Consider the following 72089-nt stretch of genomic DNA (forward strand, 5'->3'; position numbering starts at 1 on the left):
ATAGGAGAAACATGAAGTGAGCGTGCGGGTGAGCTGGAGAAAAGAGAATGATAGCTACATGAAGGAGCATGCATGCGAGAGAGATGGGCATGAAAGGAGTGAACATAAAAGGGATTCAAATATTTGAATTCGAGATGATGATACATGTAACCCATACTCGAACCACAATTGATCTATCAAACATGCATACTCATATGAATTCACGCGCATCTATGTTATTTAATATGTAGATATTACTGATCCATACATTTTAGTAGAACATAATTTGGTTTAATTTTTTGAATTCAACCTTATGATTTTGAGATCATTGTATTTGTAAATCATATTATACATATAAAGGAGCAGAATTCTTTGTTGTGCTTTGGAAAGTATATATTAAAAAAATGATGTATATAGAATTTTATTCCAATCGAAAATGGATCCCGCCCGAAAAAAAATAGAATACAAACGGGATTCGAATTGAGTTGGCACGGTAAACGTGCACTCTGCAAAATTTGAACGAAGCGGGGAAAGTCGTAGTAACCGCCCAAAACCAAAATCTGCGAGATGGAAATTACTACTGCCTATCTCTGCCACGCAAAGCCTATCTGCTCGATTTCTATAGGTTTCGATAGGGGTAGGTTTGTAATTTCACTCGAACGTGACATAACCGCCACTCACCCGGATTCATACACGGTGGGCGCCAAAACACAGTGTGTCCTCGGCCGCAATCGACTCCCTCCCCGATTCATACACGGTGGGCGCCAAAAACAAACTCTCGTCGGCAAATATTCGGTGTATGCGAGATTACCGTCCTATCCCCAACTGACTAATATTGCTGTTGAAAGTGCAACTATCCCTGGGTGGTTTTGGTAATTCCTAACAACATATAGCTCATTGAGCTAATGCTATTCCAAGATAAATATTTCAGGAAAGCTCAATGTTTGGCATGGCATGGATTAGAAAGTGGACCCTTCAAAATGCTAAGGACAAAAGATTGGCTCAAGCTCAAAGCACAAGAATCTACATTTTCTATTTTAGTGATCCAAGATCACATTGAGTCTATAGGAAAAGCCAATACTATTAAGAAGGGATGAGGTGTTGCTTAATGAGATTCTTGCTCAAAATGCTTAGTGATATGCTCCAAAATCCTCCACTACTTTCTCATATCCACATATGTCCTAAACCAAAAAGTCCAACTCGGCCCCACCGAAGTTTCACATCCGGAGCCACCAAGTTCAGTTGACATAGCCACTCCTAGAAACCCTAATCAATTCGGTCTCACCGATAGGGATCTCGGTCTCACCGAGATGGGGTTGCAAACTCTCTGTTTCCCTTCGTAACGTTTCGGTCAAACCGAGATGAGCGATCGGTCCCACCGAGATTGCAATGCAAACTCTCTATTTCCTTTTCGTAATGTTTTGGTCCAACCGAGATGAGCGAATCGGTCCCACCGAGTTTGCCTGACCAACTCTCTGTTTGGCTATTACCAAAATCGGTCTCACCGAGTTTGTGTAATCGGTCTCACCGAGATTACGTTATGCCCTAACCCTAATGACATCGGTCCCATCGAGTTGACATGTCGGTCCCACCGAGAATCCTAACGTTCACATTTTGAACTAAATCGGTCCGACCAAGTTTAATGATTCGGTCCCACCGAGTTTGGTGATTTGTGTGTAACGGTTAGATTTTGTGTGGAGGCTATATATACCCTCCACCCACTCTTCATTCGTGGAGAGAGCCATCAGAACATGCCTACACTTCCAATACATATTTTTTGAGAGAGAACCACCTACACTTGTGTTGAGGTCAAGATATTCCATTCCAACCACATAAATCTTGATATCTAGCCTTCCCCAAGTTGCTTTCCACTCAAATCTTCTTTCTACCAAATCCAATCCTATGAGAGAGAGTTGAGTGTTGGGGAGACTATCATTTGAAGCACAAGAGCAAGGAGTTCATCATCAACACACCATTTGTTACTTCTTGGAGAGTGGTGTCTCCTAGATTGGCTAGGTGTCACTTGGGAGCCTCCGACAAGATTGTGGAGTTGAACCAAGGAGTTTGTAAGGGCAAGGAGATCGCCTACTTCGTGAAGATCTACCCTAGTGAGGCAAGTCCTTCGTGGGCGACGCCATGGTGGGATAGACAAGGTTGCTTCTTCGTGGACCCTTCGTGGGTGGAGCCCTCTGTGGACTCGCGCAACCGTTACCCTTCGTGGGTTGAAGTCTCCATCAACGTGGATGTACGGTAGCACCACCTATCGGAACCACGGATAAAAAAATCTCCGTGTCAACATTGCGTTTGCTCCCTCAAACTCATCCCTTTACCTTCATATGCAATTGTTTTACATTCCACTGCTATTCTCTTAGAATTGCATGTGTAGGTTGATTGCTTGATTTGTGCTAAGTTCCTAAAATCTGCCAAGAACTAAAATTGGGAAAAGGCTAGATTTTTATTTGATCAGGTAGTCTAATCACCCCCCTCTAGACATACTTCCGATCCTACAAGTGGTATCAGAGCTTTGGTCTCCATTTGCTTTGATTTCCATAGCTTTTGGTGGTCATAGCCTTGGTTTCACAATCTAGGAGAGTATGGCATCTAGCGAGGGAAATTACCACCGTAGAGGTCCTTACTTTGATGTTACTAATTTTGCTAGTTGGAAGCATAAGATGAAAATGCATATTCTTGGACATAACCCCGCCGTTTGGGCTATTGTGTGTATTGGCTTGCAAGGTGAATTCTTTGATGGGAGAGAACCGAACCGTGAAGCTACCGCGGAAGAGTTGAAGATGCTACAATACAATGCTCAAGCTTGTGATATTCTCTTCAACGGATTGTGCCCCGAAGAATTCAACAAAATCAGCCGTCTTGAGAATGCAAAGGAAATTTTGGATACTTTGATTGATATGCACGAAGGTACCGACTCCGTCAAGGAATCCAAATTGGATGTGCTTCAAAGTCAACTTGACAAGTTCAAAATGAAGGATGGTGAAGGTGTCGCTGAAATGTACTCTAGGCTTGCTCTCATCACAAATGAGATTGTCGGCTTAGGAAGTGAAGAGATGACCGACAAATTCATCATAAAAAAGATCCTAAGAGCCTTGGATGGAAAGTATGATACCGTGTGCACATTGATCCAAATGATGCCCAATTACAAAGATCTCAAGCCAACGGAAGTCATTGGAAGAATTGTTGCTCATGAGATGTCACTCAATGATAAGGAAGAGCTTCACAACAAGTCAAGTGGTGCTTACAAAGCCTCATGTGATACTCCCACATCTTCAAGTGAGAAACAAACCTTCAATGAAGAATTGAGCCTAATGGTAAAGAACTTCAACAAGTTCTACAAGAGTAGAAGCAAAGAAAGAAGTTCCAAGTCAAGGTCCTACAATAACAAAAGATCTTCTAGTCGTGAGCGTAATTGCTACAATTGTGGAAGACCTGGACACTACTCCAATGAGTGTACGACCCCCTACAAAAGAAGAGAAGATTCTCCCAAAAGAAGGATTAGAAGAGAAGAATCACCACCAAGAGAAAGGAGGAGTAGAGATGATCGTTATGAACGAAGACCCTCTCGGAGAAGCAAGGATTCAGAAAGAAAGGAAAAGTCATCAAGGAGCTACACAAAAATAAGACATCAAGCTCATGTTGGTGAATGGGTATCCAGCTCCGACTCCGACAATCACTCCGAAAGAAGTTATCACTCCGACTCCGAATATACTCAAGATGAAGGTGTTGCCGGTCTAGCACTTGTGTCAACCAACTCCTATGACATATTTGACTCACCAAATGAAGGAATTGGAAGATGCTTCATGGCCAAAGGTCCAAAAGTAACACATCCCAAGTATGTTGATTTCAATAGTGATGAAGATAATTTGCTAGGTGATGATGATTTACTTGTTGACAACTCTAGTGATGAAAACTATGATGAAACGTCAATTAATCATGCTAATCAAGATAAAACAAATGATGATGATAAGAAGGAGATTGAGCGTCTAACTCAAGAACTAAACACTCTTAAGTTAGCTCATGAAACTACCTTGGAAAATCATCGAGAACTTTTAAAGACTCATGATAAGCTACGCTTTGAAAAGCTCAACCTTGAGCAAGAGCATGAGTTTTTAAAGGCAATCAATGATGATCTTCGTAATAAAAGTTCTTCTTACATTGCCAAGCGTTTACTCCTGTCTACTTACATGCCACAAGTTAAATCTAGCAACAAGAACAAGAAAGATTCTTCATCTAGTAGTAACAACAATCATGCTAAATCCAATGTTGATGCTTCTAGTAGTTCTCTTGATTCCACTAATGATTCTCTTAGCCAAGTTACACTTGAGCAAGAAAATAGCTTATTGAAGGGAATCATAGAGAAAGGTGTTTACAAATTTGAGGAAATTGTGCGCAAGCAAGGAAGACACCGGAAGAATCAAGGTGTTGGTTTTGAACGGAAGTTCGATGCCAATGGAGTTGAGTGGGAAGAAGATCAATACCCCAAGACAAAGTTTGTTCCTCAACAAGAGAAGTATGATCCTACTTCTTTCAAAGGAACACAAGCTCAAGATGATCTTCCACCACAAGACCACAAGCAAAAAGGCAAGGATAAGCTTCAAGAGGAAATTGATGCATTTGAAGAAGCACCTAAGGCCTTGGTCAAGTGGGTTCCCAAGACTACATCAAGTTCCACTTCATCAAGTACAACTACGACTCCAAGGGTTCCCATCAAGATGGTGTGGATCTAGAAGAAGAACTAGAGAGTTCTTGAGGGTGACTCCGCCAACATACTTCACTCCTATCATTTTGGCAAGGACAAGTGCAAACAACTTCCATATCTTGCACTAGTTCAAGGAGTCACAAACCCTCTTGTTGGTAAGACAAGGGACAAGGTAACCTAATTACTTCATGGACATCATCTTGTGTATGCGTCACTCTATGTCTATGGATATCCTTGTTTGTTCCTTGTGGGACTAACCCGTGTAGGTATTGAAAGTGCAACTCACTCCAAAGGATTGCTCCAAATGATCTACATCAACATTGAGCATCTACATCTTCAACACCTACATGAAGTCATCATCGACAAAACCCAAGGTTAGTTCATCCCTCTTGGGGGGGGGGGATATCACATCTAGGGGGAGCTCTACTCTAATCAAATGAGCTAAAGCAACTCTAATGGTGTGAGCACAAAAATGCTTTATGTAAAAGTGGTAACCCCACTCGTGCTTAAACGATGAGTATGACTTATGATCAAATGTTCTCATTTGACTCCTAAGTCAATATACTCATATATAGATGACCTAGTCATCGCCAAATAGCTTGATAGATGCTAGAGTGTTTGTGCATGCTTTGTCACATATTTCATTTGCCATTTTAATTGTGTGAGCATGTTGGATGCATATTTTACTCATTCGAGGACATCCATTTGTTGCTATGATTGTTTGGCTCTTTCTCTTTTGCTAAATGGATGGACAAGAGTGCCTAAGAACACCCTCTAGCTATCTATGCTTTTCTCGTCTCAAACTCTATTCATGCTACATCACAAAGTTTGATCAAGTCAGATTCGAACCACTCTGTTTGAGGAGCACTCGGAGATCCCGATTTGTCATAGACTTAAACCTCCAAAACCTCTTTGTGCATCTCGGTCTGACCGATTCATCCTTTCGGTCCTACCGAGTCACCAAGTTGATCTAGGGTTTTCAATCTCGGTGCAACCGGTTAGAACCTTTTGGTCACACCGAGTTGCAGTAACTGCTTGCAGTTTTGCATCTCAGTGCCACCGAGTTGTTCCACTCGGTCACACCGACAGGGTCAGGTTATATATACCGCTGGGTCAAAATTTGGAAATTTCTCCGAACCCCTTCGCCCGCGCGTAACCTACTCTGCCTCCTCTGGTCTCCGGATCGTCCTCTCGTCACCAGCGACCTCCCGCCGCTGGTCTCCGCCGCCGTCAACGGAAATCTTCTCCGCCATTGCCGCCATAGCAAGTTCGTCGCCGCACTAGGGTACGGACTTGATCATTGTGCTAATCTTTAACTCCGATTCTTAGCACATTGCTTTGCCATGTTTCTTGCCATAATTGAAATCATCCTGTCCAGCGAAAACGTCCAGTAGATTAGTTTTGATTTGAAAATTTAGGGTTAGGTCTCCGCCGAATTCATCTCGGACCGACCGAGTTGTAGAAATCGGTCTCACCGATTTTGGCTTAGGCCAGAGCACACGCATTTTCGGTCCGACCGAAAATTGCAAATCGGTGTCACCGAGTTCGATTCTCTGTGAAACCCTAGCAGTCTTCGTACCACCGAACTGTGACTCGGTCTGACCGAGTTCACTAGTTCAGGTTCCAAAAGCTGCTTCGGTATCACCGAGTTTACAAATCGGTAGATCCGAAATGCTTTCTGTGAAGAACTAAAACTAAGTTTTTAAGTCATCTGTTTTGCAAAAACTCTTGTACTTTGTGATGCTCATCTACTCTACCTCAGCTATAACCTATTCACAGGGTCTACTGACACTGTACTTGCAAGATGTCTGACCAAAGTGACAGCCAGAACAAGTCAGAGGAACAGGTTCAGTTAAGTGAGGGCACTAGTCCCTCTAGCAGCTATGGTGAAGGCAGCAGGAGCACTCCAAGCAATCTGCCAAAGGCTGCTACCAGAACAAGGAAGAAGAGGACTTCTGACTCTGAAGATGAAGATTATGTGGCTGTTGAAGATGAAGCCACTTCAAAGAAGAAAGTGCTGAAGAAAGAGTATGGTTCAGCTGCTGCAACTAAGCCAGGTCTGAAAACTAAGATGCCAGCAAGAAGACAACCCATGTCTAAGCCAAGGAAAGTTGCCACAGGAGAAACAATGGAGTTCACTCTTGAACCCAAGGAAACTGGAGATGGTAAGAAGAGGAAAGAAAGGGTCAAGAAGACCATTGCCAGAGTTATTGGTAAACCTTCAATGATGAGAGATTCTGAAGAAGAGGAAGAGGAAGAGGATGCAGCACCAGCACCCAAAGCTCAAAAGCTTATGGGAGATGCAATTAAGGCAGGGGCTGCTCCATCTAAGCCCAAAACTGCTCCTAAGACTGCTGCTCCAGCTCCAAAGCCAAAACCCAAGAGGAGCACGAGGAACATCCCTGCTGAGGAGAAGAACAAGGCCCAGTGCCTCAAGCTGCTGAAGAAGAAGAGGAAGATGATTCTGTTGTTTTGAGGAAGCTGAAGCCCAAGATCCCTGATCACAATGATGCACACCCAGTTGCAGAGAATATGAAAATCAGGAAGGATTCAGGATTGAGGCTATGGAGAGAGTCTGATCCATATGCCACCAGGAGAAGGACTGCTGTGGACTACAGATTCCACACTAAGGAACAACAGGACTTCTATGAGACTGTTTTACTTGACAAGAAGCCCATAGTGTGTGACATGAGATGGGTTGATTGGAAATTCATTAAGGAAAATGAGGATCACTTCCCTGGTGTATATGACAGCTCCAAGGCATGTGGAGTTGATGAGTTTGTGGCTCAGAAGTTCACCAAGTGGAATGATGAGCTCATTATGCAATTTTACTCCACTGCACACTTCTATCCAGATGGAAGGATTGTGTGGATGTCTGAGGGTACTAGGAACCAGTCTACAGTTGAAGAATGGGCCAAACTCATAAATGCTCCTGAGGAACATGAGGATGACTTGGATGTCTATGCCAAGAAGAAGAAAGACCACAACTCTATGGCCAATATGTACAAAGAGATCCCTGATGCTGCTTTGGACACACATAAGTTTGGATGTGTACACTATTTGTTGTCTGGTCTGCCAACAATCAATTGGATTCTAAGGCACACACTTCTACCCAAGTCAGGTGATCACAAGATGATCAGAGGACATGCTATCAACTTGCTGCACATATTTGATGTCCCACAAAAGTTCAAGGTTATGAGCCTGATTGTGGAAACAATCAAGAGGACTGCAGTTGATCAGAAGAGAAGTTGTGGATATGCCCCACACATCCAGGAGCTCATCAACCCAAACATGGGCAAAGGCAAGTACATCTTGGAAAAGGAGCATCTACCCATCTATCCTGATTTGAGGACAACACAGTTGTCATGACGGAGAATGAACCATCATCTGTGCAAGCACAAGAGAAGAAAGCCAAAGCTAAAGCTGAGAAAGCTGCAAAGATGCCAACTGTGGAAGAGGCATCTCAGGTCTTCTTGAAGAGAAAGCAAGACCAGCTTGGATATCTGATCCAATCCACTCTGAGGATTGAGCAGGGCCTGGCCACCCTGACTAAGAACCAGGAGAGCTTGGAAAGGATTGTTGAGACAAAATTTTATGACCTTGATGTCAAGATCACAGAGACCCAGACTGCAGTTGAGCAACTTCAGGGAGGAGAAGAAGGGCAAGTCTACCACAGATGCATTTGCTAGAGTGCCTAGAGGACAGAGATCTGCTGCAGTGCCAGTGACAGACACTAGAGCTACAACATCAGCACCAGCAGCTACAGCTCCAGTTCCAACTCCAGCAGCTACTCCACCAGCTCCAGCCACTTCATCAGAAGCTTTCATCCTTGGCGTTCTCTCAACACCACCTCCCGAAGATCAAGCCTGAGAGTCGTTTAGCACTATGCATTTTCAAACTTTTTGGTAACTTGTTGCCAAAGGGGGGGAATGTATAGATCCTAGGCTTCGAGAGAGAGAGTGTTGGTTTTTATCTCTCTTTGCACTCTTTTTGGTTGGTTTGAAACTTTACTGCGTGCTTGTGTGATACTACTTTGTCTCCTTGTGAGATACTTATTTGGTCAAGTGTTTGATCATATGCTACCCTTAATGCTTGTTGGATAATGCTATCTTTCATATCCTATTATGATCATTCACTTTGCTTGGTGATGAGTGCATGCTTTTAATCTCTATCATTTTGAGCGCTCCACCAAGATGTATGTGACATGGAAGAGTAACCCATGATCCTAATCGATTGTGCATTTGCATTCAAAAGCAAATCTTAAATAATGTACAAATTTAGGGGGAGCTCTTGCTTATCACATACTTCTCAAAGCGACGATGTTTTTCAATCTTATTTATCATTTGTCGAAGCTTTGATCTATATGTTGTCATCAATTACCAAAAAGGGGGAGATTGAAAGTGCAACTATCCCTGGGTGGTTTTGGTAATTCCTAACAACATATAGCTCATTGAGCTAATGCTATTCCAAGATAAATATTTCAGGAAAGCTCAATGTTTGGCATGGCATGGATTAGAAAGTGGACCCTTCAAAATGCTAAGGACAAAAGATTGGCTCAAGCTCAAAGCACAAGACTCTACATTTTCTATTTTAGTGATCCAAGATCACAATGAGTCTATAGGAAAAGCCAATACTATTAAGAAGGGATGAGGTGTCGCTTAATGAGATTCTTGCTCAAAATGCTTAGTGATATGCTCCAAAACCCTCCACTACTTTCTCATATCCACATATGTCCTAAACCAAAAAGTCCAACTTGGCCCCACCGAAGTTTCACATCAGGAGCCACCGAGTTCAGTTGACATAGCCACTGCCAGAAACCCTAATCAATTCGGTCTCACCGATAGGGATCTTGGTCTCACCGAGATGGGGTTGCAAACTCTCTGTTTCCCTTCGTAACGTTTCGGTCAAACCGAGATGAGCGATCCGTCCCACCGAGATTGCAATGCAAACTCTCTGTTTCCTTTTCGTAACGTTTCGGTCCAACCGAGATGAGCGAATCGGTCCCACCGAGTTTGCCTGACCAACTCTCTGTTTGACTATTACCAAAACCGGTCTCACCGAGTTTGTGTAATCGGTCTCACCGAGATTACGTTATGCCCTAACCCTAATGACATCGGTCCCACCAAGAATCCTAACGTTCACATTTTGAACTAAATCGGTCCGACCAAGTTTAACGATTCGGTCCCACCAAGTTTGGTGATTTGTGTGTAACGGTTAGATTTTGTGTGGAGGCTATATATACCCCTCCACCCACTCTTCATTCGTGGAGAGAGCCATCAGAACATGCCTACACTTCCAATACATATTTTCTGAGAGAGAACCACCTACACTTGTGTTGAGGTCAAGATATTCTATTCCAACCACATAAATCTTGATCTCTAGCCTTCCCCAAGTTGCTTTGCACTCAAATCTTCTTTCTACCAAATCCAATCCTATGAGAGAGAGTTGAGTGTTGGGGAGACTATCATTTGAAGCACAAGAGCAAGGAGTTCATCATCAACACACCATTTGTTACTTCTTGGAGACTGGTGTCGCCTAGATTGGCTAGGTGTCACTTGGGAGCCTCTGACAAGATTGTGGAGTTGAACCAAGGAGTTTGTAAGGGCAAGGAGATCGCCTACTTCGTGAAGATCTACCCTAGTGAGGCAAGTCCTTCGTGGGCGACGGCCATGGTGGGATAGACAAGGTTGCTTCTTCGTGGACCCTTCGTGGGTGGAGCCCTCCGTGGACTCGCGCAACCGTTACCCTTCATGGGTTGAAGTCTCCGTCAACGTGAATGTACGATAGCACCACCTATCGGAACCACGGATAAAAAAATCTCTGTGTCAAAATTGCGTTTGCTCCCTCAAACTCATCCCTTTACCTTCATATGCAATTGTTTGACATTCCGCTGCTATACTCTTAGAATTGCATGTGTAGGTTGATTGCTTGATTTGTGCTAAGTTGTTAAAATCTGCCAAGAACTAAAATTGGGAAAAGGCTAGATTTTTATTTGATCAAGTAGTCTAATCACCCCCCTCTAGACATACTTCTGATCCTACAGCTGTGATGTAGGAAATTTGAAACGGGGGCTAAGTTTGTAAATTTCCTCGCATTTGAGACAAGCGCGCCCTGAAGACATGGTTCCCCCCTTCCTCTCCACCTCCATTTCCCCATTCGTACTCCATGGGCGCCAAAACACCCTCTCCACCCCAGCCTCCTCCGTCCGCCACCCCATCCACCGCTGTCCTCCTCCACCATGCCGGAGATGATACCCCGATGCCGTCGTCCAGTACAAGAGATCGACCTCTCTCATCCATGGCTTCGGACCGGGATCCTTGCACCCCGTCCTCTCGCTTCATCCCCGCCGTCGTCCACCTTGTCGGCGCCGCTCCTACGACCGTCTCGCCCACCGCGCCCCGCCACCACCGTCTACCCTCCTAGATCTGCTTCCACGCCGCCGACAGCCATCGCTACCGCAGCACCATCAAATTCTCAGCAGATGCATACACAGCGCCGCACCAGAGGCGGTACTCTTTCGTATCTGCTCAACTTATTTATCGCAGCAAGAAAATAGATCGCCACTGCTTTACTCCGATTTCTTGTCCATCACATACTTGCTAGTTGAGAGCAAACATTGGTTGCGAAGTTGCCTTTGTCCGGTTTGCACCTTCAGATCCGCCATGGCATGCTCAACACTATACTCCAAATGCTTATGGTTTTCGCCTTTTATATTCCACACTAGTTAAATCATAGTAGACTAAATTTCAAAATTGGGTCAGTCGATTTTTCAGAGCTCGCCGGAGTTCGCCGGTGCGAACGAAGGGGCTCGGGTGGGGACTTTGGTTGTTGGGGGCGGTGGTAGGGCCTCGCCGAACGAAGAAAACTCGACGCGGGTGGGGCGGGAGGTGGGGGTGGCGGAGGAACACAGGCGGTGGGGGCCGATGGTCTGGCCGGCGGCCCGTGCGGTGTTCTGTATGGGAAGAATCAAAGACGAGGAAGAAGAAGGGTTAGGAGACGTAGGATCTTCATCCAACCGCCTGAAATGGTCGACTGACCCAAATGCAGACATGCCTTTATATTCAGTACCATCATCATACCTGCTTAGCACTGCTCCTGAATCCATCAAGCTAAACAACGTGCCAGTCATAATTCCAAACTTGTTGCTCAAGTACGAATCTGATATGATGCTGATATTACTAAAACAGATAACATTTAATTGGTCAGCTAATGTTCCTACTTTACTTTCGAAAAAGCACTCGCACCACATATAGAGAGACAGCAGGGAGTTGCTTTCTTAATGCGCTCTGGTTCATCATGTGTGGGCACTGCGCAACAAACATTTTATTATCCAAAATCTTCTTGCTTTTCATTAGCATGTTCCTCTTCCGTTATTCTTTAATAAGTACTCTCTCCATTCCTAAATACAAGTCTTTGTATAGATTCCACCATGGACTGCATATGGAGCAAAATGAGTGAATCGACACTCTAAAATGTATCTGGATACATCTGTATGTGATCCATAGTGGAAATATCTACCAAGACTTATATTTTAGAATGGAGGGAGTATGATAGTAGTACAGTATGTCCCTTGTAGTGAAAATATGAGCAGGGACATTTGCAGTGTAGAGGTCTATACGGTCGGTTGGTATGGACACTTTGAACTCGTCGGGCCTCTTTGATTCGTAGGATTTTGTAAACATGGGAATAGGATTTGTAGTGGCCTGCCCACTTGAATCCTATAAGAATAGCAAGGAAATGCGGGGAGCTGTGTCGCCTTTGAGAGTTACACTGATATTAACAGTACCGCACCTTCAGTTGAAGAGAGCTGGTATCAGAAGGCTTTCTAGCTGTACCTGCAATACTAGCACATATATTCCAGCAAGTTCCACTTTGCTGATTTTACTTTGATGCTTATGATTTTCCCATTATATCTACACTATGATCTGTGTAGCTGCTTTGTGTCGCACTAGCAGCAGTCCACTCTTGAAGCTAAACACCGCAATGACTTACAAAATTGGCACCAAGGCATTGAGTGCCATTCTGGATGTAATGAAACTCATACGCTCACCACCTGTTGATTCTTGTTCAGAATATGATCCTAATGACTATTCTAACCTCGAGGAGTCAAAGGCAGATGGCCTGTCCTGTTCACCCATCAAGGTGCATGTTCTAATTTGGCAAGGTTTTATTGATTGCGCGTATCTTGCATATGTTGTCTTGCATTTCTTCTAATTTGTTGCACCGCCATCTGCTTAGTTTACTCATCATATATGTCGAGATGCCATGCCCATCCATTATCAATACATATTCCATCTGTCATCATACCATGTTTTTCCACTCAAATGTTGTTCTTGTGCATCAGACATCAAAAAGGAAGAGGGTGATTGCCGAACCTGAAGGAGCACCAGCAAAGTCCTTGAAAAACATGGTTGTGCCGGAGAAATCAGACAACACCCCACTTATATTGGATGTACAACTAGTGACACAAAACGTAGGACCGACTCCAGCAGACTGTACCCATACTTCACTGGCCACACCACTAGCCGCACCACACAGGACCTGCACTCCAGCAAAAGGTATGCCGATTTCAGTTGCCATAGCACCAGCCGTACCACAGAAAAATCTCACTCCAGCAAAAAGTACAAGTCCACCGGCCGAAGACCTATCCCAACTGCAGAGACGGCCAATTCCTGCAGATTGGAACCCCATTCCAGTTATTCCCAGTTTAAAAGACAATGCTTTCAATGTTGTTAGGGACTATGTGCATATATTCCCATCATGGGAAGATTATAGTGAAGACAAACACCATTTTCACATCTTCCTGTCCTACTTACGTGTAAGTGCTATTATTCATGGTGATTATTTTCCTATTTTCTGCTGATTGAACACATCAATGATTTACATTACATTGTTGTAAGTAGGCGAGGGTCAATCTGGATAGTCATGACGAGCAAAGATTGCTTGCGCTTTTCAAGGAAGCATTGCAGCAGTATCGGTGTTACCTGAGGAAATCACACTTTGATGGCAAGTCTATAAACGAATTTCTGGTGAAGTCTCCTGTGCTAAATTTAGAAGACATTGAATGGAAAAACCTTGTTATGCACTGGTCTCATTCCGAGGATGAGGTACTGTCTATGATATCGCATGACAATTTGAACTTCTACTTTTCCGCATGTGCCTTACGGATCTTTTTTGCAGGAAATCTGCTCGAAAAAGAATTCCGGTTTGAAAAGAACGACAGGATATTGCAAATATGCTGCCCGCTGCTTTGCTCTTGTTAGTACCTGCTCTCCTGTATCACTGTACTTGCGTACATACCTGGTTCATTATGTGATAGCAGTATGCATGATAGCTTGCTTATCAATTGTTCGCTCCAAATTATCTGATCTATATGAATGGTTACATTAGTGTAGAATACATCCAATGCCAATGAAATTTTTTAGCTCTGCATTGTTCTTGTAAGTACCTGCTATCCTTTATCAGTGTACTTATATTGACAGGTATTTGTTCATGTACCATCACTCTGCAGCTTATTTTCCTTTGCCCTCCATTTTCTACACATAAGATATATATTTACTCTTACCATAAGGTTGGATAACACCGATGGTACTGAAGAAGTTTAGCTCTGCATTGCTCTTGGCTGTACCTTTTGCCTATATCGCTGTACTTACATTTATAGCTACTTGGTTATGTAGCATCACTCTTGATCTTATCTTAAATATTCTCCATTTTTTCTTATATTGTCACATCTATATTTACTCTTAACAAAATGTAGAATAAAGGCAATGCTTATGAAGAAGATTTTGTGGTAAACTTCTTGAATTGCCCCCCCCCCATCAGCATGGACAAGGGCTTTATAGAGCTTGCCTTCACCAATAATGTAAGTTTGTCCTTCTCAAGCCTTCAAACTTTGTTGTGTATATTTGGTTAGGCATGACTGCAACAGCTGTTTATTTTTGGTGTTTGCATCGAATTGCATGTTTAAAGTTTATTATGTACTCCAGTTCATAAACAAAAGTTTGTCCTTCTCAATTTAAGTTTTCAGTTGTACAACCAAGTTCCTTCTTCATGCCATGTAAATTAAACTATACAGAGCAAGTGATCTTATTTTGCCAATCTGAAATGGGATAAATTGACAACACACTAACCATTAATACTTATGAGTTCTTGATGTGTAATCCAGTGGTGTCGTGAAGCTGCCAACTCCTTCACAATGTCATTTCCTGCCATGTCTTGACCTGAACAATACCATATTGTGTTAATGCTATTTTAAACGGTGTCACTTTATTCGTCAGTAAGAAATGTGATGAACTGTCAGCACTGATACTTATATGTGCAAAACATGTCATTTGTCTGCTTGTTTATCTTTCAGAGTGAGGAGGATATAAGTGTCAAACAAGTGCAGTCTCACCAGCTTGCTCAGCTACTTCCGCTGCAGCTCCCGAGCAGGGCTAACCTTTCTTGAACTCTATGGAAGTGATGTCGGTTTTGTATATTATTTTGTCGGCGTGTTTAGTTGCACTGGTGGCGATCTTTGATGCCTAGTGTATGTAATCTGCTGTCTGTTTGTGCTTTATTATCATAGTGGCAAACTTTGATGCCCAGTGGATGTAATATGCCGTAATTTCTTTATTGTATAGTCTAGGTTTTTTTCTTATTCACGATGCTGCAGTTATTTTACTGTATATATATCATGTCTTCGCAGTAAACCGGCCAAACCGTAAAATTACGGTACATAATCGGGCCGTCATGCAAATCACCATGTATGATCCGCATCATGGGCCCCGTCATCTTGGTCCGTTAACAGGCCTAAATGTAAACTGGCCCACTAGTAGATTCGGGCCTTTAATAGGCCGAGTAAACCGCCGGCCCTATTTTCCCAAGAAAACTCAATGGGCCTTTAGGAGGCTGAAAAGTAGGTTGGGCCTGAAACGTGCCGAACAGCTCATGGGCCGGCAGCAGGCCGAAATAGACCCCGGCCCATGAATGTGCCAATCAAATCATGGGCTTATAACAGGCCAAAATCGTCTCGGTCCTTGTTTGGCCCAATCAGATTATCGGCTAAGAGCAGGCCGGATGCAAACCGGGCCGTAGTTAGGCCCAACTATATGACGGGCTTTTAACAGGCCGAAATTAATATAGGGCCGAAATGTTAAACGGCCCTTAACAGGCCGAAACTAATATCAGGCCGAATTACTAAATGGGCCTTTAGCAAATGGGCCCAAAAGCGTAGCGTCCAGTTGACGGGCCGAATCTGATATGAGCCATAATTTAGCCCAAAGCCTCTTAAAGGGTCGGACCTGATCTGGGCCATAATTTGGCCCAGAACATGGTAGGCTTTTAACGGGCCGGATCTCATATGGGCCATTATTAGGCCCAGAATGTGGCAGGCCATTAATGGACCGGATCAAATATGGGCCGGCATTTGGCCCAAAACATGGCAGCCAGTTAATGGGCCGGCCTACTAGGGTCCTCAAAATCTTGTGGGTCTACAGCTGGGCCGGCCCACTAATGTCGGCGAAATCTTGTGGGCCTTTAGCTGGGCCGGCCCATTATGGTCCACAAAAATCTTGTGGGCCTTCACCTGGCCGGCCCATTATGGCCCGCAAAAATCTTTTGGGCCTTTACCTGGGCTGGCCCATTATGGCCCGCAAAATCTTGTGGGCCTTTAGCTGGGCCGTCCCATTATGGTCAGCAAAATCTTGTGGGCCTTTAGTTGGGCCGGCCCATTTAAACTTTATGGGCCACTTTTGGGCCGGTCCACGTGTAACATATCATAGGCGCATCTCGCCCATTGGATGAGTGACACCTGTGCCAACACGGAGCTGACACGTGTTTCCTCCAACCAATGATGATTTTACACGTGGAAAATCCCCATTGGTCGGGGCTGTTAACGGGTTATCAGATCCAAAATCGGACCCAATAGCTTAACGGTGTTCCATTACGGTGGATGCCACGTGTCGGTCACCCTTGACGAAAGCACTTCTGTGACGCGTGATTTATCGTCATGGAAGTGTAAACTTCCGTGATGATAATTTTGGTAATGTCATGGAACACTTCTACGACAGCACATGTATGACTATCTTGATTCTATCATAAATTTGTCATGGATGTACATGCATGATAGAAAACGTGACCTACTGTGACAAACACGTATCATCACGGAAGTGTATTTTTTTTGTAGTGAGCACGAACAAAAGTAAGAGCAGTGCAGCAGCGCGACCGACAGCAAGAGCAGAGCCACAACGGGAGCGAGAGCCGGAGCAGCAGTAGCTAGTGCTGATGTGGAAGTCGCCGCCAAGGAAGCAACGACATGGGCGAGAGACACCGTGGAGGAAGTGGCCAGCGACGGCGCCGTCGATGGAGACCCACCATGGCTACTTGGTATCGAGCACCGGCAACCCTGTGAGATCGAATAAAAGATAAAATGTAGCGGTGAGTGCAAAACCTCCTTGGTGGCGTCAAGTAGGCCTCCGCTTCATCAGAGGAATTGGTGAGGGTGCTCCGGTTCCGATGGGGCAGGTCAAGACGGTGCTATGAGGATGGAGGTGGCGCGATAGTCGAGGCGAACGTCGAGGTAGCTCCTTGGAGGTGGAGGACAGGGCGGCTGATCCGGCGGGATGACGAGATCGATGATGGATCCTCATCGAGTGTGGTGGATGAGGGACGTCGAGCTATTCATGTGGACGACATCATCGGGGAAGAGGCTCCGGCTGGGCGGCGGTCGGGAGGACGGCGGAGCAGCGGGGGCTTTCGTGGGATTTGGCGGCCTCGATGTACGAATGGGGGTACAAAGGGGAAGATAGGGGAGCCGTTGGCTTAGGGACGCGCTTGTCCGAAATGTGGGGTAAGTTACAAACATACCCCCACCGGTTTTCACCACGCGATGGCGAGGAGGCATTTCTGGCTGAGGGGTAGAAGGGTGATTTCACATGTCTGGGCTGTGGGACCGGTTTTGCATGAGGAGGGAGTTTTCGCGCGCGTCGAAATTTCGGGATAACAAGGCATGGCGCGGGATGAAGAGGAGGGAGTTTCGCAGGAGAAGAGACAAAAGATACTTGATCTTGAAAATTTCGAGATAACAAGGTGCGGATTCCATGTTCGGCAGAACAAACTGAACATGTACAAAAAAAGACAATTCATACAAGACACAAGAGATTCATGTCCCCTTTTACTATATTGCTATAAATGCCATTGAAAAACTACAAGAAAAAAGTAAAAAAAATTGGGAGAACAAGATTAGCATGTACAGTACCAAATCAATTCGCACTTCCCTCAACAACAAAAAATACAAATCAATTCCCACCACACGAAAGAGACATGTCCCTTTTTATATGATTACAAATGCCAGGATCTCGAATTTCAATTTTTGAATCCATATTATGTTGAATTCGAATATATCGTTAGGTGATCTTACGGTTTATAATGGATGTAGTCCTACATTTTGATCTTCCATCTTATATGAACATTTTACTCCACCCTATGAATATATATATTATCGTCTACCATATGGACTAAATTTGAATCAATTTTCCTTATTTGAATACGATTGTTGTCAAGTTATACCATCATTTAAATATTATCTTGATAACAGAAAACATGCATATAGTAGTAATCATATTTAAATATGAACTACATGTACCATATGATCTCCAATTCAAATATTTGTATCTATTTTATGTTGAATTCAAATCACAGTACATTGGTCTAGGTAGCGAGCTGTTCGGGATAATCTAAACCCCATTTTCATATGTATAAAATTTGCCCGAATAGGGACAAGTTTTGGTATAAGCTTCTTGCAAACAAGAGCTTCTCTCAAGAAGCCTCGTGGTTCCGACAGGGAACATGTCACCTTTGTGTGCGAAATGATATATGCTGCCTCCCCCCTGGTTTTCTTTACAGAGGCAACATAGAACTATATGAGTGTCGTGTTAAATTTTGGAATTATTCCGGGTTCGTTTGGCCCTTTTTATACATTAGTTGAGTTTCTGGTCATTTAATGTGCATAATTTAAATTTAAACTGCAAGCAAATGCTCCGGTGCACCAAAGTTGGTTGAAAAATCACATGTGTGTCCTTGGGTGAATTTCTAGGTCCCATGCAAGAAATGGGAATGAAATTCAAACATCTGGGCATCGTGGCTTGGCCGAAAACATTGAGAAACTTGGGTTTTTAAATTCCTGTAAATCCAAAACTCGCCTAAAAATCATGAAACTTGGCATGGTGCCATGTCATGGCACTAACATGCTATGGTAAATTTTTTGGCCCAATTGGAACAAGTTTTGGTATAAGCTTCTTGCAAACTGGAGCTTCTCTCAAGAAGCCTCGTGATTCCGAGAGGGAACATGTCCCCTTTCTGTGTGAAACGATATACACTGCCTCGCCCCCTGATTTTCTTTACAGAGGCAACATAAAACTATATGGGTGTCGTGTTAAATTTTGGAATTATTCTGTGTTCATTTGGCCTTTTTATACATTAATTGAGTTTCTGGTCATTTAATGTGCATAATTCAAATTTGAACTGCAAGCACATGCTCTAGTGCCCCAAAGTTGGTTGAAAAACCACATGTGTGCCCTTGGGTGAATTTCTAGGTCCCTTGCAAGAAATGGGAATGAAACTCAAACATCTAGGCGTCGTGGCTCGGCCGAAAACATTGAGAAACTTGGTTTTTAAATTCCTGTAAATCCAAAACTCTTGTTCCAATTTGGCCAATTTTTTTACCACAATATGTTAGTGCCATGACATGACACCATGCCAAGTTTCATGATTTTCAGGCTGGTATAAGCTTCTTGCAAACAGGAGCTTCTCTCAAGAAGGCTCGTGGTTCTGAGAGAGAACGTGTCACCTTTGTGTGCGAAATGATATAAGCTACCCCCCTTGATTTTCTTTACAGAGGCAACATAGAACTATATGAGTGCCGTGTTAAATGTTGGAATTATTTCGGGTTCGTTTGGCCTTTTTATACATTAATTGAGTTTCTGGTCATTTAATATGCATAATTCAAATTTGAACTACAAGCACATGCTCCAGTGCACCAAAGTTGGTTGAAAAATCACATGTGTGTCCTCGGGTGAATTTCTAGGTCCCATGCAAGATATGGGATTGAAATTCAAACATTTGGGCGTCGTGGCTCGGCCGGAAACATTGAGAAACTTGGTTTTCTAATTCCTGTAAATCCAAAACACACATGAAAATCATGAAACTTGGCTTGGTGTCATAACATGGCACCAACATGTTGTGGTAATTTTGCTGTCCGATTTGCGAAGGCGCACACATTAACAATCAACAAAGTCATTTTGGAACAAGTATTGTCACGTTACAATCGGAAACACAAGTATTATTGAAACCGTGGGCGTTCTACTTACCATTTACGTGCCGCCACATGGCCCCTTTTTTATTGGCTAAGAGGTGTCGTGCAGGGTAGCTATTTGAGTATGGGAAGTGTGCGATCAGACCCCTGTGCGTGCTTATCGGGAGGAGAGCCCTTTGACCTCCATCTGCCGCCCACCTCTCTCCCAACGTCTCCATTAATGGCCCGAGCCCCTACTTAATGGCATGGCTATGTCTCACTCGACTGAGATTTAAGAGAGAAAAAAGAAAATCTGAAAAGAAAATTTTGCACGTATCTTGATGTAAGATACGACAGCCCTATATAGCATCTACTGCGACTTTATAGCACGACTGATGAATTTATAAGGATGATGACAGTGGACAATAATTGTCTAACATATTTAGGAAGATAGTTAGAAAAGCGACATGCGGCTACACCCGAAATGCACAAGTGAAAAAGAAGAAGGAAGACACATACAATGATCTAGCTCGCTAATCTCTACTTTCTTGATGCGCTGCACATCACGGAGACTAGTTCGAGCGGCGAGCGGCAATGATATCTTTCATCACTTTCATGTCCTCAAAACGCTCCTTAGTAGCATCCATGGATTCCTCCACCAGCCTTTCGCGCTTGATGCGGAGCATGGCATTCTCGTCCATAAGTTTCTTGATGATGACGCCCGTCCTCTTCAACAAGGCAGCGGCCTGACACGTCTCCATCGTATCTACTTTTCCAAACTCTTTTGCCCTTGTATTGGACTCTAACTTGCATGATTTGATGGAACTAACCCGGACTGACGCTGTTTTCAGCAGAATTGCCATGGTGTTATTTTTGTTCAGAAATACAAGTTCTCGGAATGACCTGAAACTTCACGGAGATCAGTTTTGGAATTAACAAAAAATATTGGCGAAAGAATCAACCGAAGGGGGCCCACACCCTGGCCACAAGGCGCGCCCTCTGTCCTTGTGGGCCCCCTGGACCTCCACCGACCTCAACTCCAACTCCATATATTCACGTTCAGGGAGAAAAAAATCAGAGAGAAGGATTCATCGCGTTTTATGATACGGAGCCGCCGCCAAGCCCTGTTCTTCCTCGGGAGGGCAGATCTGGAGTCTGTTTTGGGCTCCGGAGAGGGGAATCCGTCGCCATCGTCATCATCAACCATCCTCCATCACCAATTTCATGATGCTCACCGCCGTGCGTGAGTAATCCCATCGTAGGCTTGTTGGATGATGATGGGTTGGATGAGATTTACCATGTAATCGAGCTAGTTTTGTTAGGGTTTGATCCCTAGTATCCACTATGTTCTAAGATTGATGTTGCTATGACTTTGCTATGCTTAATGCTTGTCACTAGGGCCTGAGTGCCATGATTTCAGATCTTAACCCATTATGCTTTCATGAATATATTTGTGTTCTTGATCCTATCTTGCAAGTTATAGTCACCTACTACGTGTTATGATCCGGCAACCCCGGAGTGACAATAGTCGGGACACTTCTCGGTGCGACCGTAGTTTGAGGAGTTCATGTATTCACTAAGTGCTAATGCTTTGGTCCGGTACTCTATCAAAAGGAGGCCTTAATGTCCCTTAGTTTCCAATAGGACCCCGCTGCCACGTGAGGGTAGGACAAAAGATGTCATGCAAGTTCTTTTCCATAAGCACGTATGACTATATTCAGAATACATGCCTACATTATATTGATGAAATGGAGCTAGTTCTGTGTCACCCTATGTTATAGCGGTTGCATGATGAGAGCCATCCGACATAATTATCCATCATTGATCCATTGCCTACGATCTCGTTTCATATTGATCTTTGCTCCGTTACTTTTCCGTTGCCACTGTTACAATTGCTACAAAACTTCTACTATTACTTTTGCCACCGTTACCGCTACTTCCATATTACTTTGCTACAAAATACTTCTCTGCAGATATTAAGTCTTTCAGGTGTGGTTGAATTGACAACTCAGCTGCTAATACTTGAGAATGTTCTTTGGCTCCCCTTGTGTCGAATCAATAAATTTGGGTTGAATACTCTACCCTCGAAAACTGTTGCGATCCCCTATACTTGTGGGTTATCACGGTCTCCTCCGCCTGCTTCGCCCTTTCGGCGATCTTTGCCCTCAACAGGTCGTGCTCGGTGCGGACCTTCACCTTGTCCTCCCCTAGTCCCTGCATGACGCTGGTACCATTTTCAAACGACGCATTCATCTCATCCTCCAGCTTCATCCAGCCGGAGATCCGACCCATCAGGCCATCGAGCATAGCGCGCATGTGCTTGTGAGAGTCCTCTCCTGCCCGCGAGACATTTTCCCAGGCCGCCGCCGTGCGGGAGGACCTCGTTGCTGCATTTGCGGCGCGGTGACACATCTCTGCTGCTTCCGCGGCATGGCCGGACCAGTCTGCTGCATCGACGGTGCGGCGGGACCTCTGTGCCGCTTCGGTGGCACGACGGGACCTCTGTGCTGCTATGGCGGCGCGACGGGACATGTCGGCTGCTTTTGTGGCGAGGGGGGACATCTCTCGTGCTTCCGCTTCCATGCTCGCCTCTCCCTGGTAGTAATCTCTCGACCCAGAACTCATGCGGGCCATGGCAGACGCAAGGGAACGATGATGAAAGACTTGTTTGCTTTTGTGGATGAGGAGTTGAGGAGGAATGTGCAGTCATCTTGGAGTAGGTAGTATTTATAACCGAGTACTAATACGCTCCTAAGTGGGAAACTGTTTAGGTTTTGATCGGTGTGAACAGGTTTGCAATTAAATATAGCGTGGTAGTAATTTGGAATGTGATGAGACGCAAGCTCAAAATTTATTGACGGTTCTAGTTTCGAAGTGCGGCACTATTCCCGGATGGCATAACATGGGCACGTGTTCTCGGCTGTGTCTGTGGCATTTGCACCATAGGGTGCACCGCAATAGGCGATGTAAGCACACGTCTTGTTCCATCAACCGTGTGCGCTCGTTATTACCATCGCGCACGCTTCTTTTAATTAGAACGTGTGCTCGTCCTCCTCCGCGAATAGCAAGCGCCACGACTCCAACACTGGCACTTGCAGCTGGAGCACCTTGCCGTACTGAATCATGTGCATGAACATGGGATGCACGGTGTTGATGTGGTGGGGGAGCGCCGGCGGCGGGCCTTCATAGCCGCAGACGGCACGGGCATTTGCGGGGCGCGAGCGGACACACACTCTGGTGATTGGTGAGCTTGTGGTAAGTGATGTAGAGACCACAGCCTTCGTGCAGGCACCGCACCCTCACCGAGGAGAGGACAACGTCCATTGTCGTGTTCCGCATGTTGAAGCCGCCACCGCGCTCGCACTTCTGGCACTGTCGCTGGTTCCCGAGGCGCTCGCCGCAGCAGTCTGCACAGGCCATGTGCCCTCCCTTGCACTGCACAAATCAATCGAACAACACATCAACCAAGAAACCTGCACCTTGCTCGTTATTACCATTGCTCTTTCGGTACGTGCAAAGCAAGTAGGAAACAAAATACGAGCAAGTTTTTGTTTCGGGAGATGTCTCTCTTTTTCACTCAATATAGTTTTGAATAAATGATGGGGGAGCTCAATGAAGCCACGTGGCACATGTGGAGGGGTTGTTTGCCAGCTTCTTGCGTGGATTGATCACACTGGCGTGCTGATGCTTCCAGAAGAACGTAGACATATCATCTCTCTCCCTCTTTCCCACGCACACACCTAGTCTCTCGGGACTTCTCACATGCGCCATCTCTAGCTCTCTATGTCGATGCCACCCACATACACTTGTACTCTGTGTTTAGTATGTTGTGCACGAAGAGAAGAGGTGCACACATGCACTCGTCCTCTCTCACACACGCATCTGTAGCTATGAATTGTAGTGTTCTCAACCATCCGATTGGCTCTATCATAGGTTCACGTTGCTCCTTGGTCTTGAGATTGAGAAGTTTAAGACACAAAGGCTCAGCTGGAGGTGCGATGTTTTGGTTAATGTGCGGGCCGCACACGACACGAGTTTCGTCTGCCTGGTGCGCAGTCGGGTGAGTACTACTAGTAGTAGTAGTACTTCTTTGATGTGTCGCGTCAACTCGCAGAAGTATGCAACACTTCCTCAAGCATATAAGTAGCTTATACTCCTTACCCAAAGGATCTTTATATCCAACAGACACAAAATATCCCTTCGGCTGTTGGAAATAACTTTAACTGTTGATCTTATGTCGAAGTAATTGCTGCATCGCCACCTAAATCCACCATCTCATAAGCTACTCCCTATATTAGCATATTACTAAGATAACAGAAGGCACTGTAGAATCATTTAGGAGGTGAGCTTGTCAATCTGAATGTGGAGGGACACCGTCCTCAACAACCCAGCCCCGACTACCAGCTTGGTGGCACTGTGTAGAAGGTCAGCTCCTGCACGGCTACGGCGACGGGCTCCTTGCTTCTTGTCACCTCGATTTCCACCTTGACAACGTCGGTCCTGCCTTTGGGCTCCCCCGGCGGGCCATTCGCCCACACCTTGATCGTGTAGTGCGGCGGTGGGGACGCCCCCTCTCTAATGCAGACGACCGACACGGCGATAGGCGCGCCGACGTCGAGCATGCCGCCGGCCACAAAAAACGCGTGGTCGTCCTCCTCTGCAAACAGCAAGCACCGCGGCTCTGACACTGGCACTTGCAGCTGGATCACCTTACCGTACTGAATCCTGTGCATGGGCATGGTATGCACGGTGCTGATGTGGTGGGGGAGCGCCGGCGGCGGGCCTTCGTAGCTGCAGACGGGCACGGGGCATGTTTTCCTACACCTCTAACATCATTAGTGATTCTAAATAATAAGTCACTCAAGCGAGCAATCATATCAGGTTTGTATTTCAATTGTTTCCTAACATTTGCATTGAAGTGATCTTGTTTGATGATGTACCTATCAAATTCATATAGGCATTGACTAGGATGTTTATTGTAAGGAATACCACTTTCATCAAACTTTATGAAATAATTTACCTCTACTACCTGTGGTGGCGGCGTATCAAGTCCATGTATTTCTTCAATAGGTGGTAAATTCTTAACATCTTCAGCTTTAATACATTTTTCCTTCATACATTTCTTTGCCTCTTACATATCTTCAGGACTGAGAAATAAGATACCCCTCTTCTTTGGAGTGGGTTTAGGCGGTGGTTCAGGAAGAGTCCAATCATCATAATTCTTCAATACATTATTCAATAATTCTTCAGCTTCTTCGGTAGTTCGTTCCTTGAAAACACAACCAACACAACTACCCAGGAAGTCTATAGAAGCATCGATTAGTCCATTATAGAAGATATCAAGTATTTCATTTTTCTTAAGAGGATGATCAGGAAAAGCATTAAGCAATTGGATAAGCCTCCACCCAGCTTGTGAGAGACTCTCTTCTTCAATTTGCACAAAGTTAAATATTTCCTGTAAGGTAGCTTGTTTCTTATGAGCGGGTAAATATCTTTCAAAGAAGTAGTAAATCATATCATGGGGACTACACACACAACCGGGAGCAAGAGTATTATACCATATCTTAGCATCAACCTTCAACGAGAATGGAAATAACTTCAGAATATAGTAATAGTGATTTTTATCATCATGAGCAAAGAGGGTGGCTATATCATTTAGTTTAGTAAGATGTGCCACAACAGTTTCAGTTTCATGTCCATGGAAAGGATCAGATTCAACCAAAGTAATTAACTCTGGGTCGACAGAGAATTCATAATCCTTATCATTAACAAAGATAGGTGAAGTAGCAAACTTAGGATCACATTTCATTCTAGCATTCAAAGATTTCTCTTTCAGTTTGCATAGTAATTTCTTAAGATCATCTCTACCATTGCAAGCAAGAAAGTCTCTAGCTATCTCCTCATCCATAACATAACCTTCAGGCATCTTAGGCATTTCAAATCTAGGAGAGCTAGGTCTAATAGGTGTTTCATAATTCTCAGTTTCAAGGACTTCATCAGTTTTGAAAGCACAAGTGCTCCCTGGGTGATTTTGGTAATTAATGTCAACATATCTCTTGTTGGACTAATGCTTCTACCTAGTATGTTTCAGATAAGTTCAACAATGGAGTGGCTTGCACAAGAGGATGTGGAACCCCTTCAAGATGCTAAGGAAAAAGGATTGGCTCAAGCTCAAAGCTCAGGACTCTACATTTTCTATTTTAAGTGATCCAAGATCACATTGAGTCTATAGGAAAAGACAATACTATTAAGAAGGGATGAGGTGTTGCTTAATGGCTTGCTTGCTCAAAGTGCTTAGTGATATGCTCCAAAGCCCTCAACCACTTTCTCACTTCCACATATGTCCTAATCCAAAAAGTCCAACTCGGCCCCACCGAATCTTTCCATCCGGAGCCACCGAGTTCAGTTGACATAGCCACTGCCAGAAACCCTAATCAGTTCGGTCTCACCGATGGGATCTCGGTCTCGCCGAGATGGGCTTGCAAACTCTCTGTTGTCTGTTGCAATAGTTTCGGTCCCATCAAGATTTGCAACCGGCCCCACCAAGTTTACTTGGCCAACATTCTGTTTCACTTATTACCCAAATCGGTCCCACCGAGTTTGAGTAATCGGTCAAACCAAGTTTTGGATTTACCCTAACCCTAGCACATCGGTCCCACCGAGTTGATCAAGTCGGTCCCACCGAAATGCCTAACGGTCACATTATGAACCAAATCGGTCCAACCGAGTTCTCTGAATCGGTCCCACCGAGTTTGGCGATTTGTGTGTAACGGTTAGATTTTGTGTGGAGGCTATATATACCCCTCCACCCACTCTTCATTCATGGAGAGAGCCATCAGAACATGCCTACACTTCCAATACATATTTTCTGAGAGAGAACCACCTACACTTGTGTTGAGGTCAAGATATTCCATTCCAACCACATAAATCTTGATCTCTAGCCTTCCCAAGTTGCTTTCCACTCAAATCTTCTTTCTACCAAATCCAATCCTATGAGAGAGAGTTGAGTGTTGGGGAGACTATCATTTGAAGCACAAGAGCAAGGAGTTCATCATCAACACACCATTTGTTACTTCTTGGAGAGTGGTGTCTCCTAGATTGGCTAGGTGTCACTTGGGATCCTCCGACAAGATTGTGGAGTTGAACCAAGGAGTTTGTAAGGGCAAGGAGATCGCCTACTTCGTGAAGATCTACCCTAGTGAGGCAAGTCCTTCATGGGCGACGGCCATGGTGGGATAGACAAGGTTGCTTCTTCGTGGACCCTTCATGGGTGGAGCCCTCCGTGGACTCGCGCAACCGTTACCCTTCGTGGGTTGAAGTCTCCATCAACGTGGATGTACGATAGCACCACCTATCGGAACCACGGATAAAAAATCTCCGTGTCTCCAAATTGCGTTTGCACACTCCAATCCCATCTCTTTACATTCTTGCAACTTGCATGCTTTACTTTCTGCTGCTCATATACCCTTTGTATGCTTGCATGTTTGCTTGATATGTATTGTGAATGTTTAAACTTGTGTTCAAACTCCACATCAACTAAAGGAAATTAAAATCTGCAACTTTTCTTGATTAGAGTCTATTCACCCCCCTCTAGACACCTCTTCTCGATCCTTTCAATTGGTATCAGAGCTTTGGTCTCCATTGCCTTGGTTTAAACACCTTTGGAGGAAGATGGATGTGTCTACTTTGGGGAGTCTTAGACGTAGAGTGCCTATTCTTGATGGAGAATATTTTCATGAGTGGAAAAATGAAATGCTTGAGATTTTCAATGAATATCATTTGAACAAGTACATTACTAGCCCTTGTGCACCTCATATTGATCCCTTGCATCCCACACCCGAAGAGGATCTTGACATGATTCGCAATCTTAGAACTATCAATCTTATCATAAGAGTATTGCCCAAAAATTTTATTGCTAGTTTGCCTACTCTTGATTGTGCCTATACTATATGGAGATTTCTTGAGGAACGATTTCCAGATTATTCCTTGAAAAATTTAGACGAAATTCTCCATAAGTCTATTGCCTTGAGTAAGATGAATTCTAGAGATCCTAGCTTTGGTGATTGTCTATTTGAGCTTACAAATCTCATGTGTTCCATAGGAGATGTTGGGATCATTAGCAATATTATTTCCGAAGCTATTAGAATTCATAAATATAATCATAGAAATGATCATTTGTCTAATGAATTACCCTCTCTAGGAATTGATCAATCACAAGATGATGTTGAACATGGATACTATGATGAGGATGATGATAGTGACTATGATCTTGATGATACAATGAGACACTTTGGTCTTATGGCAAACCTTCGCGGCTACATGGCCGGAGGAAAGGAATGGGTCCTTGATAGTGGATGTGCTGATCATATGACCGGAGATAAAGATATGTTCCGTGAGCTTGCTGAAAACGACGGCCCTCGAAAATATGTCACTTTTGGTGATAACTCAAAGGGTAAGGTGGTTGGCCTCGGTAAGGTGGCCATCTCACATGATAGCTCCATACAAAATGTCATGCTCGTTGAATCTCTTGGGTACAACTTACTTTCAGTTTCTAGACTTGCTGATTTCGGTTTCAGTGTCCTATTCACTGAAGTAGATTTCCAAGTGTTTCGTAGGACAATCGTAAAATGGTCTTTACCGGTATACGTAGAGGTGATGTTTACATTGTTGATTTCACTAAAAAGGCTCAACCTAGAACTTGCTTTATTGCTAAATCTTCTAAGGGTTGGCTGTGGCATAGAAGGCTAGGTCATGTGGGTATGCGAAATCTTGATAAGCTTATTAAAGGTGATCATATCCTTGGAGTAAAAGATGTCATATTTGACAAGGATAGACTTTGTAGTGCTTGTCAGGCAGGGAAACAAGTTGGAGGAAGTCATCGCACGAAGAACATCATGACCACGAGAAGACCACTCGAGCTACTTCACATGGATCTTTTTGGTCCAAATGCCTACAAGAGTCTCGGTGGTAACTCGTTTGGACTATCATAGTTGATGATTTTTCAAGATTTACGTGGGTGTTCTTTCTTGATGACAAATCGCAGGTCCAAAAGATCTTCAAAAACTTCGCTAGGAAGGCCCAAAATCAATTTGACGTGAAGATCAAGAAGGTTCGAAGCAACAACGGAACGGAGTTCAAGAACGCAAATGTGGATACCTTTATGACGAAGAAGGGATTTCACATGAGTTCTCGGCTACGTACACACCTCAACAAAATGGAGTCGTTGAGAGGAAGAACCGGACTCTTATTGAGATGGCAAGAACGATGCTTGATGAGTACAAGACTCCAAAACACTTTTGGGCGGAAGCGGTTGAGACAGCTTGTCATGCAACAGATCGCTTGTATCTTCACAAGCTACTCGGCAAGACGGCATACGAGCTCCTCACCGGTAACAAAACCCCAAGTTGGATACTTTCGAGTATTTGGCTCAAAATGCTACATTCTTGATAAGCATCGTCATTCTAAATTTGCTCCTAAATATCATGAATGTTTCCTACTTGGTTATGGCTCAAACTCTCACACTTACCGTGTCTACAACAATTTCACCCGGAAGGTTGAAGAGACGATAGATGTGAAGTTTGATGAATCTAACGGCTCGCAAGTAGAGCAATTGCCAATTGATGTAGGAGACAAAGACCCTTCGGAAGCAATCCAAGACTTGTCTATTGGCAAGATTCGTCCAACGGAGGTGAAAGAGAGTACCTCGTCCGTCCAAGTGGAAGCTTCTAGCTCACGACAAGGTGAACCAAGAATTGACATGGAAGCATCCACAAGTGGGACACACCAAGACGAAGAAAACGAGGAAGCACACCAAGATGAACATCAACAACCTCCTTCTCCACCACGACAAGAGAATGACAACGTCAACAATGAAGAAGGCCAAGAAGAAGAACAAGATGAAGAAGATGTTCCACCCCGAGCCAAGCCAAAGCTCCCACGAGTTCGAGCAAGAACCGCCAAAGATCATCCCGTCGAGAAAATCTACAATGATATCCAAACCGGGAGAATCACTCGCTCTAAAACTCGTTTAGCTAACTTTTGTGAACATTACTCATTCATCTCTAGCATTGAACCTATGAAGGTTGAAGAAGCATTGGAAGATCCGGATTGGATAAACGCTATGCATGAAGAGCTACACAACTTTGAGAGAAATCAAGTATGGACATTGGTCGAGAAGCCCGACAACAACCACAACATCATTGGTACCAAATGGGTGTTTCGCAACAAGCAAGATGAAGATGGTCAAGTCGTCCGCAACAAAGCACGCCTAGTCGCCCAAGGCTACACTCAAGTCGAAGGGATGGACTATGGTGAGACATATGCTCCCGTTGCTAGACTTGAGTCTATTTTTCTGAAAGGGTCAATGGAGAGCTATTTGTGTGCCAAATTTATGTTGATGATATTATATTTGGTTCGACTAACCCTCATTTTAGTGAGAAGTTTGGAAAGCTAATGTCGGAGAAGTTTGAGATGTCTATGATGAGTGAACTCAAATTCTTTCTCGGTTTGCAAATCAAGCAAACTAAGGAAGGTACCTTTGTCTCTCAAACAAAGTACACCAAGGACTTATTCAAGAAGTTCAATATGCAAGAATGCGAAGGTATGACTACACCCATGCCTACTAGTGGACATCTTGATTTGACCAAAGATGGTGAACCGGTTGATCAAAAAGTTTACCGCTCTATGATTGGTTCATTGTTATATCTATGTGCCTCTCGTCCCGATATTATGCTAAGTGTGTGCACGATATCAAGCTGCACCTAAAGAATGTCATCTTAAGGCTGTGAAAAGGATAGTGAGATACTTAATACATACACCAAATTTTGGCATTTGGTATCCTAAGAGGTCTTCCTTTGATCTTGTTGGCTACTCCGATTCGGACTATGCCGGAGACAAGGTCGATAGAAAGTCCACTTCGGGTACTTGTCAATTTCTTGGTAGATCTCTTGTGTCTTGGTCCTCCAAGAAACAAAACTCGGTATCCTTATCCACCGCCGAAGCGGAATACATTGCCGCTGGTTCATGTTGTGCTCAATTACTTTGGATGACCCAAACTCTTAAAGATTATGGGATATATGTGAAACATGTTCCATTGTTGTGTGACAATGAAAGTGCTATTAAGATTGCTAACAATCCCGTGCAACATTCTCGAACTAAACATATTGAAGTTCGTCATCATTTCATTCGAGACCATGTTGCCAAAGGGGACATTAATCTTAAGCATGTTCGCACCGATAAGCAATTAGCGGATATATTTACCAAACCGCTTGATGAGAAAGTCTTTTGCCATTTGAGAGGTGAATTGAACATCATTGATGCTTCAAACTTGGAGTAGGAACTCCATTTGGATACATGCAAGGCATGAGCCTTTGACTAATCCTTGATATTTCTTTCATGATACCATCTATATGTCTTGGATACTTTTGCACCCTTGCATGCTATCTAACCCTTGTAGGTACTTGGATGCATCTAAATCCATGAGATTGCAACTCACTCACATCTTGAGCAATCTCTACATCACCAAGTCTCTATAAAATGGTGGTTGAAGTCAAGGAAGCACAAAGCCCCTCAGATATATCCTTTGACTCATTCTATGTCAAATTTTATGATTGTCATTTTGGATACACAAGTGCTCTTCCTTGCAAAGCTAACCCATGTAGGAAGATGAACTCAAACTCCAAGTGGTGCTCCCGACTCTTGATGAGCTACATCAACCTTGAGCAACCCACACAAGTTCGACTACATGATCAAGATCAACACCACCACCCAAGGTATGCTATTCCATCTTAGAGAAGCTTTACTCCAAGTCATGGGATAAAGCAACTCAACAAGATGTGAATACATCAAGAAGCTTAAATGAAAAATGGTAACCCCATTTTGAGCTTAAACGATGAGCATGACCAAAGATCAAGTGATCTCACTTGACTCCTAAGTCAATATACTCTAACATAGGTGACTTTGTCACCGCCCAATTCTAGATGAAGTTCTCTTGTGTTTCCTTTTGCATTTGTCTCTTGCATATTTGTACTTCATCAAGATATTTTAATTTCTTCTTGTTCTGCATTTTCTGCATCAAAATCATTGCAAATATTTTAGCTAATTCCTTGCAAATCCTTGTGAGATCTTAAAGTGCCTAGTGAGCTGAGGTGATAAGTGTTTTAATGTGATGAACTCGGTCACACCGGTCTGTTTTCTTTGGCCCAACCGAATTCTCTCGGTGCCACCGAATCACACAACTCGGTGCTACCGATTTCACTACAGGAAAGACAACTTGCCACTTATTCCTGCAGTCCTTTTGCTCCAGCTCCACTCAATGATTCTTGTCCTCTACCAGCATCACATTCAACTTGCTTTGTGACTCAAGGACCAAACCCTTCTGCAATAACACAAAAATCCAGAAGAGCCCTTCTTGGAAATTGATGTCAAAGGGGGAGAGAGAGATCACATCAAAGCTCTATGCTTAATCATTTCTATAGGGGGAGAGGATACTCAGGGGGGGTGTAAGAAAACCAGATGCTTCGTGTTCAAGAGGAGAGAAGTTACATGTCTTTAAGAGGGGAAAGACATGTTCACATTCGATCATATTTGATTGCTTGCATTAAGCTCAAGCTCTGTTGTTTTTCTTTTGCTCTGATTTTCTGTTCCCTATCTTCTCCCAATATCCCAATGCAAGATTCAGGGGGAGCAAGACATCTAAGGGAAGGAAATCTCTGATTTTATTGAATATCTTTACCTTTGGGGACATGTCTATACCCAATGGGGTACTCAGTACTCACTCTCTACATGTCATCCCAGTCTTGGTTCTCCTGTGGTTTGTTTTGTTTGCTGTGGCTAGTAGGTGTATCTGTGTTGTCTAACCTTGTTTACTCAGGTTCATTCCTTCCTAAGCAAACTCAAGACCACAAGGTAAGTATATGCATCACAGTCATGTGTATGAGGATTTCTTGTTGATGTACATACTGTTTGCAAGAAGGACTCATGGGCATGAAGGTACATTTCCTATATTCACATCATTTGCTCTGATGCATATAGCCAAGATACATGTAACACATGGATTACTCTGTCATGCTTATGCATTCACATGCTCCTATGTTTCATATTTATATGATTGCATACATGTAGGGGAGCCTATGCATGTTACATGTCTTTCCAAAGCTTTACTTGTTGCTCTCTATATTTTTATCTAAAGATTTGATGTATGTTGTCATCAATTACCAAAAAGGGGGAGATTGAAAGCACAAGTGCTCCCTGGGTGATTTTGGTAATTAATGTCAACATATCTCTTGTTGGACTAATGCTTCTACCTAGTATATTTCAGATAAGCTCAACAATGCAGTGGCTTGGACAAGACGATGTGGAACCCCTTCAAGATGCTAAGGACAAAGGATTGGCTCAAGCTCAAAGCTCAGGACTCTACATTTTCTATTTTAAGTGATCCAAGATCACATTGAGTCTATAGGAAAAGCCAATACTATTAAGAAGGGATGTGGTGTAGCTTAATGGCTTGCTTGCTCAAAGTGCTTAGTGATATGCTCCAAAGCCCTCAACCACTTTCTCACTTCCACATATGTCCTAATCCAAAAAGTCTAACTCGGCCCCACCGAATCTTTCCATCCGGAGCCACCGAGTTCAGTTGACATAGCCACTGCCAGAAACCCTAATCAGTTCGGTCTCACCGATGGGATCTCGGTCTCACCGAGATGGGCTTGCAAACTCTTTGTTGTCTGTTGCAATAGTTTCGGTCCCACCGAGATTTGCAACTGGCCCCACCGAGTTTGCTTGGCCAACATTCTGTTTCACTTATTACCCAAATCGGTCCCACCGAGTTTGAGTAATCGGTCAAACCGAGTTTTGGATTTACCCTAACCCTAGCACATCGGTCCCACCGAGTTGATCAAGTCGGTCCCACCGAAATGCCTAACGGTCATATTATGAACCAAATCGGTCCGACCGAGTTCTCTGAATCGGTCCCACCGAGTTTGGTGATTTGTGTGTAATGGTTAGATTTTCTGTGGAGGCTATATAGACCCCTCCACCCACTCTTCATTCGTGGAGAGAGCCATCAGAACATGCCTACACTTCCAATACATATTTTCTGAGAGAGAACCACCTACACTTGTGTTGAGGTCAAGATATTCCATTCCAACCACATAAATCTTGATCTCTAGCCTTCCCAAGTTGCTTTCTACTCAAATCTTCTTTCTACCAAATCCAATCCTATGAGAGAGAGTTGAGTGTTGGGGAGACTATCATTTGAAGCACAAGAGCAAGGAGTTCATCATCAACACACCATTTGTTACTTCTTGGAGAGTGGTGTCTCCTAGATTGGCTAGGTGTCACTTGGGAGCCCCCGACAAGATTGTGGAGTTGAACCAAGGAGTTTGTAAGGGGCAAGGAGATCGCCTACTTCATGAAGATCTACCCTAGTGAGGCAAGTCCTTCGTGGGCGACGGCCATGGTGGGATAGACAAGGTTGCTTTTTCGTGGACCCTTCGTGGGTGGAGCCCTCCGTGGACTCGTGCAACCGTTACCCTTCATGGGTTGAAGTCTCCATCAACGTGGATGTACGATAGCACCACCTATCAGAACCACGGATAAAAAATCTCCGTGTCCCCAAATTGCGTTTGCACACTCCAATCCCATCTCTTTACATTCTTGCAACTTGCATGCTTTACTTTCCGCTGCTCATATACCCTTTGTATGCTTGCATGTTTGCTTGATATGTATTGTGAATGTTTAAACTTGTGTTCAAACTCCGCATCAACTAAAGGAAATTAAAATCTGCAACTTTTCTTGATTAGAGTATATTCACCCCCCTCTAGACACCTCTTCTCGATCCTTTCAAGTTTCAATAATTTCATCAGTTTCAGCATTCTCAATATCTTTAGCTCTAGCAAGTTGTTCATCAAGAAATTCACCTAGTGGCACATTATCACCAGGCAAGGGAATAGCATCATCATAAGCATCGTTAATGTGAAGTTGGATCATCAATGACTTGCGACATATCAGGATTAATAGCATGTGGTGGTGTTGCAAGGTTACTCATAACAGAGGCAAATCAAGTACGGAGTTGGATGACAGTTCCTTACCTCCCCTCATCTTAGAGGGGAAAATCTTGGTTCTTGTATCTTTTAGATTCTTCATAGTGATAAATAGATAATAATCCCAAGTGACTCAACAAATATAGCTATGCTCCCCGGCAACGGCGCCAGAAAAAGGTCTTGATAACCCACAAGTATAGGGGGTCGCAACAGTTTTCGAGGGGAGATTATTCAACCCAAATTTATAGATTCGACACAAGGGGAGCCAGGAATATTTGTAAGTATTAGTAGTTGAGTTGTCAATTCAACCACACCTCGAGATTAAATATCTACAACAATGTGATCAGTAGCACAGTAGTATGATAATTTTGATAGCAGTGGTAACGATAACAGCAGTAACAGTTTGTAGCAGTTGTAACAGTAGCAATAGCGATACTAACTTAGCAAGAACAATATGTGGAAAACTCGTAGGCATTGGATTGGTGCATTCAGTGGATGATATTCATCATATAACAGTCATAACCTAGGGCGGTACAGAATTACTCCAGTTCATAAATATAATGTAGACATGTATTCCATAAATAGTCATACGTGCTTATGGAAAAGAACTTGCATGACAACTTTTGTCCTACCCACCCGTGGCAGCGGGGTCCATAAGGAAACTAAGGGATATTAAGGCCTCCTTCTAATAGAGAACCGAAACAAAGCATTAACACATAGTCAATACATGAACTCCTCAAACTACTGTCATCACCGGAAAGTATCCCAATAACTGTCACACTGGGGTTTACGGATCATAACACGTAATAAGTGAATATGACTTGCAAGATCAGATCTAGAACATAGATATAATGGTGGAAACATAAACGGTTCAGATATGAAATCATGGCACTCGGGCCCTAGTGATGAGCATTAAGCATAGCAAAGTCATAACAACATCAATCTCAGAACATAGTGGATACTAGGGATCAAGCCCTAACAAAACTAACTCGATTACATGATGAATCTCATTCAACTCCTCACCGACCAGCGAACCTACGAAGGAATTACTCACTCCCGGTGGGGAGCATCATGGAATTGGTGATGAAGGAGGGTTGGTGATGACGAAGACCGAAGATTCCCCTCTATGGAGCCCCGAACGGGCTCCAGATCTGGCCACCCGATGAATAACAGGAGGTGGCGGTAGCTCCGTATCATGGAACGCGATGAAACTTCCTCTCCTATTTTTCTCTCCAAAAATAGGAATTTATAGTGCTGGAATTAGGGTCTGCGGAGCCCCGAGGGCCCCACAACCCACCAGGGCACGCCTGGAGGGGGTGGCGCGCCATGGTGTCTCGTGGTCAGCCAGGGGGCCCCTCAGGTGGTTCTTGGTTCCATTTTTTTTGTTTTGAAATAAATGTCCAAAAGTTTCATCCAAATCCGGGAACTTTTATTTCTGCACAAAAACAACACCATGGTAGTTCTGCTGAAAATAGCGTCAGTCCGGGTTTGTTTCATTCAAATCATGCAAATTAGAGTCCAAAATAAGAGCAAAAGCATTAGGAAAAGTATATACGACGGAGACGTATCACATACCACGACATAGCCTCCTTGGTCGATAGGGGTCCCGTTCATCCAGCGCCAACCGCCTACATGGCCAGGGTACTGTTCATCCAACGCCCACCCGCTTGGGTGGGGCGTACGCGCTGGTGGCGGCAACCGAGACTATTCATCCACAACCAACCAACCGGCTAGGTCAACTCGGCACGTCTTGCGCAAGGGGCTCGATCGAGTCTCGACTCGATCTACGCATCACGCGCGTGGCAGCAACAGGGACTGTTCATCAAGAGGCAACCAACCGGCTAGGTCAACTCACATCTCGCAACGCATCGATCGATCGAGCCAGCAAACTACGTATGTGCACAAGTCTTGCTCGCATCAATCGGGTTCAGTAAGCAGCGAAGGGATCACTCAGGTTCAGTTGGCAGCGAAGGGATTGCTTGGGTTCAGTTAGCAACGAAGGAATCACTCGGATTTAGTAGTAGTTCAAGGGATCGATCGCTCATGTTCAGTAAGCGAGGGATCGCTCGGGTTCAGTGTAGTACGAGGGATCGATCGCTCGGGTTTAGTAAACGAATGAATCGCTTGGGTTCAGTCAGAGAAGGGCTCGCACTCGCATGCGTACGAGAGAAATGCATAAACCACTGCATCACTCGGGCCCAGCCACCCACTGTATACCGGGAAATCACCGAAAATTTCCTCGCCCTCGCTTCTACCATGATTTTTTACGCCATGGACGACCAAAAGAATGCCATGCAAGTGCACCTCTGGCCCGCCCAGGATGAAAGTTATTTTTTGTCATATTTTTTTGTCACAGAAGTAGGAGCCCGCACATCCATGATGATACGTGTTTTTGTCACAATTATCGTCATGGAAGTATCACGCCCATGACCGAAAAAGTTTTTGTTCGGGCTATAATGTCACGGATGTGCCTTTTTTCATTATTGTGGGACTCCTGTAATCCTAGGCCTTTGGTATTCTTATAAGCCGAGGCCGGGCTAGTTTATAGAACACAATCTAGACATCTCAGATCATACATCTAGAGACAATAATCTCAAAGTAGACCATCTATACTTTGTAATCCATCCCAAAGCAATAAAACGGAAGCATGGTGTAGGGTTTTATTTCTTCAGAGAGCCCGAACATGTGTAAAAACTCGTGTCCTCGTTAGTCGTCACCATCATCTCTAGACTCTTAGTTTGGGACCCCCTACATGAGATGTACCGATTTAGCTCCGTCAGGTTGCCTCCCAACTGGGTGGTCTCCAATGTATCTATAATTTGTGAAGTATTCATGCCATGTTTACAACAATTCTATATGGTTTTGATATGATTTGAATGGAACTAACCTGGACCAAGGTTGTTTTCAGCAGAACTACCGTGGTGTTGTTTTTCTTGCAGAAATAAAAGTTCTCCAAATGCGACGGAACTCTTTGACGTTTTTTTTGGAACAAAAGAGGCACTAGAAGCTTCATGGTCGGACCAGAAAGTGAAGGAGGTGGCCACCACCCACCAGGGCGCGCCAGGGGCCTTGCTCGTGTGCTGATGGGTGGTGGGCCCCTCGAAGCCCATCTTCGCGTGAAACCGACGCCAAAAAAATTATATAAATACAGAAACCCCTAGAAATAACCCTAGATCAGAAGTTCTGCTGCCGCAAGCCTCTGTAGCCACGAAAAACCAATCTGGACCCTGTTCCGGCACTCTGCCAGAGGGGGAAATCATCACCGGAGGCCATCTTCATCATCCTGGGGGCCACCATGATGAGGAGGGAGTAGTCCACCCTCGGGGCTGAGGGGTTGTACCAGTAGCTATGTGTTTAATCTCTCTCTCTATCCCTCTCTCTCGTGTTCTTGATTTGGCACGATCTTGATGTATCGCGAGCTTTGTTAATATAGTTGGATCATATGGTATTTCTCCCTCTCTATCTTGTTGTGATGAATTGAGTTTTCCCTTTGAGATTTTGTTATTATTGGATTGAATACTTTTATGGATTTGAGAACACTTGATGTATGTCTTGCTATGGATACCCGTGGTGACAATGGGGTATCATATTGATTCACATAATGTGTGTTTTGGCACTCAACTCGCGGATTCCCAAGGTGATATTGGGGTAATCTATGTGTCGGGGGTGTCGTGCGACATATGCCAAAGGACGGCTTATCATGGAGGGGGCTAATAATACGTCGCCGGTGCCAGGAAACAAGATAAGGCACAAACATGCCCACCGGTGAATCTTACCCATGTTCGAGGCTCTCCTAGGACATAACACCCCTACTCCTGCTCTGTGGGGTCTCCGCATGATCACTCAAGCAACAATGGTGGCTACAAGCTTGCTCCTTGAGCTGTTTCTCTAGAGGGGGAAGAAGAACAAGGCTAGCCCTAACTTCCTCTCTCTATGTGTGTGTGTGGGTGGACTAAGGTTTGAACCCTTTGCATGGGTGCCCTGGGGGTTTATATAGGCCTACCCCCCAGGGGTACAAAGGTAATCTGGCCGGGTGTAGGACCCGGCTGTCAGTGTCTATGGTCGCCGGCTTCTCCGCCGGCTGGTGGGCCCTGCTGGCTGTCTCGTACTTAGCCGACAGGCCGTGCCCGCCGCTGGCGGGTCCTGCCGGCTGCTTAGTACTGTGGCGATGCCACTGATGATGTGTGCTTTGTCGGGGAGGCGTGGCTACAGTACTGCCGCCTGGCGGGCGATCACTGTAGCCACTCCCCATCTCTTCTGATTAATGGCGCACGGACTTTGAGGGAGGGAGAGGGCCGCCTGCTGGGAGTCGGCCTTCCCTCGTGCCTGCTGGTCCGAGCTCGCCGCCTTCTGGCTTCTCGCTGACAGGTAGGGCCGCCATGGGTGGGCCATACTGACAGCCCGTAGTGGAAGCATGGCCTTCTCTGCCATGGATGATGTCATGGGCTGCATGGCAACAGTGCCGCGCCGGGCGGGGGATGTCCGCCCAGTACGCCGCATTGTAGTCACGCTCCGCCCTGGATTCGGGGGTGGCAGGCAGCACTGTAGCCACGCCCCGCCTCGTCGTCATAATGTGGTGCAAACTTTGAGGGCGCTTGGAGCCGCCTGCTAGGAGCCAGCCTCTCTAGAGGCCGCCTGCTAGGAGTCGGCCCACCTCGGGGTCGTCTTCTGGCAGCGGGCCGCTTGGACCAGCTGACCGCAAGAAGGCGGCGCTTTGATCTTTGATTCTTGAGGGGCGCAGCCGGCCCCGATGTCTTGAAATACCATGGGACGCTGATGAGGCTACCCGTGGTCATTTACTCCAACACTATGCATAGGGGTTGATGCACGTTCTCGTATTTGTTTCTCCGGTAGAAATCTTGGGGCACTCTTTGAGGGTTTTTGTGTTGGATTGAGTATTATGAATCTGAAATTGTTTGATGCATATCGTATAATCAACTCATGGATACTCATGGTGACATTGGAGTATCTAGGTGACATTAGAGTTGGTTGATGTGTATCACATTGTGTTATTTTAGTACGAACTCTTAGATAGATAGATCGGAAAGGATAACTTGGTGTTATTTTAGTATGAACTCTTGGATAGATCGATCAGAAAGGATAACTTTGAGGTGGTTTCGTACCCTACAAACAATTTCGTCTTATATTTTCCGCTAGATAAGAACTTTGGAGTGATTCTTCATCGCACGTTGAGGGACGGTTATATGATCCAATTATATTAGCATTGTTGAGAGATTGCACTAGTGAAAGTATGAACCCTAGGCCTCATTTTCAAGCATTGCAATATCGTTTGTGCTCACTTTTGTTACTTGCTACCTTGCTGTTTTTTATTGTTCCTATTACAAAAATCAATATTTAGATACATTATAACTGAGCACTTTTCCTTCCTTCTCAGGCCGTTAGCATTCCTATCCGTTGGATCGTCACTTTTAGGCTTCTTTGGCCGTCGGATTTGCTCTTAATCCCACCTAAATCTCATGTACAGGCTAACTCGCGCGCCAGGCTGCGCTAGCCTTCTCGGGCCGCTGCTCCGGTGGTTTTTTTTGTGCTTGGGATTAAATTGGGCCTATAGGGCCTGTAAGAGCTTCTAATCCGTCCAACCCAAAAGAACAGGACGCTCGCTACCCCTGGCTTTTGTTCCCAATGTCTCTGGCTCCTAGCCTTCGTGTGGCGGTGCCTCTGAGGAGATCGATCCCTTCGTCCTCTCAGAAATCTCGACCAACGAAAGAGCACAATGGCCAATCGATCCCCTCGCCCTCTCTTTCTACCGCATCGCCCATCCTCCCGCCAATTTTTTTTGTGCAATCGCCAGTTTAGGGCTAGAGAGGTAACGGGCGGAGAGGCCAGACGACGGACATGACGCAGGCTGTCGCATCAATCCAATCTGGGACAACTCCATGCGGTAAAGTTTGCTCAGGTTTCCGGACCGCCGCCGATGCAGGCCGAGGCCAATCGTCATTTTGTTGTTCAGTAGTTCGTCGTGCGAAACTGCTCCGCTGTGGTTTGAAGGAAGCAATCACTCTTCAGTTTTTGGAGGCATTCATGGTGGATGATGTGCTCCCCATGCTGGCGGTGACTAATGGATTTATCCGTGTATGTTTTCCACTCTTTTGCTGCTTCAGTTCACGCGTGTGCATGTATGTTTCCTCACCTAGCCCTCTTGATCACTACTCTATCTTTTTTTCAGGTATGATTTATTCTTCCACCCAAAGATGATATTGTGCTAATATCCTCCCAATCCCAATTTTGTACAGGGGTATTCATAAATGGCTCTGGTTAATTGGTTAGGGCAGATCTTGGAGACTGATTCTCACATATTTGGGAATTGTTCAGTTCATAATCTAAAATGGCTTTTGTACAGGTAATTACATCAATTGGGCCTCCAAACATTCTACTTTCATGTTTTACTTTCTTAGATAAATACAAGGTGTGACATGCAAAGAAAATTTGTTTGACCCATATTAGTTACAGAAAGAAAACAGGAAATATTAATGTCATTGTTCGCATTCTTCATCGGAACTCAAGTATAAGGCGAGCATACACAACAAGGGAACATAAATATTGCAGAGTAACACGTGTGTTCAACACGATTTCCCAATTATTCATGTTGAGGGAATTTAACTATGATTACCTTCTGTTTATTGCTATTCTCCTAGGTATCAAAGAAATTGAATAGTTAGTTTCACTATTGCAGTTTGTTAGCAACTACCATTCTTCAATAATGTCTGAAATAATATATAAACAGTTACCAAGTGATGGATATCCTTTCCATGGTTCATAGTGTGTTAGCCACTTGATCATACTAATGTATGTTCCAGAATTAATTGGACCTATTGTGTTTAGAAGATTGTATCTTTCCTATTTGATTTACTCCTTTAATATTTTTAATGTATCAGATATAAACAACAATGGACTTAGATGTTAATTTTCAACTTTGTTAATTTAGATTTTGCACGGAAGGTAGCTTATACAATGTGACTCTACAATGCATTTTATCTATGATGGGATGTGATGAATGTCAATTGTTGTTTCATATGTCATAGGTTATTTAGATTTTACATGTGAGATAGCTTATACAATGTGACTCTACAGACGAGTTATCTTTCATGGGATGAGATGAATGTCAATCTATTGTTTCATAGGTCACAGGTTATTTAGATTTTACATGGGAGATAGCTTATACAATGTGACTCTACAATACGGGTTATCTTTGATGGGATGGGATGAATGTCAATCTGTTGTTTCATAGGTCACAGGTTATATAGATTTTGCATGGAAGATAGCTTATACAATGTGACTCTATGTTATGATTAATCTTCGATGGGATGGGATGAATATTAATATGCCATTTCATAGGTCACATGTTATTTAGATTTTGCATGGAAGATAGCTTATGATAATGTAACTCTACGATACGTTTTATATTTGATGGGATGGGACGAATGCCAGTCTGTTGTTTCATGGTCACAATGCACTACTATGGTAGGTTCTTCTATTTTTACACACAACTATATGTGTACTTTTTTCTAAAAAATAAACTACCCATATACTTGAATGAAAAAAAATTCAAAACTTCTGTTGTGAGCATACTTGCACATCCATATTTAGTATGGATGATATCCGTCGAGCCTATAGACTATATAGTACTTCCTCCATTCTGAAATAACTGTCGCTCAAAAGGATGTATCTAAACGATATTCAGTACTTAGTACATCCGATTGAGATACGGTTATTTCCAGACAGAGGGAGTACATGATTGATAATGAGTATTGACTGCAAAGAGAGGGCCAACACAATGTGAGATAAATATATAGCTAGACTACAGTGTATGCTTGCTAATCCGTAAAGATATGCAGTATATTATAGCTTCGGTAGTGCACTTATTATTATTGTCAGAAACCCATTTCCTTTCCTGAATATGCAGGTTGGGGAAGAGATTTTTTGGTATTCTAAAGCTCATCTTCAGGTTAATTACATGTGCCAAACACATGGTTGCTGCTTTCGAAGTAGATGATATCTTTCTTTAGGGCTATATCTATAATACCTAAACAGTTGATCCCCGCTATCTTATTTCTCTTGACATGCAGCCTATCCACCTCATCAAAGTGCCACGTCAGCATTTCTTTTCCAATTAGCAGACCGCCCTCTCATGTTTCAACCTCATCTTTTCCCTGCGACACCAGCGCCCTGGATGGACTCGATGCATTGCACTATTCAGATTTCTTACAACTGTGCTGCCCAAGCCAGTATTTGGTACGTGGGCTGTAGCCCATGATTGTTAGACACCGATGTAGCCCCATTACAAAATGTCGCTGGCCATTCAACTAATAAAAAAAGTCGATGGCCATCGTCTTCCCCGCTGCGACTCCAATGGGCGCCGGTATCTCATCCGTCCATCGTGACTGACTCTCTCTCGAAATCCCGGACAAAAATGCAACCATGAAGGCACATCGAAATAACAGCATTTATCGCCCGCTCATCTCCTTGCCTTCCATTACCTTGCAAATACGGTGGAAACTGCTAGATTTAACTGAGCGGTCGTCGCCTTCCACAGGCACGTTACTCAGTCCCTTCTCCTACAATTGTTGCCATCCCTTCCGCTTCTCCTTCCTAGCAATGTCAAAACCTCTTTTCAACCCCCTCCTTTCCATGGTCCCTGTATATCCAGATCATCAGTGAGGTTGCGCCTAATCGCCAGATGCTTAGTTCTTTTATCCAACTTGGCATCGTACTGTGCATCTGCCATCCGCCGATTCTGCGGTTCATCTCCTGGCACTACAAAAAAATACACTTCCGTGATGATACATGTTTGTCATAGTAGGTCACGTTTTCTGTCATGCATGTACATCCATGACAAATTTATGACAAAATCAAGATAGTCATACCTGTGCTGTCGTACAAGTGTTCCATGACATTACCAAAATTATCATCACGGAAGTGTCCACTTCCATGACGATAAATCGCGTGTCATAGAAGTGCGATCATCAAGGATGACCGACACGTGGCATCCACCGTAACGGGACGCCGTTAAGCTATCGGGTCCGGTTTTGGATCCGATAACCCGCTAACAGCCACAACCAATGCCGATTTTCCACGTGTAAAATTCTCATTGGCTGACGGAACCACGTGCCAGCTCCGCGTTGGCACAGGTGTCACTCCTCGGGCGAGATGCGCCTATGATACGTTGACACGTGGACCGGCCCAAAAGTGGCCCATAAATATTAAATGGGCCGGCCCAACTAAAGGCCCATAAGATTTAGCGGGCCATAACGGGTCGGCCCAGCTAAAGGCCCACAAGATTTAGCAGGCCATAACGGGCCGGCCCAGCTAAAGGCCCACAAGATTTTGCAGACCATAATGGGCCGGCCCAGCTAAAGGCCCACAAGATTTTGCAGACCATAATGGGCCAGCCCAGCTAAAGGCCCACAAGATTTTGAGGACACTAATGGGCCGGCCCGTTAACAGGCCCCCTTGTTTTGGGCCAAATGCCGGCCCATATTTGATCCGGTCCATAAACAGCCTGCCATGTTTCGGGCCCAATAAAGGCCCATATGAGATCCGGCCCGTTAAAAGCCTACCACTTTCTGGGCCAAATTACGGCCCAGATCAGATCCGGCCCTTTAAGAGGCTTTGGGCTAAATTATGGCCCATATCAGATTCGGCCCGTCAACTGGACTCTATGCTTTTGGGCCCACTTTCCAAAGGCCCATTTAGCAATTCGGCCTGATATTAGTTGCGGCCTATTAAGGCTTGTTTAACATTTCGGCCCTATATTTATTTCAGCCTGTTAAAAGCCCGTCATATAGTTGGGCCTAACTATGGCACGGTTTGCATCCGGCCTGCTCACAGCCGATAATCTGATTGGGCCAAACAAGGACCGAGACAATTTTGGCATGTTAACGACCCGTGATGTGATTGGCACAATCATGGGCCGGGGTCTATTTCGGCCTGCTGCCGCCCCGTGAGCTGTTCGGCACGTTTCAGGCCCAACCCACTTTTCAGCCTCCTAAAAGCCCATTGAGTTTTCTTGCGAAAATAGGGCCGGCGGTTTACTCGGCCTATTAGAGGCCCAAATCTACTAGTGGGCTAGTTTACATTTAGGCCTGTTAATGGACCGATTATGTAGTGATTAGCATGATGGCCCGATTATGTACCGTAATTTTACGGTTTGGCTGGTTTACTGCAAAGACAGGATATATATACAGTAAAATAACTGCAGCATCGTGAATAATAAAAAACCTAGACTATACAATAAAGAAATTACAGCATATTACATCCACTGGGCATCAAAGTTCGCCACTATGATAATAAAGCAGAAGCAGACAGCAGATTACATACACTGGGCATCAAAGATCGCCACCAGTGCAAATAAACACGCCGGCAAAATAATATACAAAACCTACAACACTTCAATAGAGTTCAAGAAAGGTTAGCCCTGTTCGGGAGATGTAGCGCAAGCAGCTGAGCAAGATGATGAGACGGCACTTGTTTGACACTTATATCCTCCTCACTCTGAAAGATAAACAAGCAGACAGATGACAGGTTTTGCACATATAAGTATCAGTGCTGACAATTCATCACATATCTTACTGACGAATAAAGTGACACAGTTTAAAATAGCATTAACACAATATGGTATTGTTCATGTTAAGACATGGCAGGAAATGACATTGTGAAGGAGTTGGCAGCTTCACGGCACCACTGGATTACAGATCAAGAACTCATAAGTATCAATGGTTAGTGTGCTGTAAATTTATCCCATTTCAGATTGGCAAATAAAGAGACGGTTTAAATAATAGTAGAATGATATGACATTGTTCATAGTTAAGACATTGCAGAATATGACATTGTGCTGTGGTGGGTAGGTTCACCACACCACTGGATTACAGATCAAGAACAGAAGCATACATGCGGTGCAAAAGAAGATCACTTACTCTGTATAGTTTAATTTACATGGTATGAAGAAGGAACTTGGTTGTACAACTGAAAACTTAAATTGAGAAGGACAAACTTTTGTTTATGAACTGGAGTACATAATAAATTTTAAACATGCAATTTGATGCAAACACCAAAAATAAACAGCTGTTGTAGTCATGCCTAACCAAATATACACAACAAAGTTTGAAAGCTCGAGAAGGACAAACTTACATTATTGGTGAAGACAGGCTCTATAAAGCCCTTGTCCATGCTGATGGGGGGGCAATTCAAGAAGTTTACCACAGAATCTTCTTCATAAGCATTGCCTTTATTCTACATTTTGTTAAGAGTAAATATAGATGTGACAATATAAGAAAAAATGGAGAATATTTAAGATAAGATCAAGAGTGATGCTACATAACCAAGTAGCTATAAATGTAAGTACATCGATACAAGCAAAAGGTAAATCCAAGAGCAATGCAGAGCTAAACTTCTTCAGTACCATCGGTGTTATCCAACCTTATGGTAAGAGTAAATATAGATCTTATGTGTAGAAAATGGAGGGCAAAGGAAAATAAGCTGTAGAGTGATGGTACATGAACAACTACCTGTCAATATAAGTAGACTGATAAAGGATAGCGGGTACTTACAAGAACAATGCAGAGCTAAAAAAATTCATTGGCATTGGATATATTCTACACTAATGTAACCATTCATATAGATCAGATAATTTGGAGCGAACAATTGATAAGCAAGCTATCATGCATACTGCTATCACATAATGAACCAGGAATGTACGCAAGTATAGTGATACAGGACAATAGGTACTAACAAGAGCAAAGCAGCGGGTAGCATATTTGCAATATCCTGTCGTTCTTTTCAAACCGGAATTCTTTTTCGAGCAGATTTCCTGCAAAAAAGATCCGTAAGGCACATGCGGAAAAGTAGAAGTTCAAATTGTCATGCGATATCATAGACAGTACCTCATCCTCGGAACGAGACCAGTGCATAACAAGGTTTTTCCATTCAATGTCTTCTAAATTTAGCACATGATACTTCACCAGAAATTCGTTTATAGACTTGCCATCAAAGTGTGATTTCCTCAGGTAACACCGATACTGCTGCAATTCTTCCTTGAAAAGCGCAAGCAAGCTTTGCTCGTCATGACTATCCAGATTGACCCTCGCCTACTTACAATAATGTAATGTAAATCATTGATGTGTTCATTCAGCAGAAAACAGGAAAATAATCACCATGAATAATAGCACTTACACGTAAGTGGGACAGGAAGATGTGAAAATGGTGTTTGTCTTCACTATAATCTTCCCATGATGGGAATATATGTACGTAGTCCCTAACAACATTGAAAGCATTGTCTTTTAAACTGGGAATAACTGGAATGGGGTTCCAATCTGCCGGAATTGGCCGTCTCTGCAGTTGGGATAGGTCTTCGGCCGGTGGACTTGTTGTACTTTTTGCTGGAGTGAGATTTTTCTGTGGTACGGCTGGTGCTATGGCAACTGAAATCGGCATACCTTTTGCTGGAGTGCAGGTCCTGTGTGATGCGGCTAGTGGTGTGGCCAGTGAAGTATGGGTACAGTCTACTGGAGTCGGTCCTACGTTTTGTGTCACTGGTTGTACAACAAATATAAGTGGGGTGCTGTCTGATTTCTCCGGCACAACCACGTTTTTCAAGGACTTTGCTGGTGCTCCTTCAGGTTCGGCAATCACCCTCTTCCTTTTTGATGTCTGATGCACAAGAACAACATTTGAGTGGAAAAACATGGTATGCTGACAGATGGAATATGTATTGATAATGGATGGGCATGGCATCTTGACATATATGATGAGTAAACTAAGCAGATGGCGGTGCAACAAAGTAGAAGAAATGCAAGACAACATATGCAAGATACGCGCAATCAATCTTGCCAAATTAGAACAGGCACCTTGATGGGTGAACAGGACAGGCCATCTGCCTTTGACTCCTCGAGATTAGAATAGTCATTAGGATCATATTCTGAACAAGAATCTACAGGTGGGGAGCGTATGAGTCTCATTGCATCCAGAATGGCACTCAATGCCTTGGTGCCAATTTTGTAAGTCGTTGCAATGTTCCACAATATTCTTCTGATACGGGGATTCTGATATTCACTGTAATTACGTATAATATCTGAGAACCATGAAAACATAAATAGTAGTGAGATTATCTTTGTAATGCAGAGGATATTCTAATATAGGGGCGCCCCTATAAACCCTTGTGTGCTATCACTGGATTCTGATGAGAGAGCTCATGTGTGCTGTAATATGGTGCGTGCATTAATATACTCTGGCACAAGTACACAAAAAAATAGGTTCCAGAAGTAAGGATAGTTGGCAGATGATAGGTTCATAATATATTGTATAGAGAGTTTATTGCCAAACCCTGATAACAAGAGCACACAACAACTAGGCAGATTGTAGTGTACATAAATGGGGTACACCATAACCATGATATATAAATCGGGAAAGTGGAACTGGCTGGAAAATATGGTGTTGTATTGCCGCTACTAATTGAAAGCCTATCGATTACAAGCCAGCTCTATCAGATGTTGACTGCAGATGTCCCTGCTCCCCTTCTGGGCAAGGAACATACTATATGTACTAAATACAGAATAACAAAATAGGAACATGTTAAAGAACAGAAGAGGAAGCTTATTCTTGAGGTTCCGCTGCATTGCATACAATGTTGGTTGCCCACTCATGATGAATCACAGCGCCCAAAGAAATGCAATTATATGTTGTCTCTCTATATGTGGCCAGATGCATTTGGAAAATAAAGTGGGAGCATTACCTGACCAATCTTACATTCTTAAGAAGTTGATCCCCACTACTACCAATTCTCTCAACATGCACACCGTCCACATCAGCGTCCATTACCCTATTCCGCGCGTCCACCCGAGATGTACAACCACATCATCGCGTCCACCCGAGATGTACAGCCACATCATCGGTATTTAGTAGTTAGTACATGGCGTTCAACTTTTTGTTTCATCTCCCCGTTAGATTTCCTTCATTGCCTGGGCGTATGACCTTCCTATGCCCTCGGCAATTAGTTTAGGCAACTTTCCGATTCATCTTCTTCTGCGCTAATCACCTTCTCCACCACAGATACAGAAATTAAATGCAAAGTCAATAATGTGAAACGAACTGATGGTGACTGAGTAGTCGTCTGCACCTTTTATACTACACATCGCCATCACGAGATCACAGGTCTTCTCCTCTCCTCCTTCACATCCGCATCCAGGAAAGGCCACTAAAAATCTCTCCTTCTGCCGGGTGTTCGGTGTTCCCCTTGCCGATGTGATGCGTGTGTCCTTGAGGCGGAGTCCGTGGTGCCTTGCTCCTCATCTCCCTTCTCAGTCTCCATTGCGGAGAATGTATCTCCCCACTCTGGTCAGTTCACCGGAATCGTACCAATCGTTGGAACCCGGAGTTGCCTTTCTTTACGGCCTGGGAGGACACTCCGGTAGCAACGTGTAGATTGTCTCCGACAGGGATTTTTTTCGGCCTTGGAGGTTAGGCGGGCTGCTGCCGACGTTGTGTAGGGCCTCGGTTGAGGTCCTCTTCGTGCGCTTCAGGCCGGGCTGCGGCGGCGATGAGGAGACATAGTCGGTGGCGCAACCGTGGTTGGGGACGGGCCTGGGGCCAGTGCGGTGGCGGTGCACGGTGATGAACCTGCGGTAGCTGACACTCCGATAGCAACGTGGCGATTGTCTCCGACAGGTATTTTTTCCGGCCTTGGAGGGTAGGTAGGCTGCTGCCGACGTTGTGTAGGGCCTCTGTTGAGGTCCTCTTCGTGCGCTTCGGGCCGGGCTGCGGCAGCGATGAGGAGACATAGTCAGGTGGCGCAACCGTGGTCGGAGACGAGCCAGTGCGGCAGCGGTGCACAATGATGAACCTGCGGTAGCTGTCCTTGGACGACCTGTCACGGATGCTGGCAAGGACGAGCCTGCACGGCTGCAGCTGCACCCTAAACGAGCTCAAGTCAATCATCTCCACCTCCAACTTGCGTCAACCCCGTCTACAGAGGCACCGTTGATGGCGGCCGCCGCGGTCCTCGGCTCATCCCCTCGCAGCAAGTTCCATCAACTATCTCGACCTTGACAGAGACGGAGTCTAGGAGCAACGTCAGGGGCTGCTATAAATTTCTACCAAATGCCTGGTGTGATCGGCTGCAAATGGCACAACAACACAACAAGTACAGGCAAAACAGGCCAAAGGCGCTCATGCACCTTTGATCCTGATCCCGCATCCCCTATCCACGTGTATCTCTTTCTACCTTGGTCAACTGTTCATTGTTAAGACCTGCTATATGTTTTACTGTGCAGATTTGTTGGAGCAGAAAGAAAGGAATATGATCCCCTCCGGTGAAAGGGCCAAGATATGTGCTTTCTACATGTTGTAAATCATGACATGCCCCATTTTTGTTTGTCTCCCAAGACACATGAGCTATTTAGATTGAAATGGTACGCATGAGGTCTGCACTCTTCAGCAGTAATAATTTCGCATGCATCTAAAAGGAACAACTAGACTAGCTGTACGGAATCAACTTCTAATCTTGGAAAGATGACTTGAGTATTTCCTTTTTTCCATCTTTCCTATGAAACAACAAATAATAAATGAATATGCTTAATTTTTTGAAGTTTATATTTTACATGTTCCGCAGCAACGCGCGGGGTATTATCTAGTTAAATGTGTGTCTGTTAACTAATATCAGTATCAGATCACAATTCGTATTTGAAGAAGCAAGCTTTGGACTTATGATTGGTGTGTTGTTTAGCTTCAAGAGTGGACTGCTGCTAGTGCAACACATAGCAGCTACACGGATCATAGTGTAGATAACGGGAAAACCGTAAGCATCAGGAGTAAAATCAGCAAAGTGGAACTTGCTGGAATATATGTGCTAGTATTGTCGGTACGGCTAGAAAGGCTTCGGATACCAGCTCTCTTCAATTGAAGGTGCGGTACTGTTAATATCAGTGTAACTCTCAAAGGCGACACAACTCCCCGCATTTCCTTGCTAATCTTATAGGATTCAAGTGGGCAGGCCAATACAAATCCTATTCCTATGTTTACAAAATCCTACGAATCAAAGAGGCCCGAAGAGTTCAAAGTGTCCATCATAACCGACCGTATAGACCTCTACACTGCAAATGTCCCTGCTCATCTTCACTACAAGGAACATACTGTACTACTATCATACTCCCTCCATTCCAAAATATAAGTCTTTGTAGAGATTTCCACTATGGATCACATACAGATGTATACAGATACATTTTAGAGTGTAGATTCACTCATTTTGCTCCATATGTATGTTGGATATCGTTGCAGAAATTAAAAAATTTCTACGCATCACCAAGAACAATCTATGGAGTCTTCTAGCAACGAGAGGGAAATGAGCGCATCTACATACCCTTGTAGATCGCGAGCGGAAGCGTTCAAGTGAACGGGGTTGATGGAGTCGTACTCGTCGTGATCAAAATCACCGATGACCGAGCGCCGAACGGACGGCACCTCCACGTTCAACACACGTACGGAGCAGCGACGTCTCCTCCTTCTTGATCCAGTAAGGGGGAAGGAGAGGTTGATGGAGATCCAGCAGCACGACGGCGTGGTGGTGGCAGTAGCGGGATTCCAACAGGGCTTCGCCAAGCGCTGCGGGAGGAGGGAGAGGTAGGCGCCAGGGCTTGGGATGCGGCTGCCCTCCCTCCCCCCTCTTTATATAGGGGTCCAGGGGGGCCGGCCCCCAAAGATCCCATCTCAGGGGCGGCGGCCAAGGGGGGGGACTTGCCCCCCAAGTCAAGTGGGGCGCCCCCCCACCCCTAGGGTTTCCAACCCTAGGCGTAGGGGAGGCCCAAAGGGGGCGCACCAGCCCACCAGGGGCTGGTTCCCTTCCCCACTTCAGCCCATGGGGCCCTCCGGGATAGGTGGCCCCACCCGGTGGACCCCCGGGACCCTTCCGGTGGTCCCAGTACAATACCGGTGACCCCCGAAACTTTCCCGGTGGCCGAAACTGGACTTTCTATATATAATTCTTCACCTCCGGACCATTCCGGAACTCCTCGTGACGACCGGGATCTCATCCGGGACTCCGAACAACTTTCGGGTTACCGCATACTAGTATCTCTACAACCCTAGCGTCACCGAACCTTAAGTGTGTAGACCCTACGGGTTCGGGAGACATGCAGACATGACCGAGACGACTCTCCGGTTAATAACCAACAGCGGGATCTGGATACCCATGTTGGCTCCCACATGTTCCATGATGATCTCATCGGATGAACCACGATGTCGAGCATTCAATCAATCCCGTATACAATTCCCTTTGTCCATCGGTACGTTACTTGCCCGAGATTCGATCGTCGGTATCCCAATACCTTGTTCAATCTCGTTACCGGCAAGTCACTTTACTCGTACCGTAATGCATGATCCCGTGACCAAACACTTGGTCACATTGAGCTCATTATGATGATGCATTACCGAGTGGGCCCAGAGATACCTCTCCGTCATACGGAGTGACAAATCCCAGTCTCGATTCGTGCCAACCCAACAGACACTTTCGGAGATACCCGTAGTGCACCTTTATAGACACCCAGTTACGTTGTGACGTTTGGCACACCCAAAGCACTCCTACGGTATCCGGGAGTTGCACAATCTCATGGTCTAAGGAAATGATACTTGACATTTGGAAAAGCTCTAGCAAACGAACTACACGATCTTGTGCTATGCTTAGGATTGGGTCTTGTCCATCACATCATTCTCCTAATGATGTGATCCCGTTATCAATGACATCCAATGTCCATAGTCAGGCAACCATGACTATCTGTTGATCAACGAGCTAGTCAACTAGAGGCTCACTAGGGACATGTTGTGGTCTATGTATTCACACATGTATTATGATTTCCGGATAACACAATTATAGCATGAACAATAGACAATTATCATGAACAAGGAAATATAATAATAACCATTTTATTATTGCCTCTAGGGCATATTTCCAACAGTCTCCCACTTGCACTAGTGTCAATAATCTAGTTACATTGTGATGAATCGAACACCCATAGAGTTCTGGTGTTGATCATGTTTTGCTCTAGGGAGAGGTTTAGTCAACGGATCTGCTACATTCAGGTCCGTATGTACTTTACAAATATCTATGTCTCCATTTTGAACACTTTCACGAATGGAGTTGAAGCGACGCTTGATATGCCTGGTCTTCCTGTGAAACCTGGGCTCCTTGGCAAGGGCAATAGCTCCAGTGTTGTCACAGAAGAGAGTCATCGGGCCCGACGCATTGGGAATAACTCCTAGGTCGGTAATGAACTCCTTCACCCAGATTGCTTCTTGTGCTGCCTCTGAGGCCGCCATGTATTCCGCTTCACATGTAGATCCCGCCACTACGCTTTGCTTGCAACTGCACCAGCTTACTGCCCCACCATTCAAAATATACACGTATCCGGTTTGTGACTTAGAGTCATCCAGATCTGTGTCGAAGCTAGCATCGACGTAACCCTTTACGACGAGCTCTTCGTCACCTCCATAAACAAGAAACATATCCTTAGTCCTCTTCAGGTACTTCAGGATATTCTTGACCGCTGTCCAGTGTTCCATGCCGGGATTACTTTGGTACCTTCCTACTAAACTTACGGCAAGGTTTACATCAGGTCTGGTACACAGCATGGCATACATAATATACCCTATGGCCAAGGCATAGGGGACGACACTCATCTTTTCTCTATCTTCTGCCGTGGTCGGGCATTGAGCCGTGCTCAATTGCACACCTTGCAATACAGGCAAGAACCCCTTCTTGGACTGATCCATATTGAACTTCTTCAATATCTTGTCAAGGTACGTACTTTGTGAAAGACCAATGAGGCGTCTTGATCTATCTCTATAGATCTTGATGCCTAATATATAAGCAGCTTCTCCAAGGTCCTTCATTGAAAAACACTTGTTCAAGTAGGCCTTTATGCTTCCCAAGAATTCTATATCATTTCCCATCAACAGTATGTCATCCACATATAATATGAGAAATGCTACAGAGCTCCCACTCACTTTCTTGTAAACACAGGCCTCTCCATAAGTCTGTGTAAATCCAAACGCTTTGATCATCTCATCAAATCGAATGTTCCAACTCCGAGATGCTTGCACCAGCCCATAGATGGAGCGCTGGAGCTTGCATACCTTGTTAGCATTCTTAGGATCGACAAAACCTTCCGGCTGCATCATATACAATTCTTCCTTAAGAAAGCCGTTAAGGAATGCCGTTTTGACGTCCATTTGCCATATCTCATAATCATAGTATGCGGCAATTGCTAACATGATTCGGACGGACTTCAGCTTCGCTACGGGTGAGAAAGTCTCATCATAGTCAACCCCTTGAACTTGTCGATAACCCTTAGCGACAAGTCGAGCTTTATAGATGGTAACATTACCATCCGCGTCTCTCTTCTTCTTAAAGATCCATTTGTTTTCTATCGCTCGCCGATCATCGGGCAAGTCTGTCAAAGTCCACACTTTGTTTTCATACATGGATCCTATCTCGGATTGCATGGCTTCAAGCCATTTGTTGGAATCTGGGCCCGCCATTGCTTCTTCATAGTTCGAAGGTTCACCGTTGTCTAACAACATGATTTCCAAGACAGGGTTGCCGTACCACTCTGGCGCGAAACGTGTCCTTGTGGACCTACGAAGTTCAGTAGGAGCTTGATCCGAAGTACCTTGATCATCATCATCATTAACTTCCTCTCTACTCGGTGCAGGCACCACAGGAACATCTTCCTGAGCTGCGCTACTTTCCGGTTCAAGAGGTAGTACTTCATCAAGTTCCACTTTCCTCCCACTTACTTCTTTCGAGAGAAACTCTTTCTCCAGAAAGGACCCGTTCTTAGCAACAAAGATCTTGCCTTCGGATCTGAGGTAGAAGGTATACCCAATGGTTTCCTAAGGGTATCCTATGAAGACGCATTTTTCCGACTTGGGTTCGAGCTTTTTAGGTTGAAGTTTCTTGACATAAGCATTGCATCCCCAAACTTTTAGAAACGACAGCTTAGGTTTCTTCCCAAACCATAATTCATACGGTGTCGTCTCAACGGATTTCGATGGAGCCCTATTTAAAGTGAATGCGGCAGTCTCTAAAGCGTAGCCCCAAAATGAGAGCGGTAGATCGGTAAGAGACATCATAGATCGCACCATATCCAATAGAGTGTGATTACGACGTTCGGACACACCATTTCGCTGAGGTGTTCCAGGCGGCGTGAGTTGTGAAACTATTCCACATTTCCTTAAGTGTGTGCCAAATTCGTGACTCAAATATTCCCCCCCCCCACGATCTGATCGTAAGAATTTTATTTTCCTGTCACGTTGATTCTCAACCTCACTCTGAAATTCCTTGAACTTTTCAAAGGTCTCAGACTTGTGTTTCATTAGGTAGACATACCCATATCTACTCAAGTCATCAGTGAGAGTGAGAACATAACGATAGCCTCCGCGAGCCTCAACACTCATTGGACCGCACACATCAGTATGTATGATTTCTAATAAGTTGGTTGCTCGCTCCATTGTTCCGGAGAACGGAGTCTTGGTCATTTTGCCCATGAGGCATGGTTCGCATGTGTCAAATGATTCATAATCGAGAGACTCCAAAAGTCCATCTGCATGGAGTTTCTTCATGCGTTTGACACCAATGTGACCAAGGCGGCAGTGCCACAAGTATGTGGGACTATCATTATCAACCTTACATTTCTTGGCATTCACACTATGAATATGTGTAACATCACGTTCGAGATTCATTAAGAATAAACCATTGACCAGCGGGGCATGACCATAAAACATATCTCTCATATAAATAGAACAACCATTATTCTCGGATTTAAATGAGTAGCCATCTCGCATTAAACGAGATCCAGATACAATGTTCATGCTCAAAGCTGGCACTAAATAACAATTATTGAGGTTTAAAACTAATCCCGTAGGTAAATGTAGAGGTAGCGTGCCGACGGCGATCACATCGACCTTGGAACCATTCCCGACGCGCATCGTCACCTCGTCCTTTGCTAGTCTCCGTTTATTCCGTAGCTCCTGCTTTGAGTTACAAATATGAGCAACCGCACCGGTATCAAATACCCAGGAGCTACTACGAGTGCTGGTAAGGTACACATCAATAACATGTATATCACATATACCTTTGGTGTTGTCGGCCTTCTTGTCCGCTAAGTACTTGGGGCAGTTCCGCTTCCAATGACCACTTCCCTTGCAATAAAAGCACTCAGTCTCAGGCTTGGGTCCATTCTTTGGCTTCTTCCCGGCAACTGGCTTACCGGGTGTGGCAACTCCCTTGCCGTCCTTCTTGAAGTTCTTCTTACCCTTGCCTTTCTTGAACTTAGTGGTTTTATTCACCATCAACACTTGATGTTCCTTTTTGATCTCCACCTCCGTTGATTTCAGCATTGAATATACCTCAGGAATGGTCTTTTCCATCCCCTGCATATTGAAGTTCATCACAAAGCTCTTGTAGCTCGGTGGAAGCGACTGAAGGATTCTGTCAATGACCGCGTCATCCGGGAGATTAACTCCCAGCTGAGTCAAGCGGTTGTGTAACCCAGACATTTTGAGTATGTGCTCACTGACAGAACTATTTTCCCCCATCTTACAACTGAAGAACTTGTCGGAGAATTCATATCTCTCGACCCGGGCATGAGCTTGGAAAACCATTTTCAGCTCTTCGAACATCTCATATGCTCCGTGTTGCTCAAAACGCTTTTGGAGCCCCGGTTCTAAGCTGTAAAGCATGCCGCACTGAACGAGGTAGTAATCATCAGCACGCTGCTGCCAAGCGTTCATAACGTATTGGTTCTCTGGGATGGGTGCGTCACCTAGCGGTGCTTCTAGGACATAATCTTTCTTGGCAGCTATGAGGATGATCCTCAGGTTCCAGACCCAGACCGTATAGTTGCTGCCATCATCTTTCAGCTTGGTTTTCTCTAGGAACGCGTTGAAGTTGAGGGCAACATTAGCGTGGGCCATTTGATCTACAAGACATATTGTAAAGATTTTAGACTAAGTTCATGATAATTAAGTTCATCTAATCAAATTATTCAATGAAGTCCCACTCAGATAGACATCCCTCTAGTCATCTAAGTGAAACATGATCCGAGTCAACTAGGCCATGTCCGATCATCACGTGAGACGGACTAGTCAACATCGGTGAACATCTTCATGTTGATCGTATCTTCTATACGACTCATGCTCGACCTTTCGGTCTTTCGTGTTCTGAGGCCATGTCTGTACATGCTAGGCTCGTCAAGTCAACCTAAGTGTATCGCGTGTGTAAATCTGGCTTACACCCGTTGTATTCGAACGTTAGAACCTATCACACCCGATCATCACGTGGTGCTTCGAAACAACGAACCTTCACAACGGTGCACAGTTAGGGGGAACACTTTCTTGAAATTGTTGCGAGGGATCATCTTATTTAAGCTACCGTCGTTCTAAGCAAATAAGATGTAAAACATGATAAACATCACATGCAATCAAATAGTGACATGATATGGCCAATATCATTTTGCTCCTTTTGATCTCCATCTTCGGGGCGCCATGATCATCTTCGTCACCGGCGTGACACCATGATCTCCATCATCGTGTCTTCATGAAGTTGTCACGCCAACGATTACTTCTACTTCTATGGCTAACGTGTTTAGCAATAAAGTAAAGTAATTTACATGGCGTTATTCAATGACACGCAGGTCATACAAAAATAAAGACAACTCCTATGGCTCCTGCCGGTTGTCATACTCATCGACATGCAAGTCGTGATTCCTATTACAAGAACATGATCAATCTCATACATCACATATATCTCATTCATCACATCCTTTTGGCCATATCACATCACAAGGCATATGCTGCAAAAACAAGTTAGACGTCCTCTAATTGTTGTTGCATGTTTTTACGTGGCTTCTATAGGTTTCTAGCAAGAACGTTTCTTACCTACGTAAAACCACAACGTGATATGCCAACTTCTATTTACCCTTCATAAGGACCCTTTTCATCGAATCCGATTCGACTAAAGTGGGAGAGACAGACACCCGCTAGCCACCTTATGCAACTAGTGCATGTCAGTCGGTGGAACCTGTCTCACGTAAGCGTACGTGTAAGGTCGGTCCGGGCCGCTTCATCCCACGATGCCGCCGAAACAAGATAAGACTAGTAGTGGCAAGAAAGTTGACAACATCTACGCCCAGAACAAGTTTGTGTTCTACTCATGCATAGAAACTACGCATAGACCTGGCTCATGATGCCACTGTTGGATATCGTTGCAGAAATTAAAAAAATTCTACGCATCACCAAGAACAATCTATGGAGTCTTCTAGCAACGAGAGGGAAAAGAGTGCATTTACATACCCTTGTAGATCGCGAGCGGAAGCATTCAAGTGAACGGGGTTGATGGAGTCGTACTCGTCGTGATCCAAATCACCGATGACCGAGCGCCGAACGGACGGCACCTCCGCGTTCAACACACGTACGGAGCAGCGACGTATCCTCCTTCTTGATCCAGCAAGGGGGAAGGAGAGGTTGATGGAGATCCAGTAGCACGACGGCGTGGTGGTGGAAGTAGCGGGATTCCAACAGGGCTTCGCCAAGCGCTGCGGGAGGAGGGAGATGTGTCACGGGAGGGAGAGGGAGGTGCCAGGGCTTGGGATGCGGCTGCCCTCCCTCCCCCCTCTTTATATAGGGGTCCAGGGGGCGCCGGCCCCCAAAGATCCCATCTCAGGGGGGGCGGCGGCCAAGGGGGGGGACTTGCCCCCCAAGTCAAGTGGGGCGCCCCCACCCCTAGGGTTTCCAACCCTAGGCGCAGGGGAGGCCCAAAGGGGGTGCACCAGCCCACCAGGGGCTGGTTCCCTTCCCCACTTCAGCCCATGGGGCCCTCCGGGATAGGTGGACCCACCCGGTGGACCCCCGGGACCCTTCCGGTGGTCCCGGTACAATACCGGTGACCCCCGAAACTTTCCCGGTGGCCGAAACTGGACTTTCTATATATAATTCTTCACCTCCGGACCATTCCGGAACTCCTCGTGACGTCCGGGATCTCATCTGGGACTCCGAACAACTTTCAGGTTACCGCATACTAGTATCTCTACAACCCTAGCGTCACCGAACCTTAAGTGTGTAGACCCTATGGGTTCGGGAGACATGCAGACATGACCGAGACGACTCTCCGGTCAATAACCAACAGCGGGATCTGGATACCCATGTTGGCTCCCACATGTTCCACGATGATCTCATCGGATGAACCACGATGTCGAGGATTCAATCAATCCCGTATACAATTCCCTTTGTCAATCGGTACGTTACTTGCCCGAGATTCGATCGTCGGTATCCCAATACCTTGTTCAATCTCGTTACCGGCAAGTCACTTTACTCGTACCGTAATGCATGATCCCGTGACCAAACACTTGGTCACATTGAGCTCATTATGATGATGCATTACCGAGTGGGCCCAGAGATACCTCTCCGTCATACGAAGTGACAAATCCCAGTCTCGATTCGTGCCAACCCAACAGACACTTTCGGAGATACCCGTAGTGCACCTTTATAGCCACCCAGTTACGTTGTGACGTTTGGCACACCCAAAGCACTCCTACGGTATCCGGGAGTTGCACAATCTCATGGTCTAAGGAAATGATACTTGACATTTGGAAAAGCTCTAGCAAACGAACTACACGATCTTGTGCTATGCTTAGGATTGGGTCTTGTCCATCACATCATTCTCCTAATGATGTGATCCCGTTATCAATGACATCCAATGTCCATAGTCAGGAAACCATGACTATCTGTTGATCAACGAGCTAGTCAACTAGAGGCTCACTAGGGACATGTTGTGGTCTATGTATTCACACATGTATTACGATTTCCGGATAACACAATTATAGCATGAACAATAGACAATTATCATGAACAAGGAAATATAATAATAACCATTTTATTATTGCCTCTAGGGCATATTTCCAACAATGTAGTCCATGGTGGAATCTATACAAAGACTTGTATTTAGGAACGGAGAGAGTACTTATTAAAAAAGAACGGAAGAGGAACATGCTAAAGAAGAGCAAGCATATTTTGGATAATAAAATGTTCGTTGCGCAGTGCCCACACATGATGAACTAGAGCGCATTAAGAATGCAACTCCCTGTTGTCTCTCTATATGTGGTGCACGTGCTTTTCGAAAGTAAAGTAGGAACATTAGCTGACCAATTAAACGTTATCTATTTTAGTAATATCAGCATCATATCATATTCATATTTGAGCAACAAGTTTGGAATTATGAGTGGCACGTTGTTTAGCTTGTTGGATTCAGGAGCAGTGCTAAGCAGGTACGATGATGGTATTGAATATAAAGGCATGTCTGCATGCAAGACGCGTGACTTTTGTCATTTGGGTCAGTCGACCATTTCAGGCGGTTGGATGAAGATCCTACGTCTCCTAACTCTTCTTCTTCCTCGTCTCTGATTCTTCCCATACAGAACACCGCACGGGCCACTGGCCGAACCACCGGCCCGACCCCCCGCCCTCCCCTGAACCGCCCCCACCGCCTATGTTCCTTCGCCACCCCCACCCCCGCCCCCACCCGCGTCGAGTTTTCTTCGTTCGGCGAGGCCCCACCACCGCCCCCCACAACCACCTTCCCCACACGAGCCCCTTCATTCGCACCGGCGAACTCCGGTGAGCTCTGAAAAATCGACTGGCCCAATTTTGAAATTTAGTCTACTGTCATTTAACTAGTGTGGAATATAAAAGGGGAAAACCATAAGCATTGCGAGTATAGTGTTGAGCGTGCCATGGCGGATCTGATGGTGCAAACTGGACAAAGGCAACTTCGCAACCAATGTTTGCTTTCAACTAGCAAGTAAGTGATGGACAAGAAATCAGAGTAAAGCAGTGGCGATCTATTTTCTTGCTGTGATAAATAAGTTGAGCAGATACGAAAGAGTACCGCCTCTGGTGCGGCGCCATGTATGCATCTGCTGAGAATTTGACGGTGTTGTGGTAGCGATGGCTGACGGTGGCGTGGAAGCAGATCTAGGAGGGTAGATGGTGGCGGCGGGGCGCGATGGATGAGACGGTCGTAGGAGCGGCGCTGGCAAGGTGGACGACGGCGGGGATGAAGCGAGAGGACGGGATGTAAGGATCCCGGTCCGAAGTCGCGGATGAGAGAGGTCGATCTCTTGTAATGGACGACAGCGTCGGGGTATCAGCTCTGGCATGGTGGAGGAGGACGGCGGTGGATGGGGTGGCGGACGGAGGAGGCTGGGGTGGAGAGGCTGTTTTGGCGCCCACGGAGTACGAATGGGGAAATGGAGGGAGAGATGAAGGGGGAAACCATGTCTTCAGGGCGCGCTTGTCTCAAATGCGAGGAAATTTACAAACTTAGCCCCCGTTTAAAATTTCCTACATCACAACAATATTAGTCAGTTGGGGATAGGACGGTAATCTCGCATACACCGAATATTTGCCGACGAGAGTTTCTTTTTGGCGCCCACCGTGTATGAATCAGGGAGGGAGTCGATTTCGGCCGAGGAGACACTGTGTTTTGGCGCCCACCATGTATGGATCCGGGTGAGAGGCGGTTATGTCACGTTTGAGTGAAATTACAAACCTACCCCTATCGAAACCTATAGAAATCGAGCCGATAGGCTTTGCGTGTCAGGGATAGGCAGTAATTTCCATCTCGCATATTTTAGTTTCGGGCAGTTACTGCGACTTTCCCTGCTTCGTTCAAATTTTTGCAGAGCAAGAGTGCATGTTTACCATGCCAACTCAATTCGAATCCAGTTTGTATTCTATTTTTGTTCGACCAGGATCCATTTGCGATTCGAATAAAGTTCTATATACATCATTTTTTATATACTTTCAAAAGCACAACAAAGAATTCTGCTCCTTTATATGTATATAATATGATTTACAAATACAATGATCTCAAAATCATAAGGTTGAATTCAAAAAAAATTAAACCAAATTATGTTCTACTAAAACGTATGGATCAGTAATATCTACATATTAAATAACATAGATGCGCGTGAATTCATATGAGTATGCATGTTTGATAGATCAATTTTGGTTCGAGTATGAATTACATGTATCATCATCTCGAATTCAAATATTTGAATCCCTTTTATGTTGACTCCTTTCACGCCCATCTCTCTGGCATGCTCCTTCATGTAGCTATCATTCTCTTTTCTCCAGCTCACCCGCACGCTCACTTCATGTTTCTCCTATCTTTGCAAACATGGTCTCTCGACGTCTCCCTTGAGAAGTATCACACTCTCCCTATCATTATACATTACACGGTTTTCATTATCTCTCACGTCTCTACCGTTCTCTGGTATCACTAGGTACCTAAGCTTTCTTTTTCACCGCCACACACAGTCTCACTCGTCTTTCACTTTGTGTTTCTCTCTATGGGGTTCTCTCACACACCCTATATGTCTCTAAATATGACTCATGCCACTAAAATTACTCTCTCCTGCAGACACAACATTGTTGCGGTCTCCTTTCCGTCTCCATCCCAGTTATAAACTGACATTATTCATTTGTTTACCGATCAGACAAACTCCCCCCCCCCCCCCGCTCTCTCTCTCTCACACACACACAGACACAACTCCTGCTTCCACTCCCCTTCCCGACCATCGTCTCTCTCTCACACACACAAAACTCTCGCTTTCGCACCCCCGACTTGTATTTCTCTCACATCATTGATCGACTAGCCTCTAGATAGGTTTATACACCCGCACACTCGTGCTTCCACTATCGCGTACATGTCTCTCTCGCGCTCCTTGTATCTATGTAGATTTTTCGTCCATTCTTGAGACACGCCCTCTCGATCGTGCACACACACACACTATCACCTCATTTTAAGATGATACCTCTCGCACACACACTCTTTGTGTCTTTGTCACACATGCACTCCGTCCTCCTCCTCTCTCCCTCTCTCTCACACACACAACACACACACATGGGCTTTTTGCAACAACTAGCAAGATGCCCATGCGTTGCACGGAACATCAAGATGCATTTGTATGAGTAGTTTATCTTGTGGGAGAAAAGGATGAATGAGGGAAGGCCTTATTTGAAAATGTGGAGAGGGGTGTGGGTATCTTTTTGCAAAATTGTCATAGTTTCCTTCCTATCCGTGAGATATAAATCGGACGGCCTATATTGCAGGATGGCAGGCACACCATCATCACCAACTCTGTTTTTTTATCTCGAACTCTTATAAAAAGCATAGTCGGTGATGATGGTGTGCCTGCCATCCTGCAATATAGGTCGTCCGATCTATATCTAACGGATAGGAAGGAAACTATGGCAATTTACCCGCACTCCTCTCCACATTTGCAGATAAGGCCTTCCCTCGTCCATCCTTTTCTCCCACAAGATCTTGATGTTCCGTGCAACGCATTGGCATCTTGCTAGTAAGAATAGAAATTAGAGATATACCACTTCTCGAATCTTGAAACCAACAACATTCCTCCCTTATCTCATCAAAACCTCCAAAGGAATATATTTTGAGTGAAACATAAGATATTTTTAGTGATACATGTATCTCAAAACTAGACACTTTTTTCTATCAAATCGGTGAATACGTATTAATGTACTTTGATCGTGTGGAAACGCATTGGCACATTGCTAGTGGTTAGTACTACTGTATAATTTTTTGGACACCAGACAAACGGTGGAGTACATATACGAAGAGAAGAGGCGCATCCACGCAGTCGGTCTCTCGCTGTCTCGCATGCATGAGAGTTACGTAAAGGCACCATTAACAAATAAACCCTAAAACCCTAGGAGCACGATTGCTGCATGCGCGGTGTACCGGGTAAGTGGTGGAGCGCACCTGTGTAGGAATAGTCAACTCGCGTGATAATTTGATCCGTAGGAGTTGATGGTGGGGACCACAGGTGAACGACCTGGAGGCGGTGGCTCACCAGTTGCCACAGATCGAGTAGCCATGTTTAAAATATCATTTTTTTAGCGGGGTAAGAGTTTTGATTTTCAAGGGCGCGTTATAAGTACTTAAGTAGTTTTTAGAACGATTGGTATGGAGCGAAAATGGAATTCATAACTACTACCTCCTTGGCGTATGGTTGTATGGGTTTATGTTGTGAGATGTTGAACCTAGTAGTTCTAGGGAAAATACTATGGTTTAGATGTTGGTTTTCAGTAATGAAAATCGGAAGGGGGAAACCCTTCTTTGATAAAAAAAACTACTACCTCCGTCCTGGTTTACTAGTCCCCATCGTATTTTGGGTCAAAGTTTGTCCACGAATTTTACTTGTAAAATGTGAATTGAAAACGAGATTTTGTTATACCCAAACAAAAAAGGACTGGAGGGAGTGATTGCTCTGACACGGACGCAAGCTCTCATAGCGCAGGCATTGGATCGGTGCGCCGGCCAAGAGGGCCCCACTCGCTGTAGGCCAGGCTGAACACGCCTCCTCGCCACATGCAACCGGCTTCAGACTGCCCCGCCTACCTCCATTGAATCTACGCGTGTGCCGGCAACACGTCCTTCCGCGAGCCAGCTGGCATTTTAGAACACAACGTCGGCGGCTGGCTCCTCTTGTCCGCTCGCTATTTAAACGAGGCCAAACGCCTGGTAAGAACCGCACCACACCGCTGCTCCCCATATCCTCCTTGCACCATTTTCTCCACACTCTCCATAGCATCCCGTGAGCAGGAAGACGAGTTCTCTGGCATAAAAGCCGGCTGGGTGCCCCGACAAGCCAGGCAACTCGCTGCCCCACCTCCCTCCCCGCCCTAGACCGTCAGTACGATGGGTGAGGCTGCAGGTGGGCAAGCGGAGGAGCAACCCGCCGCTCCAAGCTGGCCCTGGTGCATCAACTTGACGCTCCAAGCCTACTCGCAGAGGAGTGGCCAGTTGTTGCACGCCGGCACATGGGGGACCACGGCGTCCAGTGCACCGTGGTTGGCCCATCCGACGCAAACGTTGGCAGAACCGCGGCATGCTGGCGGAGGTGGTCAACACGTTTGCGGCCATCGCCGACACCAAGGAATAGTAGACCACGGGAGCCGCCGCCGCCGCTCTGAACCCACGAATGCTACGACCATCGCGTCGCCGGCATAGACACCCGGTGTGTTGCCCGGTTTGGCTCAAAACATCGTGGACCCCAGCCGCAGCCGGCATTAGAAATTATACCTGCTTCCATAAGTTATTCGCGATTAGTCAAAAAATGACCAAAATATAATTAATTACGCATGGTCTTGACTTGTTGTGCTCGCACTGGTAGTAGGAACTAGAGGTTTTTCTTTATTTATAACTCTCCTCACATTTTTTGGCTTTCAAGTGAATCATGGTCGTGGACATTATCTACGAATGTGCAGATATCTGTGAACATGAGTTTGATGTGGAAGTTGAACTTGGAATGTTGGGCTTGCGCGTGAACTATACCATGTCCAATGCTTCGTCTGTTATTGTTTGGAAAGTAATTGCTGTTATTACATGACCCGAAAAAATATATTTTGTGCCACATCAGTGGATGCACGGACATCACAACAGGCATGCTAACTGGATAAACATTTGAACCTAGCTATTATGAAGGAAAAATTGTATTGACAACAGTTTTAGATAGCAAGAGACGCCTAGCCTGCTCTGCCTCTGCTAGCTTCTATCTGGCTTCTTCCATCTCTCCTTTGGCTTGGGTGCAGAGAGCATCTGATTGCTCTTTTCGCTTCTTCAGGAACTCAACTACATTCTCAAGGGCTGCTACAAGCTTTCTTTCAGCCTTTACTAGAGCCACGAGGACACGAACAGTTGACGACTCCACCTGGCTTGTCTGTAATCCAGCATCATCTGGGAATTTGCACCTTGTGTCTAATCTAGCATCATTAGGGAACTGGCACCTTGTGTGTAATCCAGCCTCATTTTGGAAACATGATCTCGAGGTTGACCATACTTCCCTCCTCGCAGGAACTGCATCCTGACATGAAGTTACTTCTTTTTTAGATCAATACTCAGATCAACCCAGATCCATTTAGTAGAAGCCAGATAAACAGGACTCGGAGAAGTGAATTCAAAAGGAAAAAATATAAAAACAGACTACAAGGTGAGAACACCCACTTCCTACATCAAGCTAAAAATGAAAGCATAGGACGATTAAAACTCTTCTTATCACACATCAAAGAACACGAGGCTAAGAGAAACAGAAACTACAACATATACACATCGAAGAACACGAGGCTAAACAAAAGTAATTGAAAGGGTGTTACTTACCAAAGCGCGTTTTACAGGTTCGGTGTAGCTCCTCTTTAACTTGCCATGCTCCTTGAAGATGTCCCCAATATCCCGTGTTTGGTCTTCATTGCTCCTCTGCATGTTCGCACTCGTGGTTTTAAAATCTCAACATGGCAAGAAAAATATACTAGTAATACTCACGCATCTTGTGGGCAACATTAAAGCACTCATCTGCCATGTTAGACCATCTCCAACAGAAGCGCAACGCGTGGCGCTTTAAAAAAGCGTTTACAGTGCTGAGATCGAGAAGTAGAGGTAGAGAGTAGAGACATAGATAGTTCTCAGGATAGATATAGCATAGATAGATAAAAAATAGATAGTTTAGCTACTCCTCGTCGTCCGACTCCTCCTTGGTAATGTCCTCCTCCGACGTCTCAATGTAGGCGTGAAGATACCGAACGTCGTCGGATTCCTAGGGCGACGCTGCTCCTAGCCTCATGTTGAATTGAGCGTCAGCTTTTCGCGTACGCTTGTCCTCGCGATAGGCGGCTCGCTCCGCCCTCCTCTTCTCCCTCTCCGCCCTCCTTTGCACGTAGAACTCGCGCTTGTTGATGATGTCCTGCGGGAAGCATTGGCGCCACAGCGCCATGGCTTCCTCGTCCATCTCGGCGATGCCGAGACGGTGCTCCCGCCTCCGGTTGTCGCGACGATCCTCATCGGTGATAAGCCGCGGCAGAGGCGTGAGCTCCTGCGTCGGCACGTTGGGGAAGTTCAATGTTCTATGAGGCCACCGGAGGCACCATGTCGCCGCGTCGTACGCGCGGGTGGCCTCATTGGCGGTGTCGAAATTGCCGAGGCCGAGGCGCATCATTGCAATTAATAGGAAGTAATAAAGAAAGAGAGGTTTCACATATAAATATACTATCATGGACATCTTTTATGATTGGGAGCACTCATTAAAATATGACATGCTAAAGAGTTGATGTTGGACAAGGAAGACAACGTAATGGGTTATGTTTCTTATATCTGAGATAAAGTATATTGTCATGGATCATCCAATATGACATGCTAAAGAGTTGATGTTGGACAAGGAAGACAACGTAAAGGAAGACACTATGCTAGCCAAATTCTTTGCACCAAGTAGAGATACTACTTGTGCTTCCAAAAACCCTTAAACCAGTTTTGCCATGAGAGTCCACCATATCTACCTATGGATTGAGTAAGATCCTTCGAGTAAGTTGTCATCGGTGCAAGCAATAAAAATTGCTCTCTAAATATGTATGACTGATTGGTGTGGAGGAAATAAGCTTTATACGATCTTGTGATGTGGAAGAAATAAAAGCGACGGACTGCATAATAAAGGTTCATATCACAAGTTTCAATATAAAGTGACATTCTTTCGCATTAATATTTTGTGCATCCAACTCTGAAAGCGCATGGCAACCTCTGCTTCCCTCTGCGAAGGGCCTATCTGTTACTATCATCCTCTACCTTATGCAAGAGTCATGGTGATCTTCACCTTTCCTTTTTATATTTTATCCTTTGGCAAGCACAGTATGTTGGAAAGATCCTGATAGGTATATCTAATTGGATATAGGGGAGCATGAGTTATTATTGTTGACATTACCCTTGAGGTAAAAGGTTGGGAGGCAAAACTATAAGCCCCTATCTTTCTTTGTGTCCGGTTAAAACTCCATAACCACAAGTATTGCGTGAGTGTTAGCAATTATGAAAGACTAAATGATAGTTGAGTACGTGGACTTGCTAGAAAGCTCTGACATAGACTCTTTCTGATGTTATGATAAATTGCAATTGCTTCAATGACTGAGATTATAGTTTGTTAGTTCTCAATAAAGTTTCTGATTCATACTTTGCATTGTGAATAGATTGTTACTTGAGCATAAGAAATCATATGACAATATCCTTATATGTTGCTGTTATGAGAATAATCATGATGCCCACATGTCCGTATTTTATTTTATCGACACCTCTACTTCTAAACATGTGGACATATTTATCGTTATCGGCTTTCGCTTGAGGACAAGCGAGGTCTAAGCTTGGGGGAGTTGATACGTCCATTTTGCATCATGCTTTTATATCGATATTTATTGCATTATGGGCTGTTATTACACATTATGTCACAATACTTATGCCTATTCTCTCTTATTTTACAAGGTTTACATAAGGAGGGAGAATACCGGCAGCTGGAATTCTGGGCTGGAAAAGGAGCAAATATTAGAGACCTATTCTGCACAACTCCAAAAGTCCTGAAACTCCACGAAAGTCATTTTTGGAAATAATAAAAAATATTGGGCCGAAGAAGTACGTCAGAGGGGGCCCCACCTGGCCACGAGGGTGGGGGCGCGCCCTACCCCCAGGGCGCGCGCTCCTGCCTCGTGGGCCCCCTGTTGGCTCTCCGGTGGTGATCTTCTGCTATATGAAGTCTTTCGTCGAGGGAAAAATCATAAGCAACCTTTCGGGACGAGACTCCGCCGCCAGGAGGCGGAACCTTGGCGGAACCAATCTAGGGCTCCGGCAGAGCTGTTCTGCCGGGGACACTTCCCTCCGGGAGGGGGAAATCATCGTCATCGTCATCACCAACGCTCCTCTCATCGGGAGAGGGCAATCTCCATCAACATCTTCACCAGCACCATCTCCTCTCAAAACCCTAGTTCATCTCTTGTATCCAATTCTTGTCTCCAAGTCCGGGATTGGTACTAGTAGGTTGCTAGTAGTGTTGATTACTCCTTGTAGTTGATGCTAGTTGGTTTATTTGGTGGAAGATCATATGTTCAGATCCTTCATGCATATTAATACCCCTCTGATTATGAACATGAATATGCTTTGTGAGTAGTTACGTTTGTTCCTGAGGACATGGGAGAAGTCTTGCTATTAGTAGTCATGTGAATTTGGTATTCGTTCGATATTTGGATGAGATGTATGTTGTCTATCCTCTAGTGGTGTTATGTGAACGTCGACTACATAACAATTCACCATTATTTGGGCCTAGAGGAAGGCATTGGGAAGTAATAAGTAGATGATGGGTTGCTAGAGTGACAGAAGCTTAAACCCTAGTTTATGCGTTGCTTCGTAAGGGGCTGATTTGGATCCATATGTTTCATGCTATGGTTAGGTTTACCTTAATACTTTTGTTGTAGTTGCGGATGCTTGCAATAGAGGTTAATCATAAGTGGGATGCTTGTTCAAGTAAGAACAACACCCAAGCACCGGTCCACCCACTTATCAAATTATCAAAGTACCGAACGCGAATCATATGAACGTGATGAAAACTAGCTTGACTATAATTCCCATGTGTCCTCGGGAGCGCTTTTCTCTATATAAGAGTTTGTCCAGGCTTGTCCTTTGCTACAAAAAGGATTGGGCCACCTTGCTGCACTTTATTTACTTTTGTTACTTGTTGCTCGTTACAAATTATTCTATCACAAAACTATCTATTACCACTTATTTCAGTACTTGCAGAGAGTACCTTGCTGAAAACCGCTTATCATTTCCTTCTGCTCCTCGTTGGGTTCGACACTCTTACTTATCGAAAGGACTACGATAGATCCCCTATACTTGTGGGTCATCAAGGCGTAGAGCGGGGAGAGAGCGGTGGCGAGGCATAGAGAGGGGAGAGAGCAGTGGCGAGGCACAGAGCGGGGAGAGAGCGGTGGCGAGGCACAGAGCGGGGAGAGAGTGGTGGCAAGGCACAGAGCGGTGGGAGGGCGTTGGATTTTATAAAGCGCGTCGGACGCCGGGCGCCAAAACTAGCGCGCGCCCGACCGCTTTTTCCCGCGCGCGCGATCCTTTCCCGACGTCCCTGCTATCTCTACTCTCTTCTCTACTATTATATTTATTTTATATTTAATATTTATCTCTACTCTCTTCTCCACTGTTATATTTATTTTATATTTAATATTTATCTCTACTTCTCTACTCTTTTTTCTACTTTTTTTCTTAAAAAAACAGAGTTGGTGATGATGGTGTGCCTGCCATCCTGCAATATAGGTCGTCCGATTTATATCCGACGGATAGGAAGGAAACTATGGCAATTTTGCAGAAAGATACCCACACCCCTCTCCAGATTTGCAAATAAGGCCTTCCCTCATTCATCCTTTTCTCCTACAAGATAAACTACTCATACAAATGCCTCTTGATGTTCCGTGCAACGCATGGGCATCTTGCTAGTTCTAAAAAACTTTCCATCATTTGCCACACTACTGGTTGCAGATGAAGAACCTACCCAAGCACAGCGCGATATAGGAGTGACGCACAATTACAAGCTGATATTCTGTTGGACAATGGAGGCTATAACCATTTACTTTTACGGAACAATAGCAACCAAGAAATTTGAAGGGTAGGTATGAACAGAATTGGAACTGCACGTGTACGGCTAAGTGATTCAATACACACATTACCAATCGAGGAGGAGAACGATGGTCGCGGCGGCCTGTGTGCATCATGGTCGGCAACGGGAGTCAGTTCATTGTCCACAACGATGGTGCTTCTGCGCTTGGCGTCGGCTTCCGGGAAGCAGATCCGAGATCGTGGAAGACGGTTCCGGGGAAGAGGCTCCGTGTATGACGACGACGATGGACCGGCTCCAGTGCGGCGTACGAGGTCGTCAATGAGGCAGATACACTGCGGTGGACGAGTGCGCCGATGGAGAAGGGGAGGAGCACGAAGGCTGCGGTGCCGTGGAGAAGTCTATTTTGGTGTGGGGATAGAAAATGGGAGTATTCAGGTGTACTACTCTGGGTGCCGGGGTGGGGTTGGCTGGGTAGGGCGAACCTGAAGTTACGAAAACAGGCCCCTACCAATTATAATCCGTAGACCTATTCCGAAGGTTATGATGGTAACTTCGCACTGCTCGAATCAGGGTCGCGGGAGATTTCCCCGCTGACCTCAAAATTTTGTGACACTAAACTCCCCGTGTGGCGTGTTGGGTGATTGGGCTAAGCAACTAGCGAGTAGTACTAGTAACTACTAGTACTCCCTCCGATTTTATTAACTGCATATCAGGTTTGACCGAAGTCAACCTTCCTAAAGTTTGACCAAGTTTAAAGAAAAATATAAACATTTACCATAACAAATATGTATGATGTGAAAGTAAACTCAATAATGAATCTAATGGTATTTATTTGTTATTGTATATGTTAATTTTTTTTGTTATAAACTTTCTGAGAGTTTACAAAACTTGACTTTGACCAATGCTAATACGCAGACTTAAATAAAAATGGAGGGAGCACACATTTGTTTTCTTAGTTTGTAGTGAATTAATCATTTGTTGTAATTGTGAAATAAATATATTATGCTCGAATGTAATGGTCTATACAATTCAATAGTTACAATCATTGTTGAATTCCAAGATGTATACGAGGTCTATAGTACTTCACAGTATGCTCAAACTCACATAATCCCAATCAAATGAGAATCTAAATGCATTTCATAGTTATTACTTTGTAGGATGCAACAAAACCAACCATAACTCTACATCATCCATTATAAAAGCAACATTTTGAACACATCCCAATGTGTGAATGAAACGTGTAGAGAGAGCTTGCGAAGATGGAGCAGATAGGGCGGTAAAGATTGTGTGTATGTGGACAAGAGAGTAGGAGACAAACCTAACGAGAGAGAGAGAGAGAGAGAGAGAGAGAAAGAGAGAAGAAGAAGTTCGGTCTGTGAGATAGATGCAGACATGTAATATACGTGAGATGTGTGTGCATCCGGATTATGTAGATGTGGAAGGAGAAGAGACGACAGGTTTGGTGAGAGAGCTGGAAAAACATGGACGAGAGGGGAAGGATCTCGTGGGTTGAGGGATTGATAATTTTGTGGGGGAGAGAGAGGGATTGGTATTTTTGTGTGGGATAGAGGGGG

At 44.8% G+C, this 72089-nt stretch overlaps 1 long non-coding RNA gene across 2 annotated transcripts; it reads left to right on the forward strand.

Moving 5' to 3' along the window:
* The first annotated feature begins 40373 nt into the window (after positions 1–40373).
* On the forward strand, positions 40374–48243 carry LOC120962432 (uncharacterized). 2 transcript variants are annotated; one of them, XR_012181527.1, is made up of 4 exons: positions 40374–41142; positions 41260–41366; positions 47475–47640; positions 47721–48243. It is a non-coding gene; the product is annotated as an uncharacterized lncRNA (long non-coding RNA). The 2 variants fall into 2 exon arrangements; XR_006662028.2 differs by having other exon boundaries at positions 40374–41098; positions 41193–41366.
* The last annotated feature ends 23846 nt before the right edge of the window (positions 48244–72089 follow it).

This window comes from Aegilops tauschii, chromosome 4 (genome assembly GCF_002575655.3).
Source record: "Aegilops tauschii subsp. strangulata cultivar AL8/78 chromosome 4, Aet v6.0, whole genome shotgun sequence".
Lineage (NCBI taxonomy): Eukaryota > Viridiplantae > Streptophyta > Magnoliopsida > Poales > Poaceae > Aegilops > Aegilops tauschii.